We start from the raw sequence: 72,089 nt of genomic DNA, 5'->3' as shown, positions 1-72,089 counted from the left end.
GGAGGGTTGGGAAGAGGAGAGAAAAAGGCTGGCAACATGGAAGGTTCGCTGTTTGGACTTAGAGGGAAAATTGAACAAGAAAATAGAAGAGTTGGGGGAAGACTATGATGAGTTAAAAGACAAGTATGATGGTGCTATAGGTGAGCTTGATGACTTGAAGAATTGCATCATACAAGAGCATATCAACAGCTTTGAGAAGGAATTGCGTTAAGCAGCCTTTTCCCACTAGGAGGTTGACATCGTAGACTCAAAATTTGATGTGAACAAGGACGTTGTTGATGGGAAGCTCGTCAAAGAGATGAGAGCAATCTGGACGAAGAGGCGGAGAAAGAGGCGGCTGAAGAGGAGAAGGAGGCGGGTGATGCCGAGGAGGTGGCCCTTGATGCCACATAATAGGACTTTGATTTTTAATGATTTGAAAATATTATTGAGCCTATGTCTGTAATAGCTGGTACATTATGTTATGTTGGTATATTTCTTTGCGTTTATGCTTAATGCGATTAATGTTTTGTATGTTATTGTGTATGTCGGGTTTTGATGATTTGTGGTGTATGTCATGTATGGCACAATCGATTGTATGTTAAGGGTGTTCGACCCAGGCCGCCTACTTGTGGTAAGGGTGGGGAACTTAAACGAATTAACCACGAGTTAAGGGTGTTCGACCCAAGTCGCTACTTGTAGTAAGGGTGGGGAACTTAAACGAATTAACCACGAGTTAGGGGTGTTCGACCCAGGCCGCCTACTTATGGTAAGGGTGGGGAACTTAAACGAATTAACCACGAGTTAAGGGTGTTCGACCCAGGCCGCTTACTTGTGGTAAGGGTGGAGAACTTAAACGAATTAACCACAAGTTATGGGTGTTCGACCCAGGCCGCTTACTTGTGGTAAGGGTGGGGAACTTAAACGAATTAACCACGAGTTAGGGGTGTTCGACCCAAGCCGCTTACTTGTGGTAAGGGTGGGGAACTTAAACGAATTTACCACGAGTTAGGGGTGTTCGACCCAGGCCGCTTACTTGTGGTAAGGGTGAGGAACTTAAACGAATTAATCACGAGTTAGGGGTGTTTGACCCAAGCCACTTACTTGTGGTGAGGGTGGGGAACTTAAACAAATGCGAAAGTTAAATAAAGAGTAGTCGTACAGTTGAGAACCCTTTGCTTTATTTATTGAATCTGGGGTGCCTCGTTAAAACCTCCTTGGCCAAAACCCTCCTTAGGGAAAAAAGACCAGGTGAGGAAAAAGAGTACACCCAGGGTTACAAGTATTCTGTTCAATACAGTATACATTTAACTGAAGTAGAATTTGAGGTGGGACACATTGCAAGTGTTGGGTATCTCTTCCGCAGATAGATGTTCAAGGCGATAAGCTCCCCCTCCTGCGTCTTCACGTATGCGGTATGGGCCGTCCCAATTGGCGGAGAATTTGTCATCCTTCTTTCTTGCACTGCTTGCCATTCTCTATACTAAGTCCCCGATTACGAACGATCGTGGACATAGGTTTGCATTATATTTTTTGGCTACTCTTCGTTTGGCGGCTAAGTTGTGTATCTGGGCTTTTTCTCTGAGTTCGGGTAGGAGGTCGAGATGAGTGGCCATGTTTTGGTGGTTGTGGTTTGGGTTGTACAATTCTCGGCACAGGGATGGTTTGCCAATTTCAACCGGTATCATGGCGTCTGCACCGTAAACTAGACTGAATAGGGATTCGTTTGTTGATGATTGAGGGGTGCACCTGTAAGCCCATAGCACTTCTACTAGCTCTTCGGGCCATCAGCCTTTGGTGCTATTTAATCTCTTGCGCAATTCCACTAGGATAACTTTGTTGGTCGCCTCTGCTTGTCCATTTGTTTGTGGGTGCTCTACAGAACTTGTGATGTGTTTGATGCCCAGACTAGTGTAGAACTTGGCTAGCTCCTTATCTATGAATTGTCGGTCATTATCGGTGATGATAGTATGTGGAACACCATATCTACATATAATATCTTTCCAAACAAATTGTTGGACTTGCTGGGTCGTGATCGTGGTCAGCGGCTTGGCCTCTATCCATTTGGTGAAATAATCAACGGCTACAATTAGGAATTTCACCTGCCCCTTGCCTAGGGAGAAGGGGCCGAGGATATCCATTCCCCATTTAGCGAAGGGCCATGGGGATAGTATGGAATGGATTTGTTCTTGTTTCTGGTGGATGAGGTTGTCATGTTTTTGGCATGGTTTGCACTTTATGACGTAGTCCTGGCAGTCTGCTTCTATAGTCGGCCAGAAGTAGCCGGCTCTAAGGATTCTAGTAGCCATAGTGCGTGCGCCGGAATGGTAACCGCAAATGCCTTCGTGTAGCTCTTTAATGATATACTACGCTTGTTCTGCAGTGACACATTTGAGAAGCGGTTGGCCGTATTCGCGTTTGTAGAGGTCATCGCCTATCATGGTATACCTGGCGGCCTTAGCCAGCCATGTTTTGTCCGCATCTTGTGGGGGGTTGCCGGTTTTTAGATATTAGATATAGGGGGTGGTCCAGTTGTGGTTTTGGGGAGGGGTGGTATTGTCGGTTGGGGAGTGGGTTAGGTTTTGGCAGGTATTTGTGATGGAAGGTGTAGATAATGTTTACTGTAATAGGGATCGGTGGTGGCTTTTTAATTTGGTGCTGGCTAATTTGGAGAGGATGTCGGCTCTGATGTTGTCGGTCCTAGGGATGTGTTCGATGCGGACTCGTTCAAAGGCGGATTGAATGACTGCACGGATCAGATGGTAATATTGTAGAAAGATGGGGTTTTTAATTTGGAATTTGTCATTTAGGTGCCCGACAATAAGCTTGGAGTCGGTTTTGCACATTAACGTCTTGACACCAACTTCGCAGGCAAGGGAAAGGCCGTCGAGGATGGCTTCGTATTCGGCTTGGTTGTTTGATGTTTTGAAGGCAAAGTGAAGGGATTTTTCAATGAGGATGTCCTTAGGCCCTTCTAACACGATGCCAGCACCGACACCTTTTGGATTCGAGGAACCATCTACATGAAGCGTCCATTGGTCCTCTGTGGGTGTGTGTTGGAGGTCATTAACAAAATCTAGGAGGCATTGGGCTTTAATGGGGCCATGGGATTTAATGACATCCGTCCTGCTAGATCTTATTTTTGCAATATTTTTTGGATTGGGTAGTCAGTTTTGACGGTGATGCTATGGTTTTGGAAGTATAGGCGTAGGCGGCGAGCTGCGTGGACCAAGGACAGGGCCAACTTCGCCACCATTTGATATCTGGTTTCAGGATCTTGCAGCGTTCTGCTAACGAAGTAGACAGGATGCTGCGTGCCCTCTATTTCTTGGACAAGCGCGGCGCTGATGGTGTAGTCGGTGGCTGTGATGTACACTAGGAGGGGTTGGCGAGTGTCCGGCTTGTGGAGGATAGCTGGTGAGGTTAGGGTGGTTTTTTAGTTTTTGAAAGATTTGTTCACACTCGTCAATCCACGTGAACCGGGTGGATTTCTTGAGGAGTTGGACTATGGGTTGGGTTTGTTCAACAAGTTTGGGCAGGAAGCGGGAAATTGCGGTAAGGCGGCCTATGAGGCGTTGGACCTCTTTGATGGTAGTGGGACTGCGCATTTCGATAATTGCCTTGCACTTTTCGGGATTGGCCTCTATACCGCGTTGGGTTAACATGAATCCGAGAAATTTACCACGGTCGACGTTGAATACTCACTTGTCAGGGTTGAGGCGAAGGTTGTATTGGCGTAATGTGGAGAAGACCGCCGAGAGGTCCTGGGCATGTTGGTGGTGGCTTGGAGACTTGACAACCATGTCGTCAACGTATACCTCGACACATTGTCCCATTAGATGGCTAAAAACTTTGTCCATCAGTCGTTAGTAGGTTGCTCCAGCGTTCTTAAGACCAAAGGGCATAACGAATTTTATGGCTAAATGGGGGGTGGAGACGACAGCGCCGAGGGTGTTGAGCGAAGGACGGCCCAGGAGGACATTGTAGGATGTGGGTGCGTCGACGATAAGGAAGCGGATAGGAATGGTTTTGGTTTGGGTTCCATCACGAAACACGGTGTGAAGGCCGATGTAGCCACGGGTGGAAACTTGTTCGCCAAAGAAGCCATAGATTGATTCGACATATGGGACCATGGCCGTGTCCAGGAGTTGGAGTTTTTGATAGGTGGCTCAGTAGAGAATGTCAATAGAGCTACCCTAATCGGCGGGGGTGATGTCGGTGTGGGCCGGTTGGGGTTCCTGGTTAGCGGGTTGGGTTGGGCGTCTGTCGTGGCGGGAGTCATGTGGAGGGCGTCTGTGGTCGGATCGAGGGGGGTGACGGGATCGAGAGGAATGATCGTCTCTACGGATGAAGCGGCGAAAGTGACCACCACGAACCAGTTCTTCTATTTTATCCTGAAGTGCTTTGCAGTCTTCTGTAGTATGGCCATGATTGCGGTGGTAGCGGCAATACTTGGTCATATCAGAATTAGGAGGAGTGGTTGTCTTGCGTGGTGGAGGAATGAGGTCAGCTTGTAGGGCCTCATCAAGGATGCGGGATCAGGCTACAGTAAGAGGGGCATATCTGGTGAAGCGGGGTTGGCGGGGCTCGCGTGGGCGGGTATCAGGGCGGGGAGGTTGTGGGGTAGGGTTAGCGGTGGTGGCGGCATAGTCATTGCAAAATTTGGTATGGAGGGTCTGCATTTCCTCCATGTGGACATAATCGGCCGCACGCAATTTGAGTTCGTGCATAGAGGCAGGTGGGTGGAGGTAGACGTTGTTGGCGAAGGGGTCGGGTTGTAGGGTGAGTGCCATGCACTGGAGGATCATTTCTTGGTTGAGGTGTAGGGTGCGAAGAGCTGCCTTACTGAAATGATCTATGAACGCTCTGAGTGGTTCGCCTTGTTCTTGTCTAATGCCTAGGAGGGAGATTGTGGTAGTTTGATGTGGGCGACTGCCAGCGAAATAGGTGGAGAACATATAGGAGAGAGCGTCGAAGCTGTCGATGGAGTAGGGTGAAAGGGTTGTGAACCATTCTAGAGCACGGCCCTTGAGGGTGGTGGGGAAAGCTTTACAGAAGACCGCGTCTTGGGACGTGTACAGGGGGACATGGGTGATGTAAACTTTGAGGTGTTCATCAGGGTCGGTTTCACCGGTATAGCGATCCAGTGTGTAAGGGTTCCCACTGGGCAGGAAGGGGGGTGTTGGCGATAAAGTCGATGAAGGGATGACGACGTCTGGGCTGGTGGGGTGGGAGCGGATGGGGAGGGATGGGATGGTTGATCATAGTGGAGAAGGTGAAGGTAAAGTTGTGAGGGGGGATGTGGGTTGTCGGGAGGAACATGTGTAGTGTGTAGGGTGGTGGGTATGTTGTAGGGGATCTGGGTGGTGGGGAGGGTAGCAGCAGGGGTAAGGGCTACAATATGTCCTGGTTGAGTGGATGGGAAGTGAGTGGGATGGGTGGAGGGAATGGGTGTTTGTTGGGTGGTGGTGAAGGTGTGAGGGGTGGGGTTATATTCGCTTTCCTCTTCTATGGGCTGGAAGGTCGGGGACCTTGCAGCCTCAAACGCCTCCTTGGCCTTTCCCTTCAGGGTGGGATTAGCTTCGATCTTTCGCCTAAGGTGAGAGTTCTCTTACCGTAGCGCCTCCATCTCGTCAGCGCTGCGTTTCTTCAGATCTGCTAGTTCTTGTTGCATCTTCGCCTGGCCGTCCAGGATGGCGGCTAGGTCAAGGGTGATGCTAGTAGGTCCTGAGGTACTAGCATCCGCCTGATTGTTCACTCCAGCTCTGTTGCGGGTTGAAACCATCTTCGGAGAAAAATGGGTACTGAGGTGTTATCTCGTGCCCCACAGTGGGCGCCAATTGTTCCTACAGAGAACAAACAAGATAAGTTAGGCACAAGTGTCACCTTACCCATGTAGTCCGCTATCTCCTCAGTTGGCCTCTTCCCGGTTAATACGTGTCAGCTTGGACCCAGGAGGGGTTACCTGCAGAAGGGACTCCGAAGCTCAAGTGAGTCAAAGCTCTTAAAAGGTCAAATCAGGTGATTAATGGAGTAATGAATGCGTAACTTTAATTACTAGGGTCCACGTGTATTTATAGAGTATTAAATATGTCTGGTTATGCCATGGGCCGGGCCCTGGCTTGGGCTCTAGTTTGCGCTGTAAGTGGGCCTGGTCCTAACCCAGGCCCTTAGATTTGATTATGATGAGCTTATTGAACATAAGGGGGTTTTGGTAGGCATATTAAGGTACTCGGCCTAAACCGACTACTTCCCTTGATAGTGTGTGTTGGTCATATGCTGTCTTAGGCAAGTTATTCTTCTGAATATTTATGTTATCGGTTCAGGCCGACTAGGCTTAGACCGGCTTAACCTAGGTCGGTTACCTGAATGTTTTGGCGTATCGGTATGGTGATCGTTTTACTATTATTTCGTTAAGTTGGCTTGGTGTGGTACACCAATCCTCCAACCTTGGCCGATATAGGTGTCGGTCAAGGGTGATATGTGTTGATATGTTGGCGAGGCTGGCTAGGTGTGGTACAAAATTTATACATCAAATTACTTCACCTAAATGTAAAAAATTAATTTGAGTATTAAGGTAAAGTGTACAAAGTAAAATAATTTAAGCATTTAGGTGGAGTGATTGGATGTATAAATTTAGTCTTCCAATTGTTTAAAAAGGTTTACTTTTTTTTAAAATTTCAATTTAATTCTTCTATTTACAATTTTGATTTAATTTATTTCTTCTATTTCAAATTTTGATTAAATTTAGACTCCCTATTTTTTAAAATGATCAAATTTTGTGTTCTCCAATTTAAGACCAAATTAGTAATTAAGCTTAATTACAACTTATACATACATGTTAAAATAAATTTAGAATTTATACATAAAATCACTTAGCTAAATGTAAAAAATTTGAGTATTAAGGTAAAGTGTACAAAGTAAAATAATTTAAGCATTTAGGTGGAGTGATTTGATGTATAAATTATAAAAAAAAAATATTTTAACATGTATATATAACTTGTAATCAACAATGTTGAATCTAACAACAATTTCATCAAATTTCATGGACAAAGTACCTGCATGGATATCAATCTTGATTTAAGTTGTCTTTAAAAATGGTCTGCCTAAAATGATTAGGGCAAAATTTCGGAAAAATCCCTCTTCCATATAAAGAATTAAAAATCAACAAGAAAAATTAGTTCTCAAACCTGAACCAAGACATCCTTAGTGAAACCTACAAGGTAGGCAACACCCCTATATACAAATTGAATGACCACACCCGTAGGTTGCAAAGGTCCAAAAGATAGAGAAATAAAGATAGAAAGAGGCATGACATTAATCGGAGCTCCCAAATCAAGCATGGCATTTTCAAATTTATTATTGCCTATGATGTACGGAATACAAAATGTACCTGAGTCTTTAAATTTCTAAGGAATTTGAGGGATAATGTCGCAAGAAAAACACGATGGAACAACGAACCAAAATAAAATTTCAAAAAACAGAGTTTAGAGTCGTCATCATAGTTTATTATGAAAAATTACGGAAAAACAAAAAATATAAGACAAGGTCTGCAAAAACCAGATTTTGGGTTTGTTAGATATAGTTTGATATTATTAAGATATTGTTAGATATTGATAACCACAATATCAAACAATATCTTCTAATTAATCTTTTTATTTTCAGTTACTCTTTTTACTTGTACCTCTCTCTATTATAAATAGATTACCCTATGTGTGGTTTATACACAAGGGAGATTAATCTCAATCCCTATCTTCTTTATTCTCAACATGGTATCTAGAGCTTAAGGTTTTTTTTTTCCGCTACCACTACCTCCGTCTCTGCCGCCACCGTCGCTGCTGCCACCGGAGCCGCCGGTGCCGCCGCCGGAGTCGTCGCCGGAGCCGCTGCCGGAGCCGCCGCTAGGGCCACTGCCGAAGTCGCCACCACCGTTGTTGTCGCCGGAGTGTTGGTTCCGACCGACGACCATACAGTTTTGATCATCCCTCACGTGCCATTCGAAGCCGCGTGTCTTCCAGTTCCTCTATGACGTCTTCCGCTGCCTCTTTCAGTTCTGAACTCTCTTCTGTTTCATCCGATATACTTGTTATGTATAACAAATTTCTCAAATGGTATAAAGATCAACAGTTTTCTAGTTCCACTGCATCTGTTGCTCACACAGGTACATCTTTTGTTGGTCTGACTCAATCTTCTTTTCCTGGTCCTTGGGTTTTTGATTCAGGAGCCACTGATCATATTACTGGTAACAAATCTTTGTTCTCTTCTTTATCCTCTACTAATCCTTTACCTTCTGTTACACTGGCCGATGGTTCTAGAGTCTCATCTCATGGTGTTGGCACTGTTAAACTTTTTCCTTCTTTAACCATTGATAATGTTCTTTATGTCCCTGGGTCTCCTTTTAACCTGTTGTCCATCAGTCGCCTAACTCGTTCTCTTGATTGTGTTGTTTCTTTTACCAACAATTATGTCTGTTTACAGGATCGGAGTTCGAAACAGGTGATTGGCACAGGATATGAGTCTCATGGTCTTTATCATCTCCGTCTCTCTACACACATTGGTGCAGTTATGGAGTCTCCCTCTCTTATTCATGCTCAGTTTGGTCATCCAAGCCTTGCCAAGTTACAACAGCTTGTCCCTGCCTTGTCCAAGTTGTCTCGTTTGGATTGTGAGTCGTGTCAATTAGGCAAGCATACTCGTACTTCTTTTCCTCGTAGTGTCACACGTGATGCTTCGTCCCCTTTTGCCTTGGTTCACTCTGACATTTGGGGTCCTAGCCGCGTTAAGTCTACTTTAGGTTTTCAATACTTTGTTACTTTCATTGATGATTGCTCCAGATGCACTTGGTTATTTCTAATGAAACATCGTTCGAAATTATTTCATATCTTTCAATCTTTTTTTTAATGAAATTAAAACTCAGTTCGGTGTTTCTATTAGAGTTTTACGTAGTGATAATGGTCGTGAATATCTTTCTCATTCTTTCAAACAATTTATGGCTTCTCACGGCATTCTACATCAAACTTCTTGTGCTTATACCCCTCAATAAAATGGTGTAGCTGAACGTAAAAATAGACATCTTATGGAAACCACTCGCACTCTTTTAATTCATGGCGAGGTTCCTAAACATTTCTGGGGTGATGCCATTCTTACTGCCTATTATCTCATTAATCGTATGCCTTCTTCGATTTTAAAGAATAACATACCTCACTCCATTTTATTCCCTCATGAACCTCTTCATCCCTTACCTTTAAGAGTTTTCAGGTCTACATGTTTTGTTCATAATTTTAGTCATGGTCTTGACAAGCTTTCTCCTAGATCACATAAGTGTGTTTTCTTAGGGTTTACAAGATCACAAAGAGGATACAAATGTTTTTCTCCTTTTCTTAACCGTTATTTTGTGTCTGCAGATGTCACCTTTAATGAGTTCTCCCTTTATTTTAAGAGTCAATCTTCACCTCTGACTCCATCCAATCCTGACAACTCTTCTAATACCTTTAATCTTCCTATTGTTTGTGACCCTCTTACTGTGTCTTCTTCACCCTCGGTTCCTGCTCCACAGTCACCTGCTCCTCCACCACCTCTTCAGGTTTATAGTCGCCGTAATCGATCACAACCACCACCATGTGACTCCACTCCAGTGCCAACTACTCTGTCTCCTCCGGCTCTAACACCTGAGTCTGACCTTCCCATTGCCCTCCGAAAAGGTATGCATTCTACCCGTAATCCCTCTCCCCATTATATTGCTTTGAGTTATCATCGCTTGTCATTACCTTTTTATACATGTATTTCCTCTCTTTCTTCTGTGACCATTCCAAAAACTGTCTGTTACGCTTTAGCCCATCCTGGTTGGCGTCAGGCCATGGCAGATGAATTAAGTGCTCTTCATAATAGTGAAACTTGGGAACTGGTCCCGTTACCGTCTTGAAAATCTGTTGTTGGTTGTAGGTGGGTGTTTGCTATCAAAGTTGGACCTGATGGTACTATTGATCGCCTCAAAGCTCGTCTTGTAGCCAAAGGTTATACTCAAATTTTTGGGTTGGATTATGAAGATACTTTTTCCCCCGTGGCAAAGATGGCTTCTGTTCGTTTATTTATCGCCATGGCTGCTCTTAAACAATGGCCTCTTTATCAACTGGATGTTAAAAATGCTTTCCTCAATGGTGATTTGCAAGAGGAAATCTATATGGAGCAACCTCCTGGGTTTGTTGCTCAGGGGGAGTCTTCTGGGATGGTATGTCGTCTTCGCAAATCACTATATGGCCTAAAACAATCTCCTAGGGCCTGGTTTGGAAAGTTTAGCAATGTTGTTCAACAATTTGGTATGACTCGGTGTGAAACAGATCATTCTGTTTTTTATCAACACTCGAGTGCTGGATGTGTTTACTTGATAGTATATGTTGATGACATCGTTCTTACAGGGAGTAACAACCATGGCATCTCTCAGTTGAAACAACATATCTGTCACCATTTTCAGACCAAAGATCTTGGCAAACTCAGATATTTCTTGGGTATTGAGGTGGCACAGTCCAATGATGGTATTGTTATATCTCAAAGAAAGTATGCCATGGATATTCTGGAGGAAACTGGGTTGATGAGTTCAAAGTCTGTTGATACACCCATGGATCCCAATACTAAACTTCTACCAAATCAGGGGGAGCCTATATCTGATCCTGAGCAGTATAGACGATTGGTTAGGAAATTGAATTATCTTACCGTTACTCGTCCTGACATTTCCTTTGCAATCAGTGTGGTAAGCCAATTTCTTAATTCTCCATGTGAAGATCATTGGAATGCAGTCATTCGCATCTTGAAGTATATTAAAAAATCTCCTGGAGAAGGATTGTTATATGGTTCTAATAACCATACAAGAGTTGTTTGCTATTCAGATGCTGATTGGGCAGGATCTCCTTCTGATAGAAGATCTACATCTGGGTATTGTGTCTCCATTGGTGGTAACTTGATCTCGTGGAAAAGTAAGAAACAGAGTGTTGTAGCAAGATCTAATGCAGAAGCAGAATATAGAGCTATGGCCTCAGCTGCCTGTGAACTTGTTTGGCTCAAGCAATTGCTTCAAGAGTTACAATTTGGAAATATTACTCAAATGACACTTGTGTGTGACAATCAGGCTGCCCTTCATATTAGCTCTAATCTTGTCTTTCATGAGAGGACTAAACACATTGAGATTGATTGTCATTTCGTTCGGGAAAAGGTTATGTCTGGAGACATCAAGACTGAGTTTGTTAACTCAAGTGATCAGTTAGCATATATTTTTACGAAGTCTTTACAGGGGCCTAGAATTGATTATATTTGTAACAAGCTTGGCACATACGATTTGTATGCTCCAGCTTGAGGGGGAGTGTTAGATATAGTTTGATATTATTAAGATATTGTTAGATATTGATAACCACAATATCAAACAATATCTTCTATTTAATCTTTTTATTTTCAGTTACTCTTTTTACTTGTACCTCTCTCTATTATAAATAGATTACCCTATGTGTGGTTTATACACAAGGGAGATTAATCTCAATCCCTATCTTCTTTATTCTCAACATGGTCCATGAGTTGGTTACGCATAGAGAATGTGTTAGTATCTTACAACGTCTGTCCTAAGACGATACCTTTAATTAAACGTGCAAAAGGATGTAGTTTTTCAAAATGATTCTTTTCCCCAAAAATAATAATAAAGAATGTACAAAAGAAACAAAAATTAATTTTTTGGTTTTTTGGGCACGACAACGATTAATCATCGATCCCACGTATCTTTTTTTACAATGGAAAATTTACGTAAATCTTTATGAAAAAACTATTTGAGAAAAAAATTTGATTTTTATTTTTTATAATTTTAAAAACCTTTTTATGTTCTTATAATATTTTTAATTATTTGGAAATAGGTGTCATGCGATGGGAATGGCCAAACAGACACAAAAGTAAACAAAGAAAATTATTTTTTATTTTTGGTTTTTTATATTTTTAGAAAAAATTCAAAATGATTGTTATGTGACGAGAGCGGTCGGACATACACTTAAAGAATTAAGGAAAAATATTTTTTTATGACTGTTAGAGTAAAATATTTGTAAATAGTAGAGAATAATGTACCTAATAAAAAATGTCAAAGTTATGTGTAAAAAAGAGAAACACGTACAATATTAGAACAAAATATAATAAGAATTGAAAATTCACATATAAAAAGAAACAAAAAATAGGAGTGACGTACCTTCCAAACTCTTCAATTCCTCTTTTTCTCTGTGAATTCTCCTCTCTTTTTCTTTTTCTTTTCTACCCCTTCAATATGTTTTTTTTTTTACAAAAGAAAGATAAAAAGAAGGAACTGGTCAATGTGAGTGGTGATGGGAAAGAACTAGAGAAGCGTAAAAAAAAATTCGATCACTTCTCATATGACAAACTGTATTTATATCCACACATTGCAATATCAATGTAACCCAACCTTAATTGTAACAAACAATATAAAGAAGGAACTGGTCATGATAGTAGCAAGTCACGGGAATCAAATCACAGCAAATTAGAGCACAATATCAATCATCATCAGTATTATTAATTCTACTAATATTAGTAGAGATATTGCTTCTAATTATTAGAATCACGTCACTAATTTCTCTATTAGGAACAAAGAGTGAGGACGAAAATATGTTGGGTTTTTAAGCTCATGAGAAGGAGTGTGATAATTAAAAACAAATTGGGTTCTTTCTTCTTCTTCTTTTTTCCTTTTTTTTTTCTTTTTTTCATTTTTCATTTTTTTTCTGTTTTTCTTTGCTAAAAAAGTAAGGTTTGAAAATCTTTGAAGAAAATTGTATTTCACCTTTTTTTATTTACCATTAACTAAAAAATATTTTTTACTTTTTTTTAAATAAATTTATTCACCCGGACGAAATTGGGTGTTGACAGATAGATTTACCTATCAATGCAGATACATTTCTGCCAATGTTGATCCTTTCATTGCCCTTAAGTTTTCTCTTATGTGTGCATAACTCCTTGAGAAACTTGGCATATCTTGGAATCTTCTTAATTGCATCCAGATGAGGTAAGTTCAGCTCCACTTTCTAAAGGTATCCAAGATCTCCTTAATGACCTCTCTCATTGTTTTACTTGGGATAGCTTTTGATGGGAATGGAAGAGGAATAAGTGGTTGAGGGCTACTATAGACTATAAACATGGAAGTTTATAGATGAAGTTATTAGTTTCACATTGTTGTTCTATTTTAAGTTTCTCTTTCTTTATTCTTTGAATTTGAGAACATTAAATTTTTTATGTATTGATTAGTTGTAGACATGTTTTGTGTTTTTCATCTGAGTCTCTTATAGTTATATTTGATCTTAATAGAGTTTAATTAATTGACTTGTGTTAGTGAGTTTTACTTCTTATATTGAGAGGGTTTTTCCACATTAAAACTATTGTTGTCTTGTTTGTGATTATTGTTGTCATTTTCTATATTATTGTTGCTTATCTTGCTAGTTTGGGACAATTATTTCATCTACATACTTTGGGTTTTTTTTCTTGTGTTGTTGTTTCCCCATCTAAGTGGCATCAGAACTCTTCAGTTTGGAGTTATATTTACTTGTTTGAATAATGGAGACAAATACAAAGATGGTTGCTTCACATGGCACAAAGACTTTTTGTTTGTGAAGAAATTGAATCTTCCCCTCTTTACTATGCAAAATTTGGATTCTATAACTAATGAAGAATAGAAATTTAGCACCAACAAGTGTGGAATTTTATTCGAATATATGTAGAAGACAAATCACATTGTTAATGAGACACATGCTAGAACTTTATGGAAGAAGATTAAGACTTTGTTTGTTTTTAAGTAGGGCAATAATAAATTGTATTTGTTGAATTGCTTGATGAGTTTGAAATACAAAGAGAGTTCTTCCATTACATATCACTTAAATGAGTTTCAAGGGCTCCTAGATCAATTTTTAGAAATGAGTATAAATTTTGATGATGAAGTTATGGGACTATGGCTACTGAATACTTTATCGAAGTCTTAAGAGATATTTTGAGTTTCAATTACAAACTAGTCCCTAACGACATTGTATATTTCCAAATGGAAAAGAATGATGCTATTAATAAAGAGACCAAAAGGAAGGCACGTGATTCTTCATCTTAGTCTCAAGTGTTTGTCCCAGAAATAGTGGGAGAAGTAAGAAAAAGGCCTGCTGGAACTGCACCACCATCACAAGGCTCAGCTAGTAGGTATTTATAGTAGGTGTTGGTAGGCATTTATAGTAGGTTAATTTTCCTTGTAAGAAATAAGATTTAAAGTGATTAATATACGTACAACAAATAGTGATTAACTTAGCAAAACATTGATCTAGATTCATTCTTCTTCTTGCCATTACTTTTCTCTCATAATAACACTCTAAAGCCACAATTTATATATATATATATATATATATATATATATATATATATATATATATATATATATATATATATATATTATTCATCATCAATTAATCGTGTTCAACCAAGTAAAGTGATCTAAGGCAGTCAGATTAAATTTGGCCTAAACATAAATATATTTTAAGATTAAATATATTTTAATACTATATTATAAGCTTCTAGAAATCAATTTTATATGTTAACATGTTTCTATGCGATCTTTTCTTTCTCTAGATTCCATTTGAATAGTTAAATACAACTATATCCCAGTGCTTTAGTAGCAACATATATAAATCATGTTAATTTAGAATATGTTTTAAAATTTAATTGGATATTTCCATACAACTCAACTAGAAATAAAAATTGTGTAAATTTTCTATGTCCTTTAAATGTCTGTTTAAATGTCTGTTAGGAGAAACCGACACAGATCTTGAGGTACAATCAAAAGGAAAAGAAGACTTAGACCCTAGAAAAAAAGGAAGCTGAAGGTCTTGCCCATTCTTGCCAAAGTCGGAAAGAAGGTGATAATATGCAACTTTAACAAGTTTTATTTGGTCAAGCATACATTTCAGGTAATTATAACATGTCTGTCATCATGCCATTACAAATCATTGTATTTAAATTCCTAATCATATACAATAATTAAGGTGACAAATAATTTTACTAATAGGTGTTGTTTCTTCTCTGTGTAGGCAAACTGTAAATGTTTACAAGAATGTGAAGATGAAGATTGAGAGAGAAGTTTGTTTTCCCACATGTATATCAATAAAGAACATAGTTTGTCTCGCTTTAAGGAGGTTGAGGTCAATGGCATCCCAATTAAGATCAAGTATTGTGATACTTGCATGCTCTACACACCTCCTTGTTGCTCACACTGCTCGATCTGTAATAATTGTGTGGAAAGGTTTGATCATCACTGTCCTTGGGTTGGGTAGTGTATTGGACTAGTAAGTTGGATCTTTGGCACTTCTGAGGTAATCAATGAAAATATATTTCTGTTGTGGAAAACGGGAAAGCTGGTAGAACAGAGGAGAAGAAACACACCTTGTATTTAACTATAGTTGATTTCATCCATGCAATGCTCTCTGGGGATATTGTTATAATAGTTTATAATTAAATAAATTTTTACAGTACATTGGGTAATCCGATTCATCTTTCAAGTAAATGACAAGACTTCCGGCTGGATATTTAGTGGTAGAGAGATTTATTCATTAAATAAATACCAAATAAAATTTGAATGTACTCATTCTCTTGTATTGATGATAGTCAACATCCATAAGCAGATTTGTAGGCCAAAGTTGTTCAGGAGATCAATGAGAAGGTTCCACGTTACATGGTGGGCTTACTCCTTCCTTTCTGTTAGCTTTTGTTGAGTGTTTAGGAAAAATCAGTTTTCATAAAAATGTGTTAAAAAGGTTAATTTTAATAGAGTTTTTATTGCATTTAGTTTGTTACTTAAGAATTCCCCTTTTTAGAATAAATTTGCTTTGTTTGCCAGCAGTCCATCTTGTTCATGTGCCAAGTCCATTTTTATAGGTCTGGAACAGCATCCAACACAAATTCTGACTTAGGTCTGCTATTGCCATATGAATTCTCTGTTGTCATAGATCAGATGCCAATTGAGTTCATGAATATTTTCATTTAGTATTGCACTTATTACATTGGGGACTAGCTACATCTATTGCTGGCACCATTCTGATTCTGCATTCACGTTCTGATTTATGCTGCCACATGGTTAATAAAGGAGTACCACAACCACTCTCTTTATCATATCTATGAGAGAAGAGATGACAGCCATGGCAAAGAGTGTGAAAAGAGAGAGATTAGAAGAGAAGAAGATAGGTAACGAGGGGGAAGAACAGATCTGCAGCGTGATGCAGAGCCAGAGCTCGTGAGAGAAGCAAGAGAAAGGTAAGAAACTGGGTTCTATTATTGTTGTTGTGTATATTACAGTAAGGGAAAAACCCAAACGGGTTTTATAGAAAAAGGGGAAAAGGGGTTACAAAGAAACCCTAGATTACTGATTGAATCAGTAATCAATTATAGAAAGGGGGAAAACGAGAAATCCTAAGGGGTTAGGGTTTCAATATCCTCCCCTTAAGCTGGATGGTGAAGCACTTTCGTAAAAATGTCGGCAAGCTGGTCATTGGAGCTGATAGGGAGAAGACGGAAGAGATTGTTCTGTAGGCGCTCGCGAATCATATGACAGTCAATGTCAATGTGTTTCGTTCGTTCGTGGAATGAGGGATTCTGAGCAATATGTCTGGCGGCCTGATTATCACAGTAGAGAACCGGAGGTGGATCAAGTTGAATGCAGAGGTCATGAAGAATATAGTTAATCCACTAAATCTCACAAGAGGTAGTTGTGAGAGCCCTGTACTTGGCTTCAGAAGATGATCTGGAAACAGTGATCTATTTCTTGGATTTCCATGAGATGAGGGACTCTCCTAGGAAGACACAGTAACCAGTGATACTGCGTCTCGTCTCAGGGCATGTGGTCCAATCAGAATCACTAAAGCCTTTAATTTGTAGATTAGTGTCTCTAGGGAAAAACAGTCCTCGACCAAGGTAAACCTTGATGTATCTTAGGATATGCTGGGCAGCTTGGTGGTGATAAGCAGTGGGTGCTTGCACAAATTGGCTGAGAAGATGTACAGAGTAGTTGATGTCAGGTCTAGAGTTCGTGAGGTAGAGGAGTTTCCCTATCAATCGCCTGTAGGAATCAGCATTGTATGAGGTATTGTTGGTGTCAAAGAGAGGCTTTGTGTCACTCATGAGAGGGGTTTGGCAAGGTTTGCTGTTAGTCATTCCAGTTTCATTTAGTATGTCCAAGGCGTACTTTCTTTGGCACATATGGATCCCTTTCTTGGTCCTTGAAATTTCAAAACCCAAATAGTATTTTAGTTTCCCTAGGTCCTTGATTCTGAAGGTCTGATGCAGAATACTTTTGGTCTTATTGATAATCTCCATAGAATTCCCTGCTAGAATAATATCATCTACATACACAAGTAAAGCAGTGAAAGTACTAGCAGTTTTATGTATAAAAAGAGAGTAGTCAGAATTAGATTGAGCAAAACCAAGTTTTAAGAGAAAATAGGAGAGTTTAGCAAACCACTGACGACTGGCCTGTTTTAGGCCATATAGAGACTTAGTTAGACGACAAACTTGTCCTTGTTTGAGAAGTTTCAGCCCTGGTAGAGGTGTCATTATAGACTTCATCATTTAAATCTCCATGTAAAAAGACGTTATCAACATCAAGTTGATATATGCACTAGTCCTTAGCAGCTGCTATAGCTATAATGATTCTTACAGTTGTGAGTTTAGCCACAGGAGAGAAAGTGTCAAAGTAGTTTATTCCCTCTTGTTGGGAATATCCCTTCACAACCAATCTAGCCTTATGTCTCTCTATACTTCCATCAACAATATACTTGGTCTTGAAAACCCATTTGCAACCTATGGGCTTCTTTCCATTTGGGAGATTGGTGAGATACCAGGTTTTGTTGTTTTCTAGAGCTTGTATTTCCCTGTTCATAGCATCCCTCCATTCTTTAGTTTTGCTAGCTTCAGTATAGGACTGTGGTTCGTGGTTGGCAGTGATGGTGAGAGTGTAGTAAAGATGCTCCTTTGATAAACCATCATAAGAAACAACATAATCAATAAGATAAGCAGTTTTATAGTTTGCCTTAATTTGATTATTATGTTTAAGCTGACAGGAGTTATTGATAGCGAAGGAACCATTAACCTGATAGTCCTTTAGATAGTGAGGAGGCTTTCTATCTCTTTTGGATCTTCTCAAATCCTGAATGTTGTCTTTTGTGTCACTCTGTTCATATGTCGTATTCTCAGTTGTCTTGTCTTCTTCATCATCAGTAGTGCTATCATTATCCTGAATTTCTCCTGTAGGATTATTAAGAGTAATATGGTCCCCCCTGATATTGATATGGGAGTCATTTAAGAAACTAAAATCATGATTCATGTGATTATTTCTTTCAGCAATAGTGGTTTCCGTAGAGCTGTAGGGAAAAATGGTTTCATAGAACAAGGCATTTCTACTTATAAAAATATCTCTAGATTTTAAGTCAAGCAGGATGTATCCCTTTATTCCACTTTTAAAACAAATAAAAACACATTTTCTTGCCCTAGGATCAAGTTTATTTCTATTTATATCAGGGGTAGAAGCAAAACTTAAACATCCAAAGGTTTTCAAATCAAGATAACTAGGAGATTTTGAATAAAGCATTTCATAGGGGGATTTATTTTTCAAAACAACAGAGGGTATTCTGTTTATTATATGAACAACATGGTTAACAGCATAAGACCAATAGCATTTAGGTATATTAGACTGAAAAAGCAAGCTTCTAGTAACATTTAAAATATGTTGATGCTTTCTTTCAACAACAGAGTTCTGCTGTGGAGTAGGAACACAACTCTTTTAGTGAATAATACCATATTTATTATAAAGATCATCATACTCAAACTCAAGACCATTGTCAGATCTGATGGTCTTAATATCCTTCTTAAACTGATTTTTAATGTAGATAACAAAATTTAACAGAAGGTTTCTGGTTTCTCCCTTAGAATGCATGAGAAAAATCCAAGTATGTCTAGATAAGTCATCTACAACAGTAAGTATTTATGCCCATGTATGGAAGGAATCGAGATAGGATCCCATATATCAACACAAATCAAAACAATTATCAGAAGTAGTAGTACTGTGAGGAAAAGGCAATCTATGTTGCTTCGAATAATGGCATATGTCACATATGTTGTTACAATAATCATGAACATAAGGAAAAGTTCTACAAATTTGTCTTAGAACATTATTACATGGGTGTCCAAGTCTGTAATGCAAGACATTTATGTCTTTCTTAGAGTAATTCATGGTAGTATTAACAAAAACATGATCTTGTGAAGTAGAGGTGTTTTCATCAAGGTAGTACAGCCCCTTTATCATGCTAGCATGCCCAATCATCTTGTATGAATGATTGTCCTATATCTGACATTGCTCACAAGAGAAAATTAGTTTACAATTTGAGTCCTTTATGAGAGTTGGAACAAATATTATATTGCAAGAAAATTCAGGAATGTATAACAAATTAAAAATGATCAAAGATTCTGAAAAATTCTTAGTTCCAGCAAATTCAGCAATAACAGTAGAATTGTTAGGTAATTTGACAGTAACAAGCTTAATTCTGTAAAAACTAGAAAATTGACTTAAGTCATGGGTCACATGGTTTGTGGCCCTTGTATCAAGGATCCAAGTTTTACCTTGCTGATTCTTGTGGGTTGAGGCATTGTTGCTGAAGCTCTGGATGTGGCTGACGGAGTGCTTTGGCTCATCTTTGTCATCTAAAATCTTCAGCAGCCTTTGAATATGTTCAATGCTCAAGGTTGTATTGGCAGCACCTTCCTCTGGAGTATGATCAGAGGGCTTTTGAGATTCAAGATTGACATTGAGGTTGCACATCTGTTGAGCATTAGAATTTTTATTACTGTAGGACCCTTTATCTTGTTTTGTCCTTTGCTTATACCATGGAGGATATCCATGTTTTGAATAACACTCCTTTGTAGTGTGGTTCATTTTGTGGCAGTAGGTGCATTGCTTTCCTTGGTTAGGATTTTTGCCTCTGCCTCTTCCTTGTGTTCGAGACCCATTGCCTCTTTCTTGACCTCTCCAAGAAGCTTGTTCTTGGCTTCTATATCTTTTGTCAGTTGCATTCATGAGAACTTTGTTTTCATTAGCCAGATTTCCAAAACCATTGCCCTTTCTTTCTTGCTCAACAGAGAAGAAAACAAGAGAGAAAACTTTGTTTATGCTAGGTAGAGGTTCCATGAGCAATATCTGAGTTCTGACACTGCTGTAGCTGTCATTTAATCCTTTTAGAAAACAAATGGCATGTTCAGTCTCCCTCTGTTTCAAGAAAACTCTGGACAAATCACATTCACAGGGCTTCCCACAGGTGCAGTTGGGTATTGGTCTCAAGAACTCCAGTTCTTCCCATAACTTCTTTAATTCTGTAAAAAATTGACTTATGCTTCTATCTCCCTATCTGATAGAGTGAACTTCTTGTAATAGATCATAGATTTGAAAGTAGTCCTCTTGAGAAAATCTTTCCCTTAATTCCTCCCATAGTTCTTTAGCAGAATCTATGTACATTACACTCTCTGCAATATCTGGTGCGAGAGTTCTCATAATCCATGAAAGAATCATCACATTACATCTTTCCCTGGCTTCATAGTTTGGATCAGTGGATAGAGGTGTTTTAATGCGGCCATTAACAAACTTCGGCTTATTCTTGGAGAGCAAGACACGTTGCATGTTCCTGCTCTAAGAAACATAGTTATTATCATTTAAAATATTAGAAACTAGAACCAAACCTAGATTTTCTCCAGGGTGCAGGTAGAAGGGACTGGTGGGTATGAGGGATTAATCAAGATCAAAGTTCTTGGCCTTTTGGCTGGTGTATTCTGGTTTTGTTTCAGATTTCTCATCCATGATTCTTCAAAAAAGATGCCAAGAATCACGTTCTCGGCAGAAAGAAATTGAAAAACGGAAGCACAACAGGTTAGAAACTTGCTCTGGTACCATAAAGGAGTACCACAACCACTCTCTTTATCATATCTGTGAGAGAAGAGATGACAGCCATGGCAGAGAGCGTGAAAAGAGAGAGATTGGAAGAGAAGAAGATGGGTAACGAGGGGGAAGAACATATCTGCAGCGTGATGCAGAACTAGAGCTCGTGAGAGAAGCAAGAGAAAGGTAAGAAACTGTTTTCTATTATTGTTGTTGTGTATATTACAGTAAGGGGAAAACCCAAACGGGTTTTATAGAAAAAGGGGAAAAAGGATTACAAAGAAACCCTAGATTACTGATTGAATCAGTAATCAACTATAGAAAGGGGGAAAACAAGAAACCCTAAGGGGTTAGGGTTTCAATAGTTAATGCACACTACTTCTGGTCAATATACCATTGCTTCTGGATTTAATTCAATATACCACCGCACACTGCTGCCATTCAGACACACGCATATTGCATTCATGTTCAAAACTCAAGTCTGATTTTAGCATATACATTGTTGCAGTAAATTATGTTGCCTTTTTCAAATTTCATTTATCATTTTGCACCTATTACATCCTAACTTACATTCATTCACGCATAAAGTTCTGCTGCATTAGTTACATATTGAATTAGGTCCTGCCATTGTTGGAGTATCTACATTTGCATCTGCATCTCTGCATACACTCAAATATGCCCATGCACTCATATTTCATTGCCATCTTGATTCTGCATAGCATTTTACCTATGTTGTCACAGTCTGATTTGCATTGTTGTCACGTGCATAGTAAAATATGGTTCTGTTTTCACTCATTTTGCTGTTGCAATCTCTACTTTCTCTACTGCCATCTTTTCAATTCACATTCATGTTCTAGATTTGGGTTCTGCATACATATAGATGCCATATAATTTTGCTGCTATCAAGAGTTGTGTTGTCACTATTGTAATCTGTTTCTCTGCTGCCACTGCTCACTGATCCTGCAATTATATTTCAATTTCATCTTTAATCTGCATTGAGTTTTTGCTGCTGCTATCACAGACTAGTTTTGCTGCACTTTGGAATCATCTGAAATATAGACCAATATTTCTCAATGTGAGTTTACATGCTTTTAAATCTTGGTTGGTGAAAAGATTATGCTAACTCATTGTGTTGATTTCTCAAATATTCACAATCATTTCAGATTACCTATGAACATATTGGACAACATGCAACCAATGGAGGAGGTAGAAAACACAATTTAGAAGTTGATAACTCTATCTCACAGTACTATTGTAAGCAAATTGTAATTTTCTATGTTAGAATACATGGTGCAGGCCTTTCACAAAAGAGAGAATTAGAGAAAGTAAAAGACTAAAAATGTAAATTGTAATGAATGAATGAATGAAATGTTATATGATTAATCCATGAATATTATATTACAGTGTTTCCTACTTCTTCTGATGTGCTTAAAGTTCAGTTCTATTGAATTTTTATTTGTTCCTTATTTAAATAACTCAATCTTTTTTCTAGACGAGCTAACTTCGTCAGAACGTTCTGAACTAGATTATCAAAACAAGATTAAGGATATGAAATCCTTAAATCTTCCTCTCAATGGTTAGAAGCTTCCCAATATACTTTTCCTTAGCTTTCTTTTCGATTGATGATTATAGTTTTGTTCATGTGCTAAGACAACAATCATTTTACCTTTTACTAAGAACATTCTTAATTGTTGGTCTTATAGAGAGTTCTCATTTTAGATTATCAATTTAACAAATTATTTGCAATTCAATTTCAATATTTATCTTATTTATGAAAGGCCATTTTGTTTATAATTGTAGGGACAGTCTCACAACTTTTCAAATTGAAATAAAACATTAGAAAAAGTTTGTGAGGAGCTTGAAAAGAAAATCTCTTTGGTCCATAAGATTTGGAAGACATATACAAGATTGTGATTAATAGTTAGTTCCTCATTTGAAACTTACACAGTTGAATTGTTCCATCGTCCTACATTCCTTCTATTCAATATAAAAGTTTTGTACATTGCATTCCATCCATTCAATATAAAAAATTTTGTACATTTTTGGACAAGTGTTTTTCATCGGGGAACTTCTTGACATAAAAGTTTTTGGAATTTTAAAAATTTAAAAAGTATTTCATATAAATTTGGCAGTTTTTAATTATGAAAATATAATATATTTTGTGGCGGTTTTTAACCATAAAAAAAATGATACATTTTGTGGCGTTTTAACCATCAAAATATAATACATTTTATAACGATTTTTAACCGTCAAAACATGATATCTTCTAAAGCGGTTTTTAACCGTCAAAATATGATACATTTTGTGACAGTTTTTAACCGTCAAAATATGATAAAATATTATAAAATGAAAGTAAATTTTATAGCGGTTTTTAATCGTTGATAATTTTTTTCTTTTCTGACAGCAATACCAACAGTAATTTTTTTTTTTGTCACAAACTGTTTTTGACATGCGTTATTTTGACAATTTTTTAAACTGTCAGAAATTTCATTTGTGATGATTTTTAACTGCCAAAATTTATAATTTTAACCGCTACAAATATCAACTTTTTTTGTATTGGTGGATAGGTTCACTTGTAAAAAAAAAAAAAAACCCTTATAAACTTCAATAAATTAAATAAAATGATAATATAATAATTAATCAAATTGAAAGTCTACTCAACTTGAAAGTGGCCAATTGTTTTATTTAAGGTTTTAAATTGCAGTCCATTCATACCGTCAATTTCGTAGTGTTTGTGGATATTGAGAAAATTTTAAACAAACGTAGCTTATACAATAACAATTTCGAGTCTATTGTAGGGCACAAAAACTTTGATATTATGGCTAAAATATAGTTTTTAACCATTTAGTAAAACTTTCTTTGTAATTAGTCTATCTTGAATTAAGTTGTACTTACGAAAATTCTTATATTGGACTTGATTGACCTTTCAAGTCACAGGTCATGAAGATTTTAAAATTGCTACCGTTATATTAAGGAGTTTAAAACATCATTAACATCTCTGGAATACCCTAACTTCAGAATCATGTAACTTAGTCGACCCCGTCACTCAATTATTTATAGACCATGATCAACTACGGTGCTTAGCCATTCCAGACAAGTTTACCATTGCGTACCAAAAGAAAAATTGAATAAATCGAAAATATGACCGATATTCAAGATTATCTGCAATATATGCATATCAATGTACTAATTACATAGGATACATGAACGGGAAAATCATATTCAAAAATAACTGAAGACCGCTAAAATGGGACATTGGAGTGATCAGAAGAAAACCTGATTCATAGCATTCATAAGTTGCACCAACACAAATACAAACAAAAACTCTCAAAATCGCCTACTACTGGGTTTAGAAGGGGTTTTGGATTTTGCAAAGTCCAGTAGATCTTTAAAAAGGACATCTTCTGGCTTATCTTGTTTGGTTGGAGTAGACGAATACAGAGATAGATTCTGGGTTTTTTCCAACAAGTTGTCATTTGAGGAACTGGACCCAAAACTCGAAAGAGACATACCTTGTTGCTCAGAAAACTGATGTCTGGGATAAAACATTGAATGTGGTTGTGGACGGAAGCCAGAAGATTCTGTTTCCCGAGGAGTTGGAGTAAGGATTTCCGAGGATTTGTTGATGACAGATGTTTCTTCAGACACAGGCTGCTTGCTTAAAATTGGTGATGAGGAACAAGGCGGAAAGGAAGACAGTGTTGTAGTGGCTGAGGCAGGATTATTGGAACTAGAATGAGAGGGCTCGACATGTGAAGTTGGTTCAGAAAGTTCATGGGATCCTTCTATTGTGTACACATCACCACTGAGAAAATCAACCATACCAATATCAGAGTACACTGGTTTCATTGGTGGCGGTGGTGGGGGAAGAATTGGGTTTAGTCTCACCGGTTGTACATTGTTATTGACTTGTTTCCGTCTCTGTGCATTGGTACCACGTGATGACCTGCACTCAAGGTAATATAAACTCGTAAATACTTTCTAAATTGAGAAAAAAGAAAAGAAAATGAAGGAGGAAATATCTATCAACCAGTACATCAATTATACAATAAAAGGTTAACTACCTTTTTAGTCTTTGAACTTTGACATGGAATTAGAATGTTTATCCAAAATTTTGATTCATTTTGATCTCTAATCTTTTAAAATGAATGGATAACTTAATTATGTTAAAATTTTTTGTGTCAAACATGTCTGATACTAACATTTGAATTGTTTACCACATGTGACATGTTCTCTCTCAATTCAATGTCATATGGAAAATACGTTTAACATGTCAAAAAAGTCTAAAGTACTTGAGATAAAAAAAAATTATATCCATTCATTTTTAAAATTTAGAATCAAAATGTATAAAAATTTCGAACAAAAACGAATTTCAATTTAACGTTAAAGTTTAGGAACTAAAAACATACTTAACTCTAAAATAAATCATGTTTTAGACATGTAACGAACATGCTCTCATATAACAGACATAATCCACTACGAGAAAATAACTTTTGTAACGAGTTCAATATAATACTGCAATTTAACCTATGGGCCAGTTGGGCAAAATCATCGTCTGACTCCTCTTCCTCTTCATTCTTTACATTTACAGGTGGCAGAACTGGTGTTTCTAATACTCTTGTGACTGTAACAGGAGTTGCTTTTACAATATTGTCATGTTGCCTAAGCACTCGCTGAAGACTGTCATTCAGTGCCAACCCCTGACATAAAAGTTGCTCATCCCTGAAAAGAATCAAACATTACAGTCATTCTTGTTATATGTTGTTAATTATAGTGACAAAAATGGAATTGGTCATCTTAAACAATATTCTTACATAGTCTCATTCACAAGATGCAGGACACGCTTTTGGTAAGAACGGCATTGGTCAACAAGGTCAACAATCACCTCCTCCTTCACAACCTGCATATTTTGTCCAGAATTTTAAGAAAGAAATTAATATTGATGACTTTTTTTCTAGCCAATAAGCTAAATCGAGAAATAAAAAAATCAAATTTTTGAAAATAAATAAAAATTAAATTTCATAAATATTCACTAGATTTCGACAAGTCATTTAAATATGATGACTTGTCTAAATAACAAAATATATATATATATATATATATATATATATATATATATATATATATATATCAGCACAAACTATTTAAAAAATGAATAGAAGTACTAAAAAGTTTATTAAGAATTAATTATATAAAAAAATTAAATTACAATTACACAATACCTTTTCTTTAGAAAACAGAAACATCACTTATATAACTTATGTAATCATATCATTCTACATATCATTTTACATTTACCAATTAGTTTATCAGTAATTTTACAAAACACTTTTAATCCAGCTAGTTATCAGTTACTAGTCACCTTTTAGTTAGTTTTGCCAAACAACTTTAAATAACAACAAAATTTAAAAATATATTGTTCATAAATAATCATAGCTGAATAGAGATAATGTAGTAGTCGGATAGTAGATAAAGGACAACAACATAAAAAGTTACACCACCTCAGAACTTTTAGGATCCAAGGCATTAATCATTTCACTCAATACATCGGCTAGTCCTTGAGCATTCTGAATCTCTGGCAAACTGATAACAAGAAAGTTCAGGGGATAAACACCAATACAACTTAAGAAAGAGAATATCCATGCAGTAGATGCTAGTTTACATTTTTACAAAATAAAATAAAATAATTTCCTCCTATGGTCCCTTGCGAGATATGGGCAGAAGTTGCCAATGGAAGAATTTCATAATTGTGAAAATTTCATTATCAGGCAACAGTAATCGAAAAGTAGGTTTGTTCAGAGTTATGAGAAATTTCGTTTTTTCTTATTAACTTTAAAACCATGACCATAATCCAGAACTTACGGGTACAAAAAGTAAAAACAGCGGAAAGGACCGAAAGAAGATAAAATGACAATGAAAAATATTCTGGTAATGATATATTATGATGTGATACAAAATACAAAGAACTAACCTCAATTTATAGTACAGTTATACTAGATTGCTAATCCAAATTAAATATTAAAATATATCATGAAATATAAGAAAATATGGGAACAATTCAAAGTGAACCTCTAAAAATATGGTAGAGTATTTAATTTTCTAATTCTAAGATACTATATTATGAGCCATTTTCTCGATATGCTAAAACCTTTTACATGAAATTGGGTTTATAAGGATGGAAAAACAAACTTCGTAATCTCATACACGATGTGCAATGACTGAAATTATAAGCCACGAAAAAAAAAAGGTTACAACAGTAAAAAATGATGCAGTTAAAAAAAGTACCTAAGGCCAGATGCATCAGACTGCATAGAAGCCTGAATAGCAGCAGCATCATATTCTGCAGCAGCAATATGAGCAACTGACTGGCTTTGGGGAGGCGTGAAGAAAGGAACACTATTCTCTTCTCGTGGGGGAAATTGAACACCAGCAGACTGCCAGTTATTTAAGAAGTACATAGCAGAAATAAAATATCAATGTTTTCTGAAGAAATTTCTACAATGCAACAACTTAGTAAAAATATTCTTGGCAGAGCATGAGGAAACACTGATGACATTCGGAAAATCAACTGAGACATGTGATGGAGAGATACAGAAAAAGTTGTTGAATGATCGACAAGTCTCAAAAGCATGTTCCAGACAGGTGTAAAAAATTAACAGTCTAAATAAAACATCATCATTCATCACAATAGGAGTGTGTACCAATAGAAAATTAAAAATGTCAATATGTATCAGTTTATAATAGTAATGTCACTTGGAAAAAGTAGAATAACACTTGAAATGTCGAAATTTACAAGAGCAATCACCTTTAATTCATTATATGCTGCATGGTATTGGGGATACCTTCCATTCGGTCCACCAAAAGCTTCTTGCCATGTATCAATCAAAGTCAATATCTTTTCCCTCACACTTAAGTCAGGCTGTACAATAGAATTAAAAGAATGAAACACTTGGTGAGAGAATTTTCCCTTTCAAACATAACCGTTGCAGAAATTATAGAAAATTATGAAAGAAATATGCAAAAAATAGTTGGCACTTGGCACATCCAAGTCAAGCTGTAAACTAAGTTGATCAGTGTTCAAAAACTCATTGAAGCCTGTTGTGTGTACATTATAGGTAAGTAACCCCTGCAAGCACTCATTGAACCTAGGTATTACTGTGACTCTAGCATGTGGCCATGACCCTAAAATTTTCTCTTAAAAATAACAGTAAACGAAATACTCGGTATCAAAAGTCCAAAAATACCTTCTTCTTCACTATTTTAACCAGGTCATGTAAGATATCCCGCTCAATGATCTGAAATACACTGTCACCACAATTTTTACTAAGGGTTTCCAGAGCCTACATAAAATATTTGAATACAAAAATATCCATGTCAGGTAATCATAGTTTTTTATGTTATCACCATTTGGAAGCAATTTAATTATAGTATCTTTCATGCAGACAGAATGACATGTCTGAGGACTTTTACATAATTTACACCATTTGCAAAATTTTAGTAAAATAGAATATAACTTAATTCATAATATCAAATTGAATGAAATGCTTAATAATTTTGTAGTTAAAGAAAGTACTGACAAAAATGGAAAGTTCTATTTTGAAAAATACTGACAAAAAGAGCCAGAAGTTGTATTTTGGGATTTTTACTGCTCATTCGCTTCTTAAGTATCTTTATTGCATCCTTTGCTTGCCTGCAAATTCAATCAGTTCACCAACAAAGATGAGGAAAATGCTAAGGAATCCCCGCAAGAAAAAATCGAAATAAGGGTTGAAGCAATTTTATACTTGAGACCAAAATCTAAAAAGTGAAATAAACTCAAAATAATCTTATTCCGCTTGGAGTCCTCCTATTCCGATGAAGGTTGACTAACCAATAGATTTCGAATATGTTATAATTATAGAAATAAGGAACTAATTCTAGATTTTATATATATATATATATATATATATATATATATAGGAACATTTATATTTACTCCTGTATCATATATATGTTATTAGAAGATATCAAATCTCCTCCATTTCTTGTATCTTTTTCTTTTTCTCAATATAACTAAAGCACCATGTTGTTTCAGAAATACAGTTTCAGCTTAATGTTTCTCTCTTTCCTAGAATTTAACATGACATCAAAGCCTTTTCCAAAACAGTGTTGGCCAGGTAAACCCACTATCTCCAGAGAATTTCTCTCTTTTTTGTGAACTTTTCTCCCAGGTTCACATTCACTATCTTGCCGTTGCCTACTGACAGCCAACCTTTGTCAAGGTCGCCTCCTCCCTGCTCTCCTTGTTAAGACTTGGTCTAATGCAAGTTTACAAGCACTAGACTATCTCTTTGTGGACAAGTTTTTGATGATTACAAATATAATTATGTTATTATGAACATTCTAACATGTGTTTTGTTTACAATGAGATTATAATATATAAAAAATAGAAAATGTCAATCTTATCTTCATCCTTACGCTAGATGATCTATCATATACTCTATAATATCAAAGGCAACTTGAAACTAATTCAAGTCGATTTTAGTTCTATCTTTGAAAGAAGTACTTATAGACGAATGATTTCAACACACACACACACAAGCCTACTGTGAATGAAATTTAACCTTCTATCAAGATGTTGACTACACAAGCAAAGTATTAGATGATATAATATTTTGTTTAGTAGTTGGGCTCAGCCCATTATGTATTTCTAGGTTTGGCCCATTATCAATATAAATAAACTATCCTTTGTGTAGGGTTTACACAAGGGAGATTACTCCCAAACCTTTTCATCTTATTTTACATGGTATCTAGAGCTTAGGTTAGTTTACTGCAGCCACTGTCCAGCCGCTCATTGCCGCCGCTTCTGCCGCCGTCGCCGGAGCTGCAGTTTTGACCGACGACCAGACGGTTTTGTTCGTCTCGGCCAGGCGACTCCAACGCCGCAGAGATCGCCGCCATCGGAGCTCTCACGCGCCTCCACGCGCCACCGCAAGCTCCGGCAGCCGCCCACCCTCCACCACGGGTGACGGCGCGTCGCCGGTCGTTTTCTGCACCGATCAACTTCGCCTGAGTCGCCTTCTTGAGCTCTTTCTGAATCTGTGGTTGTTGTTTCAATCGGAGCACCTTGAATTTTTAAGGTTTCTCTCTCTATGGCTTCTTCCGCTGCCAATTCGGGTGTGTCGTCTTCAAGCACTCTGCTGTCTGAACCCTCTGTTTATACCAACTACGTCAATGTGCATTTATCCATTGACAAGTTGGATGGCACAAATTACGCGACATGGGCATCCGATATCAAACTTTGGCTCAAAAGTCAAGGATATGAAGATCATCTCACCCAAAGTGTAACTACAGTTGTTGCAGATGAACTTTCCCGCTGGACGAAAATTGATGCTCAGTTATGCATCGTCATTAAGTCCACTATTAACTCTTCGCTGAAACAAATGTTTCATTTATATGAAACATGTTCAGACGTTTGGGTACAGGCCAAGTTGTTATACACCAATGACACTCAGCGTCTATATGGTGTTTGTCAGGATTTTCTCACGGTTGTTGCTCCGCGGAGTCCTGGTCCCATGGCTAAACATTTGGGCAAAATTCATGCCCTTCTCCATGAGTTTAATGAGTTATTGCCTCTGGCCTCCACTCCAGCCGAAAAACTTGAGCAACGGTCAAAGTTCTTTATGTTGTTGGCATTACATGGTCTTTCTGATGAATATTCTCATGTTCGCGACCAGATTCTGGGGTCTCCTGTTGTGCCCAACTTCACTGCTACTAGTTCTGCCCTTTTACGTGTGCCAAGAAAACAAATCATTGATACATCTACTTGTGCTGATGATTCCTCAGTCTTGGTCTCTCAGTGGGATGATCGCAATCGTTCTCGCAATCCGGGAAAGGGACGACCGAAGTGTGACTATTGTGGCAAATTAAGCCACAAGATTGACAAGTGTTGTGCTCTTCATGGACGTCCTCCTCGATCTACTGCAGTGGTTCACTCTGATCCTCCTCCCCGATCAGCGACTGTGGATCTTGCTTCATCTGATACCGCAGGGCACCCTGCCATTTTCAACGACTTTCTCAAATGGTATGAGGAATGTCAGAGTTCTAGTTCCACTACATCTGCCTCTGTTGCACACACAGGTACATCATTTGTTGGCCTGACTTTGTTGGCCTAATTCATAAATCTTTATATGGCCTAAAGCAGTCTCCTCGGGCCTGGTTTGGAAAATTCAGTAGTGTTGTTCAACAATTTGGCATGTCTCGCAGTGAAGTGGATCATTCAGTTTTTTATCGTCACTCCAGTGCTGGATGTATCTACTTAATAGTATATGTTGATGACATTGTTCTCACCGGAAGCGACAACTTTGGCATCTCCCTCTTAAAGCAACATCTTTGTCGTCATTTTCAGACCAAAGATCTTGGAAAACTCAGGTATTTCTTGGGTATTGAAATAGCACAATCCAATAGTGGTATTGTCATATCTCAGAGGAAATATGCATTGGATATTCTGGATTAGAAACACCCATGGATCCTAATATTAAACTTCTACCTAAATAGGGGGAGCCTTTCTCAGATCCTGAACAGTATAGACGATTAGTTGGAAAGTTGAATTATCTTACTGTTACTCGTCCTGATATTTCCTATGCTGTTAGTGTGGTGAGTCAATTCCTTAATTTCCCATGTGAAGAACATTGGAATGCAGTCATTCGCATATTAAAGTATATCAAAAGCTCTCCTGGAAAAGGTTTACTATATGATTCCAACTCTGATACAAAAGTTGTATGTTATTCAGATGCTGACTGGGCAGGATCTCCTTCCGACAGAAGATCTACTTCCGGATATTGTGTCTCGATTGGTGGTAATTTGATCTCTTGGAAGAGCAAGAAACAAAGTGTTGTGGCAAGATCTAGTGCAGAAGCGGAATATAGAGCTATGGCTTTAGCCACGTGTGAACTTGTTTGGCTTAAGCAATTGCTTCAAGAATTGCAATTTGGAGATGTCACTCAAATGACACTCAAATGTGACAATCAGGCTGCTCTTCACATTAGGTCTAATCCTGTCTTTCATGAGAGGACCAAACACATTGAAATTGATTGTCACTTCATTTGAGAAAAAATCCTATCCGGGGACATCAAGACCGAGTTTGTCAACTCAAGTGATCAATTAGCAGATATTTTCACTAAGTCTCTTCGAGGACCTAGAATTGATTATCTTTGTAACAAGCTTGGTACATACGATTTGTATGCACCAGCTTGATGGGGAGTGTTAGATGATATAATATTTTGTTTAGTAGTTGGGCTCAGCCCATTATGTATTTTTAGGTTTGGCCCATTATCAATATAAATAAACTATCCTTTGTGTAGGGTTTACACAAGGGAGATTAATCCCAAACCTTTTCATCTTATTTTACACAAAGCATGTTATCTCATTAACTGAATGTCAACAAGCCTACTGTGAAGGAAATTTAACCTTCTATAGCAAGATGTTGACTACACAAGCAAAGCATGTTATCTCATTAACTGAATGTCATTATTTGTTCTTAATGATCGGGTACCCCACTTTATCATTTCCTTTACATGTTTTTAGTATCATATGTTTTGTAAATAACCTCACAAATGGTTAAGATATTTCTCCTCAACCATTTGATTGTCTTTGTGGGATATCATCGCTTTCAAAAATGGTATCAATGTTTCTCTTTCGATCATCATAGGTATTTCATGTTTCTTACCATCCCTTTCTTTAAGTTTATTCCATATTACACAACTATACATTCTAACGACGACATATATAGTCACTTTTCCACAATTGTCAAACATCCTTCATTACCACATGACATCTTTTTCATAACTTGATACGCTTCTCCATTGCCTCTTTAGATATATCAAATTCGCTCACAACCTAATGAAATTCTAGTACAGGATCCATCGATGGATCATGTTTGATCCTTTCCTGACATCATCTTTCATACACGGTCTAGTGTCCCTTGAAAATAATTGGTTTGTTATTATTCAAAGAGGAATATGTACTACTTGTAACCCGTCTCCTGACTATACAAGCCTTATTTATCATCGGTTTTCCACCAAACTTTATATACTTGTTTGTTCTTGTTATCTTCTATTCCTATTCCTAAGCCTCTAGGTGAAGTTTTATCTCACCTAGAGTGACGACAACTAATGCTTGACAAGATGTGTACCCTTCAAAGTAGTGATAGTTGGAATTGATTCCACTTCCGGTAGTTATTCACAACTGGACTTTGTTTCAGCTTAACATCATAAATGTATTTCTACATGGTGATCTTGATGAAGAACCTTAGATGGAGCAACATTCTTAATTTGTTTCTTGAGGTGAGTCATCTCATATTATATGACGTCTATGCAGGTCCCTGTATGTTCTCAAGCAATCACTTTGTGCATGGTTTGGTCATTTTCAAACTATCATCCAACAATTTGAATTAATACAAAGTGATGTTGATCATTCTTTGTTTTATCATCATTCTCTCGGGGATGTGTATGTTAAGAATTAAAGTATGAGTCTTAGTCCTACACTGAGTAGAACTGAGAAAATTAAGCAATATATAAGAATAAAAGACTCAAATTCATAGTCTTGAGGTTTTGGGTTGGAAGTTATGTCGTAATCTTTTATATGACTTTTCTCAAGACTCATTGGTCTTAAATCTCCCCAATATCTTATATCTCCTCCTGAAGGACCTGACAATGATTTCAAAGTCGATGGTTCACCTTGGTGATTGATTTAGATGAGAACAGTATAGAGTGAGTAGTGAAGAAGTCATGTTTATTGAAAGGCTTCCAAACAGAGTCTTCACGCAATTGTGTCCCGCTATGACAAAACATATATAAATAATGGTCAACATTGAGGTACTCGTGGTTAAAAATATTTCCACTTGAGGAGAAGTTTAATAATGTGGAAGGGACAATCTACATTGAGTAAAAATCCAAGTCTGGGTCTAACTCCTACGTTCAATAGAAATAAGAAAGTTTAGCAACATATAAAAAAGAATACCCGCAAATTGTTTTAAGGTTTTGGATTAAAGCCTTTATATGGGTTGCTTCATGGCTCGTTGGTACCGAATCTTCACCGGAGTATTCCCCCTTAAAAGACCCAACAATGTCTATTGTATTGTGTATGTAGATGACATTGTTATTATAAGTAGTGATAAGGAAGGTATTGTACAACTAAAACTATTTTTCTCAAAATATCTAGAAAACAAGAACGTGGACACTTGTGATATTTCATTGGTATAAAAATGATAAAATCCAACGTGTATCAAGGAAAATATGCTCTCAATATTCTACAAGCAATGATGATAAATGCTAAATATGTAACAAACAATGACTCTGACTATCAAACTTGTACCTGACCAAGGAGAATCATACTTTTATCCAAACAGATACAAATAGTTGGTAAACTAAATTACCTCATTGTTACTTGTCCCAATATTGCCTTTGTAGTTTGTGTCATAAGTCAATTTTTAAACTCTTTTGTCAAGATCATTAGAATGCAATCGTAATCCTAAAGTACTCCTAAAAAATGCCTAATTTACGAAGATAAGAGAAATACTCAAATTGTTGGTTATCCTGACACTGACTAAGCACGCACACCGAGCGATAGACAATTCATTAGTATTGTGCTCTTGTTGGAGGTACTTTAAGAAAAGGGAAAGATAAGAGACAAAAATGCTATGGAAATATCAATTGCAAAAGTAGAAAATAAGGCAAAGACATTAGTCACTCATAAGCTGATATGGCTAAAACAACTCCTCAAAGAGCTCAAATTTAAAAATCCCAAATACATGTTGTATGCAATAACCTAACAACATTACACATAAAATCTATTCTTGTCTTTCATGAGAAGACCAAACATATTGAAGTAAATAGTCCTTTCGTAAGGAAAAAACTGGAGTGTGAGGACATCACAAATAGATTTGTCAACTCTAATAGTTGACTTATTCAACAAGTCTCTAAGGAGACCAACAATCGACTATATTTTAAGATGTTAAGCACATACAACTTGTATGCTCTAGATTGAAGGGGAGTATTATAATTATAAGAATAAGAAACTAAACCAATATAAACAAGAATATCTAGATTTTATATGTATTATGAGAAACGACTTTATTTATTCCAGGATCATATCTTTATTATTTAAGCATATCAAATGTTCTCTATTCATTGCATTGATTCCTTTTGTCAATATAAATAAAGCATGCGTATAGAAATACATTGTTTCAGCTTCTCTTTCCCAGAGTTTAACAGATGCAATTTTATCCCTCGTCTACAGTTGGTGTGGTTCTATTATTCATACTAAGTCCTTCCGCGGATATTGACACTATATTTTCAGAAAAGTGTTCCTCGTCAACAGCAGATTGACTAGGGGATTTAATTGTATCAATTCAGAAAATATTGGCCAACAGTGCTGCAACTGATAATGAAATGGACCACATCAAATACAAAGGAAACAAAGCATACCAAAAGTGTAACTAAACCTCATTATACTGCAAATTTAGAATCATAGGATGCAACCATTCTCTAGTGTTTTATAAGAACCTTTATACTCACCAACATACAATTCTCCAGCAATAAAATTCTTAATAGGTAAATATATCAGTTACATTAGCACCGTCCAAGATGGACTCCTAAAATTAATTTTGATGCAATCTCTAAAACATGATGGTCCCTAAATGCGAAAGAAAAGGGGTGTTTAGCATTTCATTAAGAAACAGTTCAACCCTTTCAAAAGGATAAGAAATAAAAATTAAGAAAAAACAGATATTGAGGTCAGTGCACCAGATACAGATGCAGAATAAAGGTGTTATTGTCCAATAACATGCACCATAGTGCTTGACTAATTCAATTCTCTAAACAACACAAAAGAATTTGTAGCAAACAAAAGAAAAATATCTTTCACGCCGTCCTACTCCCATGGAATTCTCCAAACCATAGTATAACCAGTAAAAGCAGAGTGGAAAATGTTTTTTTTTAAACAATCACTAAAAGATTTACTTTAATGTAGTTCTAGATCAATAAAATATAATTACAAGCATTGTTAACAAAGTTCAAGGCCAGTCAACAACTAGTTTCGTGTCCATTTCTTCATTTCAAAAAAAAAAAAATCCGCATAAAGCATATATAATAGAGTAGAATAATGGGTTAAAGAAATAAAATAAAACAAGAGAGATACCTAGGCTCCATATTAATGATATCACACAACTCTATGTTAATTGCCCAGTCTGGCCCAATCAGCATGTCACTAGTTGCCCTCTCAGCACAGGCTGATGCATTGTTAGCCATTTCTCTGTCCCTCTCTCCAGTCAAACTCAATTTTCAAATTTAATTCAAATGTTCTGCAAATTCGAACACAAAATTATATCATTAACAAGATTAAGCCAAAGTAAAATCATTAAAAATCAAACACCATAAAATAAACTTCGGACTGCACCATACACAATACTAGTTTTATCTGATCAGAGGTTTCACTCACAATCTACGATTCAGACAATCAAATTTTCTATTGAAAAAGTAAAAGAATGCAAAAGAAATTATCCACCCTGTTAGTCAAAATTATAATTGTAAACAAAAACTCAATTTGCTATTTAGCTCAAAATAATAACAATAACGTTCTTATTATTAAGAATTATAATAATATTGTCGAACCCCTGGAGAAATCTTAAAGCCTGAGAAAACATGAAAACGTTGTGCACAGAGCAATCGAAATTTCTGTCAGCGTGAGGCAAACGAAGGCAAACGAAACGACAAACCAGCAAATAGATCATAATGACGCAAAATTAACTACTTTACATGATCAGATGAAAAACCCGCCGATTAGTATTGAAAATGTAAAGCGAATTATTAGCGATTCGGATAATTGAATGAAGAATAAGGTAGCCATAGCTCTGGGATTGGGAAATGGGGATTGTTGGCGCCTTTATCAAGTGTGTGGGTCTGCTTCGTTTTTCTTTTTCTCTTTTTTGTGTCATTTTAATATTCAATTTTTCTAAGAAACTATTACTCGTTTCTCTATATACGTTATGTTGAGAACAAATTATTGTATAAAATATTATACAATAATATGCATTAAGTATTATGCTGAAAATACAATCGTTAATTACGTATGTTTATTATTTTTTTTATTGAGTTAAAATTGAGTTGTTGTAATACCTTTTATTATTTTATATTGATTTGTATATGAATTTTAAATTTAATACATTTTTCATTATTTATTTATTCCTTTTCTTTTGTTTTGTGTAAATTTGATATATTAAGAAAATTCAAGATATGTGAAGTTATGACTTAGAGAAGAATAATGAAATATAAATAATAAAGAATTTAAAGATTTTAAAGATTTTAAAAAGTAAAATGTAAGAAATGGGAGAGAATCATGTTTCCACTGATTTAGAAGGCAATAAATAGAAGAAAATAAGAAAAATAAATTTACTTATATTAAAGACTGTATTTAGAAGTGTTAAAAAAAGTCTCCTTCAATATAAAGATTAGATAGATAGTTAATATTAATATTAATATTAATAATTGTTTTAGACAAAAGTCTATATATTTCGAGTTTGAGCATTTAATATATATGTTTTTAGATGTTCCTATCACACGTGGTGTTAGGATCTATTTGTAAATGTACAAGCAATTAATAATTGTCCCCTTTCATAGATAGTGCGCCTTGTGAATCAAGAAGTTACCTAATTTAAAACTTTATTTCCAAATTACGATGCTAAGGTTAGGGACTCTGTGGTATTAGGTCTAATATTAATTTGGATCATTAGATTAAATGTCGATTTAATAAGTAATTGTTTAATGTTATATCTTTAAGAATATGAGAAAAATCATGTAATGAAAAGATGATATTTGAAATAAAACTTAATAGAAAGTTTTGGATTCCAAAAATTGATAAGAATTTAAGAGGTCACACGAAGAGAATAAAAGAATTCTAAGAAACAAGAAGAAAAAGACAATGTTTTATGAGAATTATTATCTCTTTTAACTAAACAACTAAGTAATCACCTAAAAAATAACCAAACAGATTGTCCCATCACCAATTTAAGGATCAACCTCAATTTCATCTTACGAGGTTAGCTGAGGTACATAACGTACATAACTAACATGCATTTATCCAAACCCACGTTAAGGAATTGAATCCTAAATTGGTATTAGGACAAGTATTTTAATAATTTTAAGAAATTGAAATGTATAGTATTTAAAATTTTGTTATTGAATTTCTAAATAATTTGGATAGAGTAATTAAAATACTTTACATTTCAATTTTTTGTTTAAATAAAATAATTGAATTTTTTTTATGAAATAAAATTTCATCTTAACAATATTTATTTTAATATATAAAATTTTCAAATTAAATTTAAAAGCTATTATAGTTAACTTACAATATTTAAATTCAGTCAAATATTGATCGAATCAATTAGACTGAATTTGGCCAAATTTTGATCGGTGCAAACTAAGTCAATTTAACCAAATTTGGGTTGGGGTCTATTTGGTCGAATTTGGCCAAGGTTTATTTGGCCAAATTTGGTCGAATTTCGATCAAGCCAACTTTGCCACAATCTACCAATTTTAGCTGGGATGACTCGGTGGAATTCGGATAGTCAACTTGGTTGAATTTTGGCTAGGTTTATTGGGTTGAATTTCGGTGAGGGTAGACCTGACCAAATTTTGGCTAAGGTTGACTCAACTAAATTTTGCCAAATTTCTGTTTGGGTGAATTTTGTCGAATTTTATTCGAGGTCCACTTGGTCGAATGTGACCCAATTTCAGACAAGGTCGACTCGCCCTAATTTAGCTGAATTTCGGTCGGATCAACTCAATTGAGTCAGTGTTGGTCGAATTTCGGTCGAGCCCGCTCCTACCAAATTAGGTTAAGTCAACCCCGACCAAAATCTTGACCAAGTTGAATTCGGTAGAGTTGGTCCCAACAAAGTTTCGATTGAGTAACCTCGATCGAGTTCGATCGAGTTAGCCATAACCAAGTATTTGGCTAAACTCGGTTGAGTCGGTCATAACCGAAATTTTTTTGAATTCAGCCTGAACTGAATTTCGACCGAGTCAATCCTGGTTGATTATTGTTGGCCAAGTCGACCTCGACCTTTTTTCATCTTGAACAATGAGGAATTCCACAAATTATGGAATTTCAAATTCCTTCTTTTTTGACTGAATTTCAAATTTTACTATTTTAGTTATTTGAAATACCATCTTAAAATTCCTCAATTTCATTTTTCTCTTAATTCTCTCATCCAAACAAGTCATTTTACTTCAAAGAAATTAAAATTTTTCAAATAAATGAATTATTATCTTAAATTGCCTCATTCAAACACACCATAAGTTTAAATTGCCTCATCCAAACACACCATAAGTGAAATCATTAGGATAGGACACTACATAATCTTTATGTGATAGCGAAGAAACTAAAATACTTGAGTTATCAATTTATTAGGTAATAGTCTAACCTCAACGGAGTAATTAATTTTAAGTAAACAAAAAGTTATCCAAATTCTATAAATTATGGGTTAAATATGTTTTAATCGCTATACTTGAACTTAAAATTAGAATTTATCGTTATCTTAAACTTTGTTACAATTAGATCCTCAAAATTTAAAAATAAGTAGACATTGTCTTGCTAACCCAATTGTATATACTTTTTTTGATGCGTTAAATAGTATTTTAAGTTCACGTTTTAGTTATTTGTACCATTTGATACATTCTAACTCAAATATCGGTCTAAAATATCATTTGTCACATAAAAAAAAAATTAACATTATTAAATTAAAAGAACTATATTCGTTCACTTTCTCAGTTTTTGAAACATAAATATATTAAAATTTGGAACAAAAACTTTAAACTTTGAAACTAAAAATATATTTAACTCTAATATTATTTATATCACCTAGTTATGTCCTTCATAAATTAATGAGATACAAGATTGAATATGAAAAATGATATAGTGACCCTACGGCCCTTGTTTCTTTAAGTCACAAAACAAAAGTTAATATAAAGAAAGTAGATCGGTCAAAAATAGGATAACATTGAGAGACGGATATGCTAAAGGAAAGGCTGAGTATAAGTTACATCTTATAAGCTTTGGTTTGAAACAAAAGGGACAAGTTAAAGCCCTACCCAAGTGAGACACTCAATAACTTCGATTTTATTCATAAATATATACACATTTTGATGCAAGTAGAACCAATGCATAATTTTCAACTCTCATCATCAAGTCAAGAACCTTTCCAACAAGTTCCCAAAGAAGAAGCTTGTTTTGGCCCATCCTCGGGTTTCAGCTGGTGCTTTAGCATTGCCAGGTACCCTCTTCACATTGACCATCACTGTTTGTCCAATTTCCTTGCGTAATGCTTCGATGATCTTCATGTCCACTGGGTTCCCAGATGAATCTCTGACGTAGAACACATTTAGCCCTTTCTCTCCAATGGTTGACACACCTGCCCTACTAACTGTTAAGCCATTTTCTCGTAGAATCCTTGTCACTTCTGACAGCAATCCCACTCTGTCCTTTGCACACAGTTCAAGGCTCACACCCTGTGTCCACCATTCACAGGATCAATGCTAACAACACTATGATGATGATGATGATTAATTGTATTGTATGCATAAAATGTCAAATAGGATAGTGACATTTATCACTTAATTAATTGTATGTTGTTCCAGAGTATGACTTATTGTGACATGCATCTGTCACATTAACTCAATTTGCATATGATAAAACCAAACAACAAACTTTGCCTTAATGTTTTTAACTTGTATTTTTTAGGTGATAGGGATGTGGATGAGATGATATTACGTGGAGATTATAGGTTCTTAAGCTCTAATGCTCTATTGAAGACAAAAGACCATCACTGTCACCGATTCATTAGGTGGATATGATGGTCACATACAATCTGAGTGGAACTTAGCCCCATATATCTGCCGTACCATTCGCAACAATACAAGTAGATAGCTGCAGGTGCAAAATGTATTAATTGGGTTAAACTCAGAAGAGTTTCTGATGAAGAGAAAGAAAGAGGGAAAGAAAGAAATGAGCAGAAAAGAATACAGTAGATCGCTGACTTCACAACAAAAGGGGTCAAGAGAAAATCAATTCACTAGTTACAACATAGCATAAAGATTGTTGCAACACCATCTTATGAAATCAAGTTGCATGAAGAACTTACTAAGTTGAGATCCAGAAGTTCATCACCGCCTTCGTTTTTTGGTTTGGGTTAAAAAAACATGCATCAATCAAATGTAAACTGCACATTACCTCGCTAACTCTTCTTTGAATGGCAGCTTCAATGCATTTGATGACCCTTTCTTTCTCTCCTTCAGTATCAAGCGTGCATCCATCCATGTGCCGGATAAAGTACTCCTAACAATGCACATCAAACACATTTTTCAACTTGATCTTCTACATCTATTTTTTTGAAGAATAGTTTATCTACTAACAATGCAAATGAGTTTTCAATGTTTTACAATTACAATTTTTCACGTAAAGTAGATTTGTTCATTTTTATGCTACAACATTGAATTACATAACTGTGTAAAAGACTCTAGTAAATTCAATTCTTTTCCCGAGTAATTCCCGTACGAATCATTTCAACTTTGTAGTTTCTGATAAACTATTTACATTTGTATCCTAGAGAGTTGGGTTAAAACCAATTGAGCACACCAAAAGTTAAAAGATGAATGTAATTATGTATGATTTGGTAAATTGAAGTACAGAATGGATCATTGTTGATAAGTGATGTGTACCTGGGATGCATATTGCCCTTCTGATGAGATTGTAGCATGGAAAACCACATACTGCATGTCGGTGAGAGTGCAAACAATGTCAAACATCAATTTTGCTCGATCTTTGCATCTTACAGTAACTACTGAGTACCCTTTTTCCACAATGCGTTCTATTCTGATTTTTGGCCTAAAAGAAGGAGGACAATCTGTTGTTGTTACTCCAGCACTTTCGTAGTCCCTGTCAGCAAATAGCATTTGGTGGAGCCTGCGATCCATGTGCGTGAAACCCATTGAGAAACTGGTCCTAGCCACTTTCTCGTCATCCTCACACACGCGTAGGATGTGGTTGAGCTGCTCCTCCATAATAGACAATCTTTTTGATTCATCCATGGCTTGGTTTGTAGCATCATTGACATAAAGGACACAAGCTATTCTCATGTTATGAGTCCAAACTTCAGCAGCAATCACATTGAATTGGAGGCTGGCAAGGACTGCTGATATCTCAGACAAGAGACCCGGGCGATCCCTTCCAATAAGTTCAATGGCTGTATGATCACCAATTGAGTGAACTCCAACCCTTTTGCCTTGCCAACTCTTCACTCCTTCTGTGCTCTGGCCCTTTGGTCCTAGAGCCTGTTGTAATGTTCCCAAATAATAATCAGTATTTGATGTGTGTTAAATATTTATGTCACTGTGAGGAAGCACTTCTGCTATATTACATATGTAAATGAAGGGTATCTAGCTACTAGAAGGAACCTGTTTTTCTTAGCAACATCACTAGTGTATTTTCTAGATTATGGAAGTTCCTAGGAGAGTTCGCAAGTGCATTGGAGACTCAAAAATGAGAAAGGATACAAATCATATCTGGTTTTGAATATGGCGTGAACCAAGTATTTTGTTAATACTACTACTGATTTTTTTTAAAAGAACAAATTCATGATTTGTAGTAATGATGTGTGTTTCCTTTTCTAAGACATATACAGATTATTGTCCACACAATGCTCCAGTTAACTAACTCTTAATTATTATGCTATTTCCGTTCACTACATCAACAATCTAAGTTTTTTTCCATGATTGTTTGTTTACTAATACTATCATATTATATTTTACTGTAAGAATATATCATACATAGAGGAGAAAGATTAATACCTTTTCAATGAAGTCTATTGTTTTGCTGTCTGTTATCTTCTTTCCTTGCTGATCGGTGACATGAAATACTGTTTATTCAATTTGGTAAACATGTCAGTTGTAAAATACTTGTGTTAATGGGGAGTGGGTTTAGCTATGAATTCATCTTTATTTACTAGATATCCTTAATCAAATATGTTCATAAGAACAAAAATGTCTTGTTTTCCATACAAGCACTTAATCTGCCAAACAGTAGACTATCCCTCTATTTGGCTCAAATATGCATAGAAAAATAAATACATAATGGAGATACATGGTCAGGAGAAAACTGAAAGTAATGAAGAGCATCTCGATAGCAACCAGTGTTTCTCAATAGTAACCAGCTCTTAATTAGGCTAACAACAATCAAGGACAGGACAAATTTTTGTAGTCAATGCATTACCGATTCAAGTTTTCAATCACGAACATACCATCCATAAACCATCCACCATCAGAAGATATGTAAGCTTTTGTAATTATGAAGTCAAGGTCTGTCAGGATTTGCACCACTTCCAGCAGAATTCCAGGTTTGTTAATACTATCAAACTGCATTTATTATTTTTAGAAAAATAAAATTCCGTTAGATATTGCATCAACTTATCTCTATATTAATGATTCGCTCATGAACTACGGAAAAAATATGATCTGATGATGATAGTCACTTGGGGAAGCTAAAATGGTTTGTGTATCTTAATATTTTTACAATCGACTAAATGGGATCTTAACAGAAATTCTGTCTGTTCAATATGCTTTTCAATTCAGTTTTCAACTATCTTTTCTGTTCACTATTCAGATTAGAACAAGGAAGAAACTGGGAGCATGTTTGTAATCAAAGGCAATGAAGAAAGTGGTCACATGGGGCAAGAATTTGAATTATTTTCTAGTCAAATGAAATTTGGCGAAAGTTTTTGACTTAAGTCAGAGAATTGACCAAGGTACAATAAAGTCTCATTTGGCATACAAGAATAAGAATAAAGCTAAATTCAACGTAGTGTGAGAAAAACAAAGCTCTAGGTTAAAGTAACTGTAAAATCCATATGGTTTAGTTATGTTTCTCAAGATGCTCAGCTTCCAAATCATGACTCAGAACACAACGAGGCCATATCATTATCATAATTAGTCATTTTGAGAAATTATACCTTGATTAGTGTACAAGCATGGCAACTATCATTGTCCACAGAGACCCTGCGAAGTGGAAACAAAGTTACCATCAAAGAGTCACTTCTTCCGGGTATTAGAAATTCCCTTCACAAACCCCATTTTCACATGGAGTTAACCTTGGACTCTAGTGGGGATTAAATTGATGAAGAAGACTAATTAAGTTAAGAATTACTCAAGCTTTTAAATTTTTCGTTGTGCTTTTCTTTTCCTTTTACCTTTGTGACTACATTAAACCAGTTAAGCTATAAATAAATGCTGAGAGAATCTACACAATTTGCAGACCATTGCTAAGAAAAAGAAAAGAGAAGAAAACTAAAGCTGTAATTCAAGGGAAGATAAAACAGTGCACCTTGGAGGGTTGATTCTGTTGCTGAAGTTCTCATACTCCGGATCAAAATATGGCCAACAAACTTTTGCCATTCAATCAACTTCCCCAGTCAACAACTTTCCTTGTTTTCCCTTTATCAGAGTGAAAAAGTCTAGTCAGAGAGAGAAACAGAGCAGTTACTTTCTTGTGCAGATTCCTACTTGCATTATACAATATAATATAACTGCCTAGTGCAAAACGGACCACAGGTAACTAATGAGACCTACAACAAAGGAATCAAATGAGTTTTGAAGTTCCTAAGACAGATCCAATCATCAGTTACATGAATGCTATATGTTATGGTGCACAATGGTTCTATGAAGTGTAGTGCATAACGTGCCATATTTATACCTGTAATATTTCACAAATTTGAAAAGCATCACACAATCAAAATCATATTTTAAAACCATGATGTCATCAGTGGGGGATGATAGAGCACTACTTAATGCAATGCATTAGGCGCACATTCTTGCAAGCATGAGTATAGAATCCTCGTGCTTCATTTCCTGACCTTTGAACATGACATTAGGAATAATAACAAGTTAAGCACCGAACGTTCCTTTTCCAATAGATTATCAAATGCAGAGACAGAAACAGAGACAAGAATAAAGAGGATGACAGGAGAATCATGGCATCAGTAAAAGGAGACATTTTCGGTGCAAAACCTAGATGGGTACGTGGAAGAATCCAGAGATAGTATATTAATGACATAGTGGAAATATTAATTGCTATAACCTTTTCCTTTCTTTCGAGCACACATAATAAAGCAATTTACTTTACAAATAGAGTAACAAAACTCAATTATTACAGAAAGCAAGATGGTTCGTGTGGTTGAGAGCTTTTCATATAACTTTTTCATAAGTTCCATGTCTTGCATATACTATAGTGATTGTCTTCTGATTATTGTGTGGTTTATAATTTCGTTCTAGCAAGAATCACCCTCATGCAACCACCTTTAATGTTATGTATGCTAGGTAAGCAATATATATATATATATATATATATATATATATATATATATATATATATATATATATATATATATATATCGTGGGATTGACACAAACTTTATATAACTTCTGGCAATTTTCTTTTTTTAGGTTTCCAAATTGTATTTGAGTAGTGTAAGATCAGTACAAACTATAATTTTGTACTGGTTTTAGAACTCTGAACCAGATGTCCTCGCAAATATTTATCTTGTATGTAACAGTAACAACAGTGCAAGCGAAATCTAATGACTAGAAAAAGACCCTTGACATGAAAAAATAAAAGATAGTTGTATGTTCCAGATTCAAACTCAGAAATACGTTTATTTCATTCACAATGATCAAATCCTGGGTCTATTGCTTAGTGAGAGGTCTTGCAAACTTGAGTTGATATCATGTTCATTCTGATGCCATATATTAATGTAATTTATAAGTCCAATCCACTTCAACACAGTTCCAAACACGCCATCAAGCAACAACAAGAATCCACGTGGTGAAGAGACATATTTAAGCTTTACAAGGCCATGCATATCATACCCAAATGAATGACAACTAAGCTTTGCCACGAATTCGTGACTCTGTATCATAGCAGCAAACAGTTGAATGGAATCTTAGAAGTCCGACCAAAGTGATTTGAATGTGACATAAATATCTGATTCCAACTTCGATAAGAATAGTTGTTTTGTTTCACTTTATTTGTGAATTTACCATCAGAAAAGGTACACATCCGTGCCCAATTGCCCTTACCTTATCCTCCACAATTATTCCGTAATATAGAAAGATCTTCGGTTACCACCGTTCAATTTGATGACCAAAACTAACGCGCTTTTCTGCAAGTTTCTGAAAAATATTCTTTCATTGCGATTATAACATTGTGGTTATAGCACACAAATAAGTTTATATGGTGATTAAATACATTGTACTGATAAATTGTGGGGTAATTTATGTAGCCGGAAAACTATGTTTCATTCTCACTTTATGCAAAAGTTCATTGGCCAACGACAACAATAGTATTACAACTAATGTTTCATGTGAAAAACTCATTATGTGTTCATCAAGAGTAATAATATTGTAATCTATTAACAAATAAATTATAAACAGATGATTTAGAATTTAAATAAAGTTACATTTCAAGATATATTTATTTAAATAGGATTATCCATGTATAATGCTTAAAAATTATACACATGACATTTCTAAAAGGTTTGTTTATATTGAAGGTGGAAGAAATAAACTTAAAGCATGCTGTTACGTATATATATCTCACAAGTTTGGATACATGTCCAAACAATTTGTTTTAGACACTCATCATGTCTTTTTTTTTTTTTTTTAATTGTTTTGGATGTGAAAATATTTGAATTCGTGCATTTTAAACAAGGAATACCGATAAATATATAACTATGTAAGTCACTTAACTTTTTTAAATATTCACATGACTTGTATGTATGAATATAAAGATAAAAAAGTTATACCAACTGGTATTTGTAGGTTAAATAAATGGAGCAAGGGATACGGAGGCATTCTCATGAACTTGCAATTTGAAATTAATTAAAATATCTCTAATTACATATAAAATAAGTTATTATACTAATTTTTTAAGCTTAAATCTTATAAATTTTTATCCCGTAAAAATTTACTAGCGTGTTTAGTTTTCCACTTTTTTTCAACAAATTAATTTTAATCCAACATTAAAAATATCACCTAATTGCTTAACAAAACATAACATATCATCTAATTGCTTAAAGAAATTACTTGTCTTTAGTGAAAACAAATGTCAAAGTTTATTATCAAATATTATTATTATCAATATTATATGTGAATGAGTAAATAATAATAATAATAATAATAATATTATTATTATTATTATTATTATTATTATTATTAATGTACACATCATTTATTGTGAGAAATAGGAAACTACATTAATCATGAGACATTGAAAGCTAAAATAAAATAAATACACAAAATAAGTGTCTTGTTTATTTTTAGTGAGGAAAATTGAAAGCTAAAATAAAATAAATACACAAAACAAAAATAAAAAATAAAAAGTTGATAAAAATAAAACATTGTTACTGATATTAATATTTTTTCTTTTATTTTTCTCATTTTCTATCGTCAAATTCAAAAAAAAAAATGATTTATACATAGAAAATGGGAATGATATCGGTATAAATTGTGGATCAACGTAACTAAACTAAACTATAGAATCGTAGTTTAGTACTTTAAATTTCATCCTTCTCTACTCTATCTTGTTAAAGAAAAAACAGTATTTAATATTCCACATTTTCTTTGCAACCTAGTTATAACTATCACTTTTTCAAAAGAGAAAAATCAAGGTTTATTTAAGCTGAAAAACAAAAACCAAATTTAATCTCCTTCATGAAAACAAGATTGAGTTGATGGTTATGACTCCTATATGTATAAAAATAATACCATAATTATAAGTATCCAAATTAAATATTCAATTTCATTTAAAAGAAATGTTTACCGCATATATACTTGCCACAAATACTAAACACGGAGTGGGTGATGTATATGGACATGATTTATTTTTAACATACAAATATTGTTTCAAATTTATTTTTTGTAATCTTTATACTTTAAAAGTTATTTTTTTAAAAATACTAGGGGTAAGTAACCCTCAAATGTTTACAAAAATTACTAATACTCACTTAAAAGACTCCTACATAAATAAAAGACATTTTTTCATCCAACGGTGGTGATACCAAATTATTTGTGTCCGCTACATACTTTATTATTGTCAGCATCCCACTTTGTATGCATTAGCTTACCGTTGATACGAAAAATATATCTAATCACTAATGTTTATTATTTACTCTCTTATAAAAGAATATATTCTCAATCTCTCTCTATATCTCTATATATTAGTTTTTTAAAAATAGATAGCATTTGATTGACTTTATCTGCTTTAGCAAAAATACCTAATTTAAAGAAATAACTGATAAAGTTCACTTTTAATAAAAATACTGGAGGTGTCAATACTCATAAACTTTCGGTAAATATCATATTCATGCATATAAAAAAAATCATATTTATATAAACTACGAAAATTGTATATATAGCCGTTACATTATCAAGATTATAATAAATATTTTTTTTGTCATAATGTGTAGTGTAGTGATTTATTTTTTTATTTAGCATGTTGAATGAGATAGTTTGCAAACTATTAAACTAATTTTTACATTATACAAACTTATTTTATTAATTTATATAACATATAAATTATAGCCACTTCAATACTTAATACATGTTTTTTTTTTCTATCATCTTTTATATTATTTTAATGTACTTTTCTTTTCTTTTCTTTTTTATTTTTACAATACTCTGTTACCCAGCTATCTATCATCTCTCTCTAAGGATTCCCTTCTGTCACATCCCTTATCATACTGAATATTATTTTATTTTTTCACGTAATAACACCATTTACTTTAATTATATTACATTTTAAATTTTAATAAAATATTTTCTGGAAAAATTAATAAAAATTCAAAAAATATACTTATCAAACAAAACTATATTTTATACTTTCATATACATTTTTCATAATAACTAAAGCAAAATTCACAGGTCAAAGTAAAACAACTCCACCCCTTCTACCACAAGTTGGTGATAAAAATAAGCATATATAGTTCACTTAATTTTTTTTAATGAAAAAAAATGGTCAATTATATTTACTTTATAAAAAGTTATGATCATACAAGTTGACTCATGTAAATTAAAAAAAAAAAAAAGTAATACATGCTACTGCAAAAAGATACATTAGCAAAATATTGATGATTAAAATTGAGACACTAAATAATCAAGTACTAATAACTTCATTACGTTATTTGCCACAATCTATATATATTAACCATCATACAAACCTTCTAATTCTATATCAAAAGACAAGTTAGTGTTACAGATCATTATGGTGATTAAAATAGAATTAAGTAATTAAATCTAAATATTACTTTCATAAATTATCTAAGTTTTTATAGAAATTTGTAATTGAAAAAAAGAATAAAAACTTATAACAATATACTCCATTTTCAAATGATTTTTTTTTTTCGCGCAATCAAAACTTTTGCTCCCTTCCATGATTAAAACTTCAAATTCTAAAGCATTTTAGTTAAACAGCACAACCACTTACAAATTGAATGAAATTTGATCCATAATTTAATAACTAATTTGTATGAATCCAACTGATATAGATAGTCATCTTGAATTGACGTTTAGGAAACCTTTATCGTCGAGGAAGCTATATCGACAAAACTAAAGATCTTGAAGCCGCATAATCGGAACACTCGTAGCATTTTCTAATTTTAATGGTTTTAAGTGATATCTTCGTCAAATGAGAAAAAAAAATTATGTTTCATTTGAATTGAAGTGCAAGATGAAAAATAATCTCAGAAAATTCGTATGAGAGAACGCACCAAGCTGAATTCAACATTCACAGAGAAGTTACAGAGGAAAGGACATACCTAATTTTCCGAAGAGCAAAGTTCGCACGAAGATTCCAACACCTGCACAAACTTAAATCGCTTTAAATTTCTCACATCTCTCACAGCGCAAAGCAGAGTGATACTGATTCTCAGATATCTGTGTATAAGAAGAAAAAGTGAAAAGAGTAAAATCAGAAAACTCTACACTTGAGGAGAAACCTTCGTGTTTCGTTGGAATAACAAGTTGAAGTATGAGCACAGTGGGTTTCATTTGGGGACTAGAGATGGCGTAGCCAAGAGCATATATATATATATATATATATATATATATATATATATATATATATATATATATATATATATATATATATATATATATTAAAATTATATTTATTAAAAATAAAGTGAAATATATCAGAATAAATAAAAGAATAACCATTGATAAATAAAAAAGAAGAGAAGAAGCAGAAACATCTAATTTTATAAAAAGTTTGTAAAAATAACGGTTAATTTTTAAAAATTTAATAAATTATTATATTTAAAGAGTAAAATCGGTATTTTGAAAAGTGGGCACAAAAAGGGGAATCCCCTTTATATATTGTTATAGATATATACTAGTCCTTCTACCCGTGCAACACACGGGTTTTTTTATATGTAATAATTGTGGTAATAGCAATGGACTTTTGGATATTTAATAATCTATATGATGAGAATCTAATGTTTTAAAAAGATTTTGAAGTGTATCAATAGAATAGATCAATTTAGAATGTAATTAAAGTGGTATGTGAAGTTAATATTTGATTTCATTGAATATTATCGACAACCACCAACAACAAAAATATGACTAATACACTACTTTGTTAATATAAGAATAAAAAAAGAATAAATTACATACCTAGAATGTATCCTTTGGTATTGAAGTTCATAAATTCCTTTTGTACACAACGACTTCTTTGTTCAACTTTTTCTGTACCATGATTTTCTTGCATGGCAGAAAATAACATAAATAAATTGATATATATTTATAATAGTTTTGAAATGAAAAAAAGAAATTAGAAATGACATACCTATAATTGATTTCTTTTCAAAGAGTTTCAAAAATTTCTTTGTACACAACGTTTTTAGTTGTGTTTGTTACCTTTCCATCTTCATCCAATATAAGTATTTTCAATCCTCTTTTGGTTTTGACTCTAGAAATAACAACATATAGTTGGCCATGTGTGAATACAGGTTGTGGAAGATAAAGGCTGACTCTAGAAAGTGTTTGTCCTTGACTTTTGTTAATCGTCATTGCAAAGCATAACGATATCGAAAACTGTCTTTTTTGAAATTTGAAAGGCAACCCTGAATCAGATGGCACTAAATCCATTCTTGGTATAAAAATCCTGTCATCAATGTTTTTTCCAGTAATTACAATTGCACAGATTACATTCTTGCCTAAATGGTTGACTTGCAATCTTGTGCCATTGCATAGACCTTTCACTTGATCAATGTTTCTCAAGAGCATAATTGGAACACTTGTTTTCAACTTCAGTTTATGATTTGGTATCCCTGAACATTTGATATCATTTAAAAATTCAAATGTAAACCATTCAGATTGCACTTCATCTTGTTCATCAGATTGGCAAGGTGTATCTGAACTTAAATAAGTCACCTCTTCACCACCAATTAAAGACAACATGAAATCATTTACTTGCTCTAGAGAATCATTTGTTGGGCACAAAATTGCTCCATCATCAAAATAATTAGGCTTCAACATGTTAACCACAAATTGAGGATAGACAAATTCAACCAATGCCAATAAAGGTAAATCTGTGTTTGTAATCAGGATCTGTTCTGGAATTTCAACCATGCACTCACCATTCTCATTTAGATCCATTTTCCCGTCTCCAATCTTCAATATCCAATCAGCAAATTCTTGAATATCATTGGCTGTTTCAGTATTTGATGTAGTACTTAATCTCATGTTCTTGGATAACTTTAGCACTTTACAACAATTCCATAACTCTGAATAGTTGATTGCTGATTTTATGATATCAAACCTAGATCCTTTTTTGATAACTGGTAGAATTTGTCTAAAGTCACCTCCTAACACAACTGCTTTGCCACCAAATGGTTTGTCTTTATTGGCATCATCAACATTTCGCATAATATCTCTTAGTGTTCTATCAAATGCCTCAAAGCACATTCTATTCATCATTGGTGCTTCATCCCAGATAATCAAACTGGTTGCCATAAGAAGTTTTGCTCTTAGACTACCTTGTGCTATGTTGCAAGTTGATTCATCATTAATTAACAATGAGATGCAAAAGGTAGAGTGTGTTGTTTTTCCACCAGGAAGTAATAAAGAAGCAATTCCACTTGATGCTATGTTCAAAACAATCATGCCCTTGCTTCTTAGACCAGCCGACAATGTCTTCCACATAAAAGTCTTACCTGTACCACCATAGCCATATAAGAAAAAGAATCCTCCCTTCTTTGAAAGAACTACTGTCATGATATCCTGATATACATGAATTTGTTCATCATTCAGTTCTTTAAACAAACTGTCATGTTCTTTCGCCATGTCTTGTTTATTATATTGCAGCTCATCAATAATAAATCTATTATTGAATGTATGTACATCTGAAAGATCAAGTTGAGGTAATGAAGGATAATCTTTCAAACTTCTACCATTTGACATTAGCATTTCCTCTATTTCCAGCAGACATAGTTTTTGTAATTCAGCAGTCTGAATTTGAAGACCTGCAATAAGTAAATAATACAATTAAAATATATATGTATAGCAAATTAAAAAAAATATATATATAAAATACCTAGTAAGTTCATCTCCTTTCTTTTTTGGTACAAAATTCCATCACATAAGATACTCCAAGTAGAATTCCAAACTATATCTGGTTTAGAAATTGTATTCATCGACAACAAAGTAACAAATAATCTTCTAAGTTGATACCCAGAAGCAAATTCACTTGCTTCTTTGATTGCATCAATATATTCTTTGTCGTCAGCCAACAATCCCAAAACATAGCAAACTTTTTGGTATGTTTCATAATACTTTCCATCAATTGTCTTAATGCTTTCATAATCAATACAACCTTTTTGAATGGTCAGTTATATCCTCAAATAATAAAGTTCTCCAGACCCAGGAGGGATATAAGTAAGTCTACCAATGTTGTAGCCTTTCTTCCTTGGTTTCCATTCTTTTTCTTTGGCAAACCACACAAATTTGCTTGGAAATTCTGAATAAGTCAATTGTTTTCCTTCCTCATAAACTTTGTTAGCCTCAAACCAAGCTAGAAACATTGTGTTAGCATTTTCGTATCTGTTGAAGACCACATTAATATCATCATCATCTTTAAACAAAGCTGATTGTTGGCTAGGAAGATGAAATGTCAATCTCTGAACAGGAGGCCATCTATGATGGATGTCAAAAGCAAATATTCTCCAAGCAGCTTCACATGGTGATAGATACCTACAATCGTAATACCTTTTGATTTCATCAATAATGGTTGATTTTTCAGACTGTGCAAAGTTGTTGCTTATTTTAAAAGTAGCCTGTCGGGACCTTTGTTCACATATTTAAACAAATATTTTATTTAATTGGTCTTGTTGCAATACTCTGTATTGACGTGTGCTTGATACCTCATTAGAAGTGGTGGATTGTAAGGAACAACACTTTTATTGTCCAGCTTAATTCCATTCTTCTCAACAAATCTACCATTATCAAGTCTTCTATAGCATGGCTATCCTTCTTCATCAATTGAAGTCAAAGATGTGAATTTTTTTGGATAAAATTTAGAACATCTTCCTTCCTTCATGCAAGGTGAATTATGTCTTGGAGGTCCGCATGGTCCATGAATCATGTAACTTGAGACAACTATTTCCAATTTCGGGTACAAATCAGCATTTGGCAATTCAGCTAATATTACTTTATCAATATCAGTTGAATTCTTCAATTTGCTTTCTCCATCCAACCATAAAAGTATATGTGCATGAGGTAAACCTCTTTTTTTGAATTCTACTGTGTACATTCCTGCATATATAAATAAATAATAAATATAGTTGCCAGAATTTAATTTAATAAAAAATTATATAATGTATATTACTTCATATATAACATACCTGCAGTGCTTTTTCCAAAGAAGTCCTTTTTCTTAAAATCTGTCATTATTTCATCCAGCTTCATTTTGAACACTCTACATACAATATCAGGTCTATCCGAAGCTGATAAGCCTTTTGCTAAGACAAATTCTTTTATTTCACTCCAATTCACATTGCATGTTATAGTAATGAACAAATCTGGATATCCAAATTTTTACAAATTGCCATAGCATCTTGACAATTGTTGAACATGTATCTGGTACCACCAGTGAATGAAGCGGGCAAGACAATACGTCTTCCAATTAAAGAAGGATCTGTCTCTCCTCTATTAACAGCTTCTTGTAATCCATTAAGAATATCACAGCGAATTAACTTCTGATTAGCTCTGATGAATGACAACCTTTGGGCTTCAATCATTGTATAGCAATCGACCAGAAACTGTTGGAACAATCTGCATGCATTCACAATATTTCCTGCTTCTACAGCTCTTTGTTGTATTCTAAAGGCAATAAATTCTCGCAAAGAAATTCTAACTCTTACCCTGGATTTTGTTTTTGAATGAGATTCTCTTATTGGGATATCCTCTTGATAACCATCTTCTCCATACGGAAACATGAGAGGATATTGCAGTGGAATGAAAGCTGTGTGAGTTTCGTGCAGTCTGGTTAATTCACCAGAACATTTTTTTACCACTATATCTCTGCCTACATCCATATTGCCAAAATCACCAACTATTAGTGCAGCTATTTCATCACATGAAGGTGTATTGTAGACTCTAGGGTCTTTGTTTCTGCCTCTAAATAGTCTTAGCGTGAAATCTGATTCCATATGTTCTAGTGACAAATCTCTTACTCTTCTAAAAGATTTCGGAAGAACATTCTGATTGTCAATCATTTCAATCAAATCAACAACCAATGATTCATCTATAACAAATTCCTTGTTGTTTGAACTAAAAAATAATAAAGAGAATACATGTCAACAAATGTATTTAAATATTTCATATATTCAAATTAGTTAATATATTCACTGACCTGAAATACTTGACTCTGTTAGTCATTTCATTTTCGGTATCATATATGTACAATTGTGCAAACTTTGGCTTTGATCCATGCTCTGGCAATAAACTGCCAATACGGTGATAGTTCTGTCCATTCAGAATAAATTGTGGAGGAGCAGAACCATTGTTCATTGAATTATCTATCTTACCACCAATTGAAGTAAATGAAAACATGCTATTGTATACTCGTATGTTTTGTAGAAATGATTTGTTTCTCTGATCTTCACCATTTAATAAACCTTCAAGAAGATTAGGTGGTCTTTTTAATAGTGGAATTTGGACTTTTCCCTTTTGACAACACAATGAGAATTCAACTTCCTTTGAGGTGTTACATTTTTCTGCTCTTTCTTCAAACCAAAGTTGAGCTTTACAGTATTGGCATTCCAAGCAAGGTTCTCCAATATTGAGCAGTTCTGAACATCATTACAAAACATTAGCATGAAAATGCATATATTTTAATCAGCAGTTATATACAATTGTGTTGGAGATTATGTACCTTGTAACTCTCCTTTGCAATACAATTCGTTTGTAGTTGTAGTACTTGTAGTATGTTCTTCAATATTAATAAGATGAAAATTAATTAATGATTTCAAAGAAATTTATATTAACATCAATAAGTTTAATATTTGAATTACCATCATCTCTTATCGTTGCTGAATCATCATTTGTTGTGTCTGAAGAAGCATGTTGTGTTGTTGTTTCATCATCAAGATTGAATCTGTTTTGAAGTGATTGTATGACTTCAAAAGGATATTTGACAACTTTATTCTTAGAAACAGAATGCGAATCATTTACAACCTCTGATCTGCCACCTATGAAAAACAACAGAAAACAATTGTCCTACCTGCATTGGCATTGTGAGTATGAATCCAAATGTACTTACCTGCACTGGAATTGTAATTATTTTATCCATAATTTCTCTGACTGTTATTGTTAAAAGCTGTAGTCATTCAAAAACATTGATATAAGAAATTAATATTATTCATAAACAATGTTAAAATTTGTCATTTAAATAGGTATATAAGAAATTAAGATGAATGTAGAAATATACCGAAAGGATTATGGTATGTTAAAGTAGAAGTTGCAGATTGTGAAGTGATTTGTTGTTCAACTAAAGTACTTGAACAACTTGAAAAATTGTTGACAGTTACTGCATTGAAATGAAGGTTAGTTTAAAGTGAGACGGAATTAATATTATTCATAAACAATGTTAAAATTAAATACTGGAAGAACTTCAAAACTGACCAATTTGTCTGTGAAATATTTAATTCATATTTTGAAGGTTATTGTTGTTGTTGTCAACATCTGGAATAGGATTATTGTAGAAGCATTGTTATTAAAAAAATAAACAACAATACTTCATTGATTTATTTAACAACAATCTGTAAATATATAGCTTAGAAAAAAAAACTTACTAATATCCAACTGTTGTAATGGATTCTTGTCTATATTTTTCTGAAATGATCTTTGAGATACAGTTGCTTTATTTGTGATTAAAACAACAAAGATGTTTGAGTATGCAACAACATTCATGAAGTTACAATCCAAAACATACATTTACAAATATATATATATATATATATATATATATATATATAAAGAAATCCTGAGATTTGTTTACTTTGAGAAGAATGATTTGCAAATTTAGTTTTCTTTCTTGCATTCTCTTCTTTGTCATCTACAACATAAAAAAACATACAAACATACAAATGCATCATTTTTAAAAAAATTATTGATGAAGATAAATGCTTTAAGTAAGATGTTAATGACTTACATGAATGTTGATTACTTCTTGCATTGAACCTTTGTTGTAGCACCAGTTTCCTTCTCAGCCTTGGAGTTTTACAATCGTTTTGCTCCATTACAGTACCAAAATGTTATGGAATAGTTTTAAAGGTTACAATGGAAGAAGCAAAAATAAAGGTAAGTTGACTCAATGGATGGAAAAGTGTTTACTGTTTTATTACTATATTGGTGAATGTCTTTGTTAAACTTTTTGGTGTAGATTGTACCTCTAATCACAATTGTGGAAACATAAATATTTGTAATTATAATAGGAAGCACTTGTTTCAGTAGACAAACATTAAAAATAGAAAGAGCATGCAGTGCTGAGTGTTAATATATCAGAATCATTCATATATATAGCACTTGTTTCAGAGTTGATTTGTTCTTGCAACTAACAAAACATTTGCTTTTTATGTAGGTCCACTTCAAACACCAAGTCAATAGTTTGATGAAATCCATGAGCAGTACAAAATTCCTTCCAGCCACTTCCAATTTTGCTAGACTTCTTAGGATGATTTCTCAACAGTAGTTTGCACTTGACTGTTTTACGCGGTCCATAAAGAAAAATGTATTTAAATCTTCCTTGAAGAAGATAATTGCCAAAATCAGCTGGCAAATCCTAAAACATACATAAAGTATTAATGAAATTAGTATATGGATTAAATGTTTAAAATAATTTGGAAACATAAATATAAATATGAAATAAACATCCATTTAGTAATAAATATGAAATGAATCTCACCAGATGGCTAGCATTGCATTGGTTTGGATTCAGAAATATGAAGAAATGCAATTTCGGTCCATTGAAAAGGGGTTGATCTGCCTCAATTCTTTTAAGAAAACGTGCAATAGACAAAGGTTTGCATTTACTGGGAAAAACAGTGATGTGGAAGCAAGAATCACCCACATATCCAAAATAAATAGTGTGGAAATTGTGAAGTTCATATATGTGCCTTAATTCAGTCCATCCTCCAATTAGCATTGGTTTTTGTAAATTCTTGTTATAAGTAACCACATGTCTATTCCCTTCTTCATCTCTTAAAGTCCATTGACGGTCAAGATCGTCATCATAAAGAATGGCGAATGCACGATCCACAAAACCAACAACCTCCAAAGAGAGAATTTTTTAAAGAAAAAAATGGATTAGTTAAGGTTAAAATGAGGATATTGTAAAAGAGAAGAAGAAATCCGTCACACAAATAAAAAGAGTAGAAGAAATCTTGTAAAAGAAAATATGTCTGAAAAATTTGACGATGAACTTACCTCGTCCTGAAGGTGAATAATAGAGAACTGGTACCTACTCATTCTATTAATAACGTCATCTTCATTGAAGTTGTTTTCCATTTGCTTTGACTTTGAGAGAGATAGTAGAGTAAAAGTTGGAAGAATGTAGAATATGATTGAACTGATCTTGAAGTTTAATCTTCATGGTAGAATGGAGATGAATATTTATTTATAGAAGATATATGACACATGAAAAGACGGGACGATTACAAATAGATTCTTCAACAGTAATGTAATTATTACTGCATTGGAAAACGGGAAGACGATAATAACAGAATAAAACATTAAAAAGATATAACGTTATTAAAGATATATTAAATTATTCAATTGTATTATTGATACACAATATCATAATATAATATATGTAATATATACCAATAACAAATTTCCAAAAATGAAGTTCTATAATATATAACATAAAATCTTATAATATAATAAAGTTAAAATATTAAAAGTTAGTAACAATATTATACGTAAAAATATAATATTTCATTCGTACTTTTTGTATAAATATATCTCAATTATAATGTACAATATTTAATAAGTTAATAATTAAAATAAGATAAGTCAATAAAAATTGTATATGGCATCCAATTCTGTTGTGACAACTTAAAATCTGTCAACAGATAATTGCTTTGCCATATTTATCTTATTTATGAAAAGTAAATATTATGAAAAATAGACATTTCTAAATTCTGTTGTTAGTAAAAGTAGATATATCTTATTTATGAGTCACACAAGTATAAACAAAAGATCTTTTTCACAAAAGATATGATATTTACGACTTTAATTACATCATGCTACAAAATGAAATCAATTTTCATATGTTTTGATGTAGCTGGTAGTCATATTTGTTGACAAAAATTGAAAAATGTCAACAATATCTTGTGAACCAGCGTATGAAATAAATAAAATTCTAAATAATGTAACTCAAAAGCGCATAATATAGTTATGATGAAATTGAACATAGAAGTTGTAGTTCAAATGAAATTAAAGATGAAATTGAACATAGAAGTTGTAGTTCAGATGAAATTAAAGACAAAACGATGCGTAGACATATTACATTCCCAAAATGAAAGGCATAAAAAAATTGTCTTGAAATAGAATAACTAAAATCAAATCTCAAATCACTGCTTTTTCCTTCTTAATATATCTTTTTAAAAGCTTCAATGGAACATTGTCTTCTTCGATGAATTCAAGTGATGCAGTCTTCTTTCCAAATTCTCTCTTATGTGAACTGTTAGCATCATCGTTGGTTAGATTATCTTGGATTAGTTCAGGTGATTGGGATCCACACTCAATTGTTTCTTTGGTAAATCGGACTAATAAATCCTACAGTACATGTTCAAAATTGATAACATTATTAAAAGTATTAAAAAAATACATCATGTCAAAAAAATTTTTATAATTTGTATACCTCTGAAATATTAACGGTGGACTCATTGACTATATGCATTTTTTCCCTGCTAAACTCACCATTTCCAGCATAAACATCCTTCAAATAGGTATAAATAATGAGATTATAAAAAAGAAAAAGATAACTGCATTATAATGAGATTATAATGTACCAAATTTCATCGTAAATTATATCTTACCACAGATTTCATGGAAGAATCATTGAATTTTTCAATGATATCATCATCAACACATATTTTCTTCACTCTGAAAGATTGCTCAAGTTTGAAATTTTGATCGTTCCTACTTTCAACTTTAAAAAGCAGACTTTTATCAACTAACTCATCAAACTGCTTAGGCAAATTTCCAGAAGCATTCATCTAAAAAAAGAAAATAATTAATGATATATTGAAGAGTCAATAAGTGGATATATTGAAGAGTATACCTTATCATGAGTGTCTAACATATCAGCACAAGTTTTCTTGAGAAGGGTAGTTGCATCCCTATCAAAGAGGACAAATGTGGTTGAATCGAAAGAGTCAATAACTCGGATCTTAATCCTATATCTGAAAATTGAATACAAAATTTAATGAACAAAAGTTGTAATTACAATGTTGTTTTAAATTGACATTAATATTAGTAAACAATTAGTTAACCTTGGAAAGACTTTTATAACATGCTTGTTACACTTCTCACAAAAGAACATCTTGGAATCTGGATAAACAGCTTTGTTGCACACACAAGCAGTATACCACCAGTCATCGTCAACCAAGATATGCTTAATTGTTCCAAACAATATGTAAGTGGTGACCTTTCAATATAACAAACATTAATGAAGAGATTATTGTGAATAACAAAAATTGCACAATAATAAAAAAATCCATTCTAACCTCTTTACAATCTTAGACCTTGAATGGTGGTCCTAGGTGTAAGTGTTAAAAAGTCCTCTTCGACAATATTTTTGGAAGTCTAAGAAAGTTGCGTTAATCCTTGAGATGGAGATTCATTGTTCTCAAACATTCTGTGCAAAATAAAATATAGTTGTTCTCATAAACAATAAATCTATTATTGAATGTATATACATCTGAAATATCAAGTTGAGGAAATGAAGGATAATAACAAAGTTCGAATAAACTTCGAATAAACTGAAGAACAATTTCAATATTACCTTGATTTCAGTTCAGATGCTTCCTTGAAGTTAACATTGTACTTAATACGGGTGCAGAACTTACAATTTTGAACTTGAACCTTATCTATATTTAAAAATATAGTGTATGTGAGACTAACATGGAATAAGTAGTACAAAGTACTTTGTAAAAGTAATAACAAAATTTTACCTTGAAAAGTTTTGACTTTCGCAAATTCTATACTTACAACAGCATTTTGTACTTCTCCACTTGAAAGGAATACATTCAGTTCATCCACATAAATACCAAACAAAGTACATTCTATTTGAAACCTAAAGATTAAATTTTTTTTATGTGAAATCGTTATTTGAAAAGAAATATAAAAGGAATTTAGTATAGTATAGATATAAAATACCCATCAGCTTCTATTGCTATGACATTTAATTTTGTTGTCTTTCCATCAACTTGCAATTCTCTTTCAGTCCCCACTCTGACCAGTAATCCCAAGATATCTAAAATGCAATTCATAAATGTTAAATCATATACTTTAACAATAAATGTTTATTAATAAAAATATGAATAGTATTGGAACTAAAAAGATTAACTTACCAACTAAATAATCAGTATCAAATGCAGTGGTTGTCAATAAGGACAAAGGTGTGTATTGTGGTTTCATATCAGGAACGAAATTAACATTAAGCAAAGAAACTTTTGTACCAAACTGGAAATTTATCTTATAAGGGTGGTGTGTTGTTCTGTATATTCCAGAATTCGGAGCAACACTGAAATTTTGTATGGCATAAACATGGCCTTCAGAAATCTCATTCTGAAATTTGTAAATTAGAGTACGTCTAATTGAAGCATGTATTTTAGAACCCTAGAACAGATAAAAAGAACATATATAAATTTAAGTATAAATTTGATTAGCATACAAATATTTGATTCATTCAAATTTGTAAACGAAAGTAGGTGTAATGGAAGAATTTAAAGAATAACATGAATAATAACCTTTTTGGCTTGAATAACGAACTCCATGGAAAAAGGACACCTCTGTTTAGTGAAATCAGGAACAAACCATGAACGAATGACCTTAACGATAATATTCCAATTTTCCTTCTGGGGACTTACTTCGCTTACGCTATGGCTTTGGTTTGGAACTTCACAGAGAGACATGTTGAACTCATAACAACAATATTGAAAAATGAAAAGTAAAAAAGTCAGGATTAGATTCGTGACATATTTATACTTACATAGAGAAATAAGGAACTAATAAGACAAAATTGTAATTCATACAACTAAAATAAAGAAATCACAAGAAAAGGTTCAAAAAATAACTTTATCCGAATCTATATTTTTTTGGTCAAAGGAGAGTAAAAGAAGTAAGCATGGAGTAACGATTAATAAAAACATGGATATGGAAATTTTTGAAATGGTAGAAGAAAGCAAAAAGTAGAATATATTCAAATAAGGACTCTTCAAACATGGAGTACGAACATTTTGACAGAAGTCATGCGAATATATATTGGTGAAACCTGCAAAAAACAGTTATTGATGTCAGAAGAAATTAAGTATTCATATTGATTTATTCACAGGTTTCATAAAAAAGGAAAATTAAGACAGAAGCATTCTGATGAAAATAAAGCATGAAGCAGATGACTTGAAAGTGAATAAAAAAATTGTTGGCGTGATGGATTAAGCAGTGAACAATTAATTGAAACAGTAATGTGGAAAGAATCAAAAACTGCAAATACATCCTGGTTTCTTATGCATTCACAAAAGAGGAAATGTAGAAAAAATGATAGCAAACCATAATGACTTAGACGAAATTTCAGAACTGCAAATCTCATATCATTTCTTCTGTACAGCAAGAATACTATATTTGTACATAAAACAAATGAAGTACATACCTGTGATGAGTGGAAACGTTAATGGCTTGTAAGAATACGTTAATGGATCTGAAACGTGTTCTTGATGAAGCAACTGTGTTGGATCTCTACAAAAAGTCAAATAAAAGTGTGGTGTACAAGAGCAAAAGAATCTTCTAGGAGAAGGAACTTTGTTAGAAACTTTGAGGAGAAGCCACTATGTTGGATTATTTAAGTTAATAACGTACAAAATTAGAATAAAAACTAATATAAATAGTACAATTAAATATTTAATGAAATGACGGATGCTTACAGTAGAAGAAATCTCGTGGAAGGTGGAAGATAAAGAAACATAATGAAGCAGTGCAAAATGTCATATCAATAGACATTGAAATAAAATATTATAAAAGTATTATAAGGGATGTGTATGAAAAATCTTCTGGATAGTGATATATTTAAATTAATATAATAAATTTTTAAAACGTAGAGACATGATATGATTTGTGTCTGACAGAAATTAAATGCCACGAATTTTCAAATATGGAAGAAGATATAGAGCAGATAAGAGTAAATAACTTTGCAGAAGTTAAAAATACACATGGTAAAACATATACATATATATAATATAATAATAAACAAAAAAACTTGATACAAAAATTACAGATTATCAATCTGTTAAGTAATATTGTTTATAAATTTTTCATAGGGGATGATAATAATCATTTATATTAAGAAGAACATTGACATCATTGCTTGCTTGTTCACCGTCAACCTCAAAAAGAATTAAATATTTTTCATCCAGTCCATGAACTTCACGAAAACGTTTCCATCCACTTCCTATCTTGACTGATCTAGGTCTAATCAACAACTTGCATTCAACTCGTGCCTTTGGACCGTAAAGCACAATGTGTGAGAACTGAGTGTTGGCAAAATATTGACGTAAGTCTGAATTTAAACCCTGAAAATAAAAAATATAAGAAATAATATTAAAAAAAATGAGTTTCTATGTGTAAAGGTTAAAAAGAATACATGAAGTTTTGTGTACAGATTGTATTCAATGATCGAAAAAGAAGATAAAAAAAAGTCACCAGAAAGCTTGCTTTGCAGTTGTACTTAGAAAGCCGAAACTCAAAATGAATTAACTTGGACCTTATCAGAGGAGCATTTGTTCGAACATGACTTAGGAATTTATGGACAGTTGATTCTGAACAGTGATCGTAAAAATGTATTTCAAAAGCAGAATTCCCAGTATGCCTTAAATAACATAGTTTGGGTGGTTGAACTTGATAAAACTTTCTTATATCAACCCAGCCATCAGTAATTCGCGAACCATAGGTATTCATGTTGAAGGTAACATGGTGAAGATGACCTTTTTTATCAGAAATAGTTCAACGTGGCCCCAGTTCATTGCCTAATTGAATGACAAACAAACGGTTGACGAACGCAAAATCCTTGAAAATAAAACCAATATAAAAAAAATATTAGTAAAGGATATCGGAGAACAATGATGGTAAATAATGTATAAGAAGCAAGTTCACAAAAACTTGGTCTTCCATGAAAATAGTAAAGAATCCACCCTTCCACTTTGAGCCAAGTATGGATTGTTCACCAAGGATGCATTGCTTAGTGGTCATCTGTAAAATTGGTAAGATAGGTTTGTTTTTGGAAAAATAAATTTAACGGACTTTAACAATGTAAAACAAATTGCTGAAGATGATGAAAATAACAGATTATAAGAACGTCTGTTTTAAAAAATGAAAGAAAGATGATGAACATAACCGAATATAAAAACGACTGCTTAAAAAAATCAGAGAAAGATCAACAAAAACGACTATAAAAATGACTGCTTAGAGCAATGCAATAAAGATGATAATCCGATCCGATTATAGAAACGTCTTCTTAGAAAAATGAAACGAAGATGAAGATCAAAATCGATTATAAAAAAGTCTGCTTATAAAAACATGCATAGAATATGGCGAGAAAGAAATATGGCGAGAAGATATAGGAGATGAAGAGAAGTATAGTTCATAAAAGGGTGTTCTTGAAACAATTTGAAGGGTTTAACAGTCATACCTTTTTGTAATGGATAAGAACTTCTTGAAATGGCAGAGGATGGCTTGTTATCGTAGTGTAATGGTGTTAAGGTGAAGCAGAGAAGATAAGTGGAAATTTGATGATCTGTGAAATGTTAATTACTTTCATCCTGCAAAAAATATTAATGAAACAAATATATACTAGACAGTGGAAGAGTTTGGAGACTGAGATAGGTATGACGCGACAACAGACAGTGCAATCATCATTCTCGTGAGAAGTGAAAAACATAATGAGAAAAACGTTTCAAAAATTTAAACGTCTCTTGGAAAACGAAATGGTAATTAATTTAATCGGCTGAATCAGTTGAAATAATGAATAAGTGTTGCAGATGATTGAAGAGTTCAATCATCATTACCTCGAGCAGTGTAGTAATTAATGCGGGGAATACTGATAGACAAGGTGATTTCAAAATAATTAAAAGGATTATTTATTGTAATATTAAATTAAATTAATATTACAAATTATAAATTTAAAGATTTTTATGTCTTCTCTGCAAATAAATAATGATTAATATTTTCTGTCTTTTAATGACATGTAACATTAAAATTCTATATGTAATTAACAATAATTGATATTTTGTTTAAAGTATTGATTTAAATGTAATAGATTTATTTTATAAAAATATATTAGTGATTAATGTATTTGACAAAAATCTACAAAACTCGTCAACATAAAACAAAAAAAAACAATTAACTTCATACACAGTAAATGTATAAAAGCAAACACAGTGAATGTAATAAGTGCATACAAAATATAATTCAACTTTAAAATCTTCTTTTATATATATATATATATATATATATATATATATATAAATAAGAAGATTAACAAAAACAATATACAAAATGTTATAACTTAAAACCAGATTAATGGATAAAAAACTTTGATATGGTTGGTTGTTGTGTGACCTTCAACTTAAAAAAAAACCTCACGATGATCATCTGCAGAAAGTTGATGAAGATTACAAAAAGTTTTCCAGCCAGTTCCAATCTTAACAGAATTACGTCTTATGATCAATTTACATTCGACTTCTCCCCTTGGACCGTGTAGAACAATCGATCTAAGACCACTGCTTTTAAAATAAGTGGCAAATTCTATTTTCAAATACTGCAACAAAAAGGATAAAATATCTTACTTATTAAGAAGACATGTAAATAAATAATCCAAAAAAATTAAAACTAACCAAGTGGCTGGCTCGACAGTAGTATGTTGATAGTTGAACTTCAAAATGCTTTAAGTTTGAAGTATGTAGAGGACGGCGAATAGAAAGATGGTTCAAGAAGTTGGCTTTCAATGTTGAGTCGCAAACACGTTTTTAGAGATGTGTAGTTGGAAAGACGAATTTCCAAAATATTTGAAGACAACCAATTTGTCAGATTCATCTGCATAAAAAGATATTAAATCATTCTAGCCTTGGGTGATCATTGGAGTGTGAATATTCATGTTGTACGTAACATTATGAACATTCCTGTCGTAATCAACAATGGTCCACTGTGAACCAAGGTCCTTCATATTACGTATTATGAAGAGTCGGTCGACGTGTCCAAAATCCTTAAAAGATAAGGAAGTTTAGAATAAAGAAATACAAACAAAGAATACAAAGGAATGTGAAGGAATACAAAAAATACCTGGTCTTTCAAAAACATAGTCACAAATCCGCCAAGCATTTTTCTAGAAAGTATGGCTTGTGGTGTGCGCACGGATTCCATTGTTTGAGAAAAGAGTGAGTATGAAGAATAATTTCAAGAGAAGATAATGGGTCACACAACAGAAATAAGATTTGTCAGTATGTAGTCGCCAATATATAGAAAGAGAAAACGAAAAGTCATTACTGTTGCAAATATATAGAAAGAGAAAAGGATAAGTCATTCCTTTTGGTAGAGTCCGTACTTAAAGGTGAAGCGTGCATCACAATTTTTGCAATTAATTGTGAATATAAAAGTGAAAAAAAAGTACGAATTAAAAGATAATAGGGTTGAAATAATAAAATAAATAAATAATTAAAATAATTGTGAACTGATTTTTTGACATAAATTAAAATATTTAAAAAAAATTCAAATGTCGTAAAAAATGGAAAGTGGCAATAAGAACAAAATACAAAGAGTTGTGAAAATTTTCAAAAAATAATGGAAAAAAATTTAAAATAAAAACAAATTACGACATGAACAAAGCTGACATGCATGTGTTGGTAGTTTGGAGATCAAACCTTTAAACAAAAGAAAAATGATAAACATAAGAAGATGAAAGGAAGAAAGCTCAGAAAAAAATATAAAGCATCTCCAGACTCGGTATTTTACGGTTAAAATAAGATGTTTGTGGTTGTACTCTTCATCTGAAGAATTAAAAAACCTGAATGTTAAGATGAAGCAAAGAATCAATTACAATTATTAATAAAACATAAAGAACCATAACATGAACGCAAAATCTCAGATGCATGTGTTTGTACTCGTCAGTTGAAGCCTTTAAACAAAAGAAAAATGATGAAGAAAAAAACATGAACAGAAGAAAGTTCAGAAAAAAATACAAAGCATCTACAGACTGGATTTATTGCGGTTTAAAAAAGATGTTTGTGGTTGTAATCTTCATTTGAAGAATTAAAAAAACTGAAACTTAAGATGAAGCCAAAAATCAAATACAACTGAGAACAAAAAATAAAGAAACATACTTGTTGGCTTGAGAAAGCAAACAAAAAAAGATTTCGAGAAAAGAAACATAAGCTGAACGGAAAATCATAAATGCATGTGTTTGTACTCTTAAGTTGAAGCCTGTAAACAAAAAAAACCATGATGAACAGAAGAAGATGAACAGAAGAAAGCTCAGAAAAATATATAAAGCATCGCCAGACTCGGTTTTTTGCTGGTTAAAACAGATGTTTGTGGTTGTACTCTTCATTTCAAGCATTTAAACACCTGAAACATAAGATGAAGCCAAGAAACCATTAGATCTCAGTAAAAAACATAAAGAACGATACCAGTTCGGTTGAGAAACAAAAAAAAAAGTTATCGACAAAAGAAAAAGAAGATCAAAGGAAAATATAAGATGAATGTGTTTGTACTCTTCAGTTGAAGACTGTAAACAAAAGAAAGATGATGAATAGAAGAAAGATCAGAAAAATATATAAAGCATCGCCAGACTCAGTTTTTTGGTGGTTTAGAAAAGATGCATGTCACACTCATCTTCAGTTGAAGCCTGTAAACAAAAGAAACATGATGAACAGAAGAAAGATCAGAAAAAAATATAAAGCATCTCCAGACTCGGTTTTTGGGGGGTAAAACAGATGATTATGGTTGTACTCTTCATTTCAAGCATTTAAACACCTGAAACATAAGATGAAGCCAAGAAACCATTAGATCTAAGTAAAAAACATCAAGAACCGTACCATTCCGCTTGAAAAACCAATAATAAAAAGATGTCCACAAAAGAAACATAAGATGAACGACAAATCTCAGATGCATGTCTTTGTAATCTTCAGTTGAAGCCTGTAAACAAAACAAACATGATGAACAAAAGAAGATGAACAGATGAAATGTAAGAAAATTAGAAAAAGCATCTCCAGACTCGGTTTTTTGCTACTTAAAAAATATGTTTGTGGTTGTACTCTTCATTTCAAGCATTTACACACCTGAAAAATAAGATCAAGCAAAGAAACCATTAGATCTTTGTATAAAACATAAAGAACAATACCAGTTAGCTTGAGAAACCAAAAAAAAATAAGATATCCACAATAAAAATGGACAGATGAACGACAAATCTCATATGCATGTCTTTGTAAGCGTCAGTTGAAGCCTGTAAAGAAAAAAAAAGATGAACAGAAAAAGATGATCAGAACAAAGCTAAAAAAAAAATAGAAACCATCTCCATAGTCTTTTTTCAGCGATTTAAAAACAACTCCATGAAAAGAAGAAGATGAAACCATGATGAACGCGGAGAAACAAAGACAGAGAAAGACAGAGAAAGAGTGAGAAGGCGGTGACAGAGAGAATGAGAAAGAGAGAGAAAGAAGAAAGAAGGCGATCGCAGAGAGAATGAGAAAGAGAGAGAAAGAAGAAAGAAGGCGGTCGCAGAGAGAATGAGAAAGAGAGAGAAAGAATTGAGACTGAGGAAGGTGAGAAGACTGAGGAAGAGAGAGAAAGAAGTTTTTATTAAAACTTTTGATTTTAAATTTCTTTTCCATTCTTTTAATACTTCAAAATGTTGAGAGATTGACACATCAACGTTTTTACCTTTTGTAGATAAAAATTTGAATTGAGAAGTAGGTCAGATATATTATTCAATTGAAATTTTTGCCTTTTGTTAGTTCCCAATTGTATAAAGTATTAGATATGAAATTCAATTTTTTTTAGCAATATTAATGTAATAATAGTATACCTATGCTATTTTATTTGATATTTATTATTTGGTTAAATTACTTTTTTTGTCTTGTATTAATGTCAAATTGGTCTTCCAGTTTTTTCTTTGTCTCAACTTAGTTTTTCATTTTTTAAAATGTTTTAATTTGATTTTTATTGTCAATTTTGATCAAAAGTGTTGAAGTCAACGTCATGTGTCAATTTTTTTTATATTGTTTTTTAATTTTTAATTTTTTTTACACATGTCACTTCACAATTGTGCTACGTGTCAAAATGATTCAATTTGGTTCAAATATTTGTTTTTAGTTTCAATTTAGTTCCAATTTTTGTAAAAATAAATTAAATATTGTCCTTCCTTAAATTAAAACTCAATTTTCTTATGTATAAATCTTATGATGATATTCTTACTAAAATTGACTTTTTTATTAAATATTTGTAGTAATATTTTTAAACAAACTTTAAATTCTATACAAAACTTTAAACTTTGATTTTTAATCTTTAAACTTTAAACTTTAAACTTTAAACTTGAAATTTAGTTCTTAAAGTTATGTGTGACAAATTATTTGATTTTTAATCTTTACTAAGTTTGTATAATATGGTACACATGATGTCTTTATATATATGATGATAAAATGGTTAATTATTGAATTTAGGTTTGGGGTTTAACTTTGTTTAATAATAAAATTAAAAACAAAAAGTTAATTTAAAATTATTTCTAGAAATATTTAATAAAAACTTAATTTTCATAAGAATATCATTATAATATTTATACAAAAATTAAATTGAGTCTTAATTTAGGAGGGACAATATTGTTCCATTTTTACAAAAATTGAAACTAAAAACAATTATAGGAACCAAATTGAATCATTTTGATACATGTAAAAAATAAAAAAAAATTTTAAAAAATTCACAAAAATTCAAAAAAATCAGAAATTGACCGTTAACTTTAACATCATTTAGTCAAATTAACAGTAATGACCAAATTGAATCATTTAAAAAAAATGACTAAATTAAGACAAAAAAAAAGTTTGAAGATCAAATTGCACTATCTAACAAATACAAGGACTAAGAGTAATTTAATCTTATGATTTTGTTGTGCCGGCTAAAAAGTATAAAATATTTATCAGTTTTTCATATGATTAATATTTATTAGAGAATCTAACTAATTACTTTTAGTTAAGCTCTCATAAATAAACATAGGATGTTTTATTTTTTTTTTAATTTATTAATTATTGATTTAAGTTTATTTCTTAATTGGATGAATAAATATAAGTTTAAGATTACATTTACTTATTTAAATAAATTGATCCAAACTACTATAACTCAACTATAATATTAATATTAATATATATTGAGACAGAGAGATGGAGAGATAGGGTTAGGATTTGTTGAGAATCATGGTAAGAATTTAGTCAAATTACACTTTTAATATATTGTTATACAATGAAAATATAACTAATTTGAACATTGAATTTTATTATTTTTTTAAGTGTAAAGAACCAATCTTATTCTATGGAGATACGATAAGCTTCAAAATCTATAGTAATTATATGTGTTTTATATATGCACAACTTATACTATTTATCATTTATTGTTATAGGAAATGAATGTTGATCTATCTTTTTATTTTGTGCAGAAAAGGTTACTGAAAGACAAAGTAATTGAATAAGAATATTTGTTTTTAAAGATTAAAACTTGAGAGAACTACTTAAAATTTTTCATTGAAAAATGTGTTTTGAGAGAACTACTTAAAATTTGAAAAGTTTGTTGTGTCACTATATATCTATAGTCTCTAATAATGAAAGGTGATAAAAGAAAGTCTATTGCCAAAGAAATCATATATAGAAGGGAGTAAAACATTAAATGTTTATCGATCACCAACAAATCAACTAGAAGAAAAGTAAGAATGAACTCAAGGTACACACGAGTGCAGGAAGGGGCTTTGGCAGCTGTTGTTTTCAATATTTTGTATCGATTTTAGGACCGAAGCAGATTGGGACGAGGCCAAAAGGGAAACGCTTTTGGCCTCGGTTATGACCCGAAGCCATAAAACACCATTCTGCCTCGGTTCAAGTCTACCCGAAGTCATATATCTCCACCTTTCTGCTGCGGTTCAAGTCTATCTGAAGTCATATGTGACATTAATTTTTAATTTAAAAAATTCGATCATCTTTTGGCCTCGGTTTTGGTTTGACCAGAGGTCATATGGGCCGTTAATTTTAAAAATTCGATCATCTTTTGGCCTCGGTTTTGGTTTGACCCGAGGCCATATGTAGGCTTTCAGAACCGAGGCCTAATATAGTGTTTTATTTCATACTGTTTCTGTTTTGGTGTTATTCCCACATTTAAACCTGCAAATTTTGTTCAGCACCCAGCACAGACCAGAACAAAATATTTTATAACACATCCACAATTCAAATTCATTTAAAAGACAATTACAAATCATTTACAATCCAAATACATGTCCTAATCAATATTATTGTACATTTCAATTATATATTTGGCACATGCTATCCTACCAAACTTTATGGACTTTGCGGGAATTGCGGCAGGACTCTTGAATGTTTACAAAATAATAGATTAAGTTAAGTTAGTATATAAAAAGGAAATATTGCAAAGTATTCGTTTTAATTCAAATATATATTATCGTTTCCCAATTTGTTGTAATACGAGCGCACACAACGGTTGTCATCCATTGCATCATATAATAACCGCACTCATATGAGTCGGTTTGTTATTACACTACATTATATCAACAATGTTACAATTAATTAAGGAAGAAAATTAAGCAAACAATTATAAAGATATGGATAGAAATATCAAACCTGGAGGGAACACCATACAAGACATTTTGCCTTAGCTGTTGATCTTCCTAACAACATGTTATGTGCAGCAATTGAACTATGATATAGGGAATAAATTATGATATTTTTATATAACATGTCATATTCATAAGATTGATATTGAGGTTCTTACCAATCTATCACTTGTTTAAGATGGTTCAAGGGAGGGCGATGCAAAGAGCAAAACCACACAGCAAGGTTCTCCCTTAGGGAAACCACAAGTAACTGCCAATGATGCTTGATAAGAAAATAAATTCATTTTTATGCATTAAAATGATTGATTATATTCATAAGTTAACAAAAATGACTTACCCAACAACATAAGGGATAAAATAAATTTCTTTTCCGCGTTGAAATCATTTGGTCACATATTCTTGGATG

General features: G+C 33.5%; 3 protein-coding genes and 1 long non-coding RNA gene across 12 annotated transcripts; 1 reads left to right on the top strand and 3 right to left on the bottom strand.

Moving 5' to 3' along the window:
• Window positions 1-16,296: 16,296 nt before the first annotated feature.
• Window positions 16,297-22,361, top strand: LOC114194060 (uncharacterized). Its single transcript, XR_014984043.1, has 3 exons — window positions 16,297-21,139; window positions 21,975-22,028; window positions 22,117-22,361. It is a non-coding gene; the product is annotated as an uncharacterized LOC114194060 (long non-coding RNA).
• Window positions 22,362-24,095: 1,734 nt separating this feature from the next.
• LOC114193586 (TOM1-like protein 3) lies at window positions 24,096-36,910 on the bottom strand. Of its 2 annotated transcripts, XM_028083449.2 has the most exons (10): window positions 36,748-36,910; window positions 36,131-36,293; window positions 28,565-28,643; window positions 28,198-28,293; window positions 27,759-27,872; window positions 27,239-27,387; window positions 26,455-26,536; window positions 25,768-25,853; window positions 25,481-25,675; window positions 24,096-24,899 (listed from the first exon to the last, which is right to left on the bottom strand). In XM_028083449.2, exons 2-10 carry the CDS (start codon window positions 36,238-36,240, stop codon window positions 24,281-24,283), a joined length of 1,530 nt encoding a protein of 509 aa, XP_027939250.1. In that variant the 5' UTR covers window positions 36,241-36,293; window positions 36,748-36,910; the 3' UTR covers window positions 24,096-24,280. The 2 variants fall into 2 exon arrangements, with proteins under 2 accessions (XP_027939250.1, XP_027939251.1); XM_028083450.2 differs by lacking the exon at window positions 28,565-28,643 and having other exon boundaries at window positions 28,198-28,258; window positions 36,748-36,909.
• A 3,058-nt stretch (window positions 36,911-39,968) lies between these two features.
• On the bottom strand, window positions 39,969-50,083 carry LOC114194773 (ACT domain-containing protein ACR3-like). 8 transcript variants are annotated; one of them, XM_028085177.2, is made up of 9 exons: window positions 50,028-50,083; window positions 49,848-49,889; window positions 44,363-44,472; window positions 43,992-44,037; window positions 43,284-43,398; window positions 42,835-42,902; window positions 41,707-42,318; window positions 41,219-41,323; window positions 39,969-40,497 (listed from the first exon to the last, which is right to left on the bottom strand). In XM_028085177.2, exons 3-9 carry the CDS (start codon window positions 44,431-44,433, stop codon window positions 40,174-40,176), a joined length of 1,341 nt encoding a protein of 446 aa, XP_027940978.1. In that variant the 5' UTR covers window positions 44,434-44,472; window positions 49,848-49,889; window positions 50,028-50,083; the 3' UTR covers window positions 39,969-40,173. The 8 variants fall into 8 exon arrangements, with proteins under 8 accessions (XP_027940978.1, XP_027940976.1, XP_027940977.1 ...); XM_028085175.2 differs by having other exon boundaries at window positions 50,014-50,075; XM_028085176.2 differs by having other exon boundaries at window positions 49,848-50,073.
• LOC114194827 (uncharacterized) lies at window positions 49,900-58,095 on the bottom strand. The gene is made up of 11 exons (XM_085665866.1): window positions 58,015-58,095; window positions 57,185-57,370; window positions 55,850-55,906; window positions 55,299-55,379; window positions 54,941-55,110; window positions 54,173-54,858; window positions 53,931-54,107; window positions 53,706-53,841; window positions 52,976-53,280; window positions 51,238-52,553; window positions 49,900-49,965 (listed from the first exon to the last, which is right to left on the bottom strand). The coding sequence occupies exons 1-11, from the start codon at window positions 58,093-58,095 to the stop codon at window positions 49,900-49,902; spliced, it is 3,261 nt and encodes a 1,086-aa protein (XP_085521992.1).
• Window positions 58,096-72,089: the final 13,994 nt, after the last annotated feature.

Source organism: Vigna unguiculata, chromosome 8, assembly GCF_037176805.1.
Source record: "Vigna unguiculata cultivar grain cowpea cultivar isolate G323 ecotype 2 chromosome 8, ASM3717680v1, whole genome shotgun sequence".
Lineage (NCBI taxonomy): Eukaryota > Viridiplantae > Streptophyta > Magnoliopsida > Fabales > Fabaceae > Vigna > Vigna unguiculata.
Note: the sequence above shows the minus strand (reverse complement) of the source record. Positions and strands in the feature narration are given on the sequence as shown.

Excerpts from the sequence above, each read along its gene's own strand:
- LOC114193586 (XM_028083449.2), bottom strand. The coding sequence starts at position 36,240 with ATGGCTAACAATGCATCAGCCTGTGCTGAGAGGGCAACTAGTGACATG. Across the intron at positions 28,644-36,130 it reads ATCATTAATATGGAGCCTAG|GCAAGCAAAGGATGCAATAA; the intron begins GTATCTCTCTTG and ends TTGAATTTGCAG. Across the intron at positions 26,537-27,238 it reads TCTGATGCATCTGGCCTTAG|TTTGCCAGAGATTCAGAATG; the intron begins GTACTTTTTTTA and ends TCTTGTTATCAG.
- LOC114194773 (XM_028085177.2), bottom strand. The coding sequence starts at position 44,433 with ATGGCAAAAGTTTGTTGGCCATATTTTGATCCGGAGTATGAGAACTTC. Across the intron at positions 44,038-44,362 it reads AACAGAATCAACCCTCCAAG|GGTCTCTGTGGACAATGATA; the intron begins GTGCACTGTTTT and ends TCCACTTCGCAG. Across the intron at positions 40,498-41,218 it reads TTCAAAGAAGAGTTAGCGAG|GGTGTGAGCCTTGAACTGTG; the intron begins GTAATGTGCAGT and ends TGGTGGACACAG.
- LOC114194827 (XM_085665866.1), bottom strand. The coding sequence starts at position 58,095 with ATGGAAAACAACTTCAATGAAGATGACGTTATTAATAGAATGAGTAGG. Across the intron at positions 53,842-53,930 it reads CTTTGGAAAAAGCACTGCAG|GAATGTACACAGTAGAATTC; the intron begins GTATGTTATATA and ends TTATATATGCAG. Across the intron at positions 53,281-53,705 it reads GAATTGCCAAATGCTGATTT|GTATCTATCACCATGTGAAG; the intron begins GTACCCGAAATT and ends TTACGATTGTAG.